This window comes from Hyalella azteca, unplaced genomic scaffold (assembly GCF_000764305.2).
Source record: "Hyalella azteca isolate HAZT.00-mixed unplaced genomic scaffold, Hazt_2.0.2 contig5386, whole genome shotgun sequence".
In the NCBI taxonomy this organism is placed as follows: Eukaryota; Metazoa; Arthropoda; class Malacostraca; order Amphipoda; family Hyalellidae; genus Hyalella; species Hyalella azteca.
In genome coordinates this window covers 198,485-270,573 of record NW_025935579.1, presented here as the reverse complement: position 1 = coordinate 270,573, position 72,089 = coordinate 198,485, and the positions used below count along the sequence as shown (strand labels likewise).

Genomic DNA, 72,089 nt, shown 5'->3' with positions numbered 1-72,089 from the left:
TTGCAGTTCAAGTTAAAAGAAGAGGCGATATCACTTATAAAAATTTTAAAGAAAAGAAGCCCAAGAACAGAGCCCTGTGCCACTGCAATCGTGATCGGTCTAATGGGTGTTTTGAACTCGTTCAATAGTTCTCTATTGGTTACATATGACTGAATTAATGAATGAAAAGGCCCCATGCATGATGCCATAACGGTAGAGTTTACTTATGAGGATTTGATGGTTTAAGTAATCGAAGGTTTTTGGCAAATCGATGAAAAGGGCAACACAGTAAGTAGTTTTTTGCATGGAATGACATAAGTAGGTCTTGGACTAGACAGAATATTGCCATAGTCGTGTTAGTGCCCTTAGGGAAACCAAATTGATCATCAGATATTAGTGAAAATTTGTCAGAGTGAAAATTTGTCTGCAGTGTTGAATTTTTTCGAAAATCTTATTAAGCAAAGGTATAGCAGATATAGGGGCGATAGTTGCACGCATTATTCGAGTTGCCGGATTTAAGAACTGGTATGACAATGGTTCAACTAATAATTTAGATCATGGAAAATCAATGAAGAAACCGAGCATTAAAAGCGAGACAAAGCGAAGCCTCAAGGTTTATTTTTTGTGACAAACTTATAAATTTCACGATTCTGCCGTTGATTAAGGGCTTACAAATAGAGAATCGTTATAATTAAGTTGAGATTGAAGATTACTCTAGTCGTCAGCAAAGCGAGTACTTGATCATTCATGCTTCAAGATCTCATTTAAAGTTGAATTCAACTTATTAATGACAACGTTGATAAAAAGAAATTTGTTGAGGCATTTGCTTTTACTGTGAGCTTCATGCTAGTAGGTCTTCGTAAGCAAGGCTGGGATTAGCTTATGTTGTCGTACTGAACCCTGGCCTTTAAAGAGCGAGGCGTCCGACGCCTCGGCCTCCAGGGAAGCACAGAGTTTTCCCGGCGCAGGAGACCGTCCGGAATAGTGAGCGTGCGTTTGACTCGTGGTTGAACCCAGACATAAGGTTGACCCATCAGAAGCCCATTTTGCGGATGTCGTTTGTTGTTCGCCCGTGACGTCACGGGCATTAAACACTCACGGAAATGTGATCAAACCCGTCAACCAATCCGTATGGGAATGAAGGGTTTGTTTACGTTTCTCGATATACGTGACGTAACAAGAAAGCTGAACTGAAAGACGGAACTTCTCGTGGGTCAACCTTATATAGTTCAACCATGCGTTTGACTCATGCGGCTGGACATGTTCTTGTGGGAGTGGCCGGATTAGAAGAATAATTGTCATTTTCATTGATTTCACGCCTAAGTTTATCCATATTTCTCGTTGCAACTTTGCCTGAAATTTCATATCATACAATTAAAAGAACATAATATAACATTTGTCTAAAATTAATTTTTTTGGTTTCGGAATCTCGGTCCCCGCATCTAAATTTTATTGAAATTTCCCGGACGAGTAATCGTTTTCAAAAACGTATGGGCAGGGTGGCCCAGTGGTTAAAGTTCAGAGTACCAAGATTGGCGCAGAGAGGCGCGGGTTCGATCCCAGCTACGTGCGCCAGTTAATGGTCAGAATCGGCAAGGAGGCCGGGCGGTCATTAATGATGTCAAGGAGGCATCATTAAAATCAAACATTACACACACGTCAGTAAAATCATAACCACTGACACCACAATAGCCCAACGCGTACTCACAAATGGTTTCTATATGTACAACACTAAAATTACACCATCACAGTGCGAACAAGAAGAATACACACACCTACTCATATGTTACAAATGTTATAAAATAGAAGACCACCCTACACATCAATGCACATCAACAACTCCCTCATGTTCCGAATGCGCCGCGAAAGACCATACATACACGCAATGTACCAACACTTTCAAGAAATGCCTCAATTACCACAATGACCATCGTACTCTAGCCGCCAACTGCCCATACCGCAAACAGAAAATACAACATAAGCAACAGAAACAAACAGAGACTATCAAACAGAAAACCAACCAAACCTATGTCGACATTGCCAAACAGGCAATACAGCAAACTAACGTACCCCAACACAGCCTGACTCTGACGGACAAGACTCAACTTAAACTGACCGCAACCATACTCGAAGCTCATATTGCCAGCCTCTCCCGCCAGGAAGGGTTCGGCAGTATACTATCCAAATCCTTGAAGACTAACTATGACAGTGACGCGACTTTTCAGGACAGGGACTCAGCCAAAATATTCAGCTTCTTTTACAACCAGCCCGAAACCCAGACTGAGGACGCCGACTTCAACCTCCAAACAGAATTTATAGACAACGACGACATGAGACGGCCTTCACTCAACCTTTCTACACAAGCAAAAGACGACAACGGGAAAAGTGACCCTCGCGGATCCACCCCTGAAATCCATAACTCATGTAGAGGACCGCGACCCTAGGAAAAGGAAAAACGCAGACGAACAAAACAAAGAATCATACATTAGTGGAGCCGGACTTAACGAACCCATCCCCATCAAACTATTTAGGAGTTCACGAGACAGAGACGAAATTCCCACGGACCCTCCTAACCTTTGATTTGCCGACGAACTAAGAAAGAAAGACTACGGACTGAAGCTCTCGGTGAAGGATGCCGACTCATCGAAAATACTTGACTACCTGAAACGGGACAGACTGCAGATACTCCAACCATTAATAAATATCATTCCTCACGACACCTTCACCAACATGGACAAGCACACAACAACAACAACCAAAAAGACGAAACACTCCACATTCAAACACCCATCACAATGACCCCCCCCTCCACCTTCTCTTAAGATAATACAACACAACGTCCGTCACTGGCACAATAACAGATTCATTCTTGCAAACATTTACAACCATATAGACCCAGACATAATACTAATAAATGATCAGTCCATTATAGACAATAACACTCCACTCAAAATATTCAATTACAACGTACATAGCTGCAACAAAGACAACACAATTCACTCCGGTGCTGCCATAGCAATAAAACGCCATATCCCTTACAAACTACACGATAACTTCCATACAGACATGCTTGCAATTACAATAGACACCCAACAAGGACCCATCACAATAGCAACCACATATATCCCACCCCGCACAGACTACATCAACTACATTGACTTTCACACACTTTTGAACAGGCCTCATCCAGTATACCTTCTAGCAGACATAAACGCAAGACACCCAACATTAGGAAACAGTTCCTCCAATCACATAGGAAGGCAACTACACTCACTAATATCCCAACGCAAATGTACCCACATAGGACCTTGCTTTCCAACCCTCATCACCCACAACAACACAACCTCACCTGACAGAGTCCTACACAACAATAAAGCATTTCACAACATACACCTACAACCCGGACCCATTACCCCGTTAGACCACATTCCCATAATAGCCACCATTTCTACAAATCCCATACAAATACCCATCCGTCCTCGTAGATCCTTCCATAGAGCATACTGGACACTATACAAACAAGCATTATCACAACACACAGTACCCACACAACCAGACCCTACACTAGAAGAAATAGACAAGCACTTATAAAACTGGACAAAACACATGCTTAACGCCACCGATATCTCAATCCCCACCATAACACATCGCATCATTCCCGGCATCAAACCCACTCACGAAACATTACTCATTCAAACACAATACCAAGCCACCCTCCAATACATTCACACACACGGCCCATAGCTAGCGCTAATCAGACAACTCATCACCCTACGACAACAATTACACACAGCAAACAGACACCCCCAAACTCAGACATGACAGGACCTCATTACCACATTAGAAAGACAAACAGATCCCAAAAAATTCTGGTCATCCCTAAAACGAATGATAGGCTCCAACACTAAACAAGCTGTCCCATACCTCAAACAAAACAACATACAACATGACACACCCGAACAAAAAGAACCCATTTTCCGCAAACACTGGCAGGATATATTCACTCAGGACGGCACGGACAATGAAGACTTTGACACAGAACACATCCACACAGTACAAGACAAACTCAGCAACAATACACCTAATTCACCCATACAATCATGGCGACCTCTCCCGACTCCACGCCGCAGACTTCCACCTATCACCATAAGAGAAGGCATCACAACCCTCCAACTCAAACACCTACCCAAAAACATGATCCAATATATACTATACATATTCAACCATGCCATTTCAGCCGGTTATTTCCCAGATTCACTAAAACACGCAATCATGATCTTCCTCCCCAAACCCAACACTTCACAACACCAAGTCCAGAATTACAGGCCCATCTCACTATTAGACATTCACGGAAAACTCTTAGACAAAATACTCAACAATAAACAATAAAAACAATTTGGCACACCGGACTCCAATACAAGATCATCCAACTCAACCTCCACCCGTCCTTCACCAAAACACTATCAGACTACCTTACAGACAGAACAGCATCCATCAGAATAGGAAATCACAAAGGTCCCCCAATACAACTTCATACAGGTGTCCCACAAGGGGCTTGTCTCTCCCCCACACTATACAGCTTCTACACCCACGACCTCCCACCACCACCCAACACAGACTACACAGCATTTGCAGATGACATAACACAAATAACGTCAGGACATTACCCACCCAACCACGCAGCAATACAAACACAACACTCCATACAACAGATCAACACCTTTGAAAACAAATGGCTCATTAGGACAAACACAAATAAATTCAAAATTATACCATCAATAGGCGAAACACTTCCGACATCTTCATAGACAACACCCAATATCCATACTCAAACAGAGGAACAGTTTTAGGCTTAGATTTAACAACACACGGCTTCAGCTCCCAAGTTGCGAAAAGAAAAGCAATGGCCCTCACCAGTCTACACAAAATACACAGATTTCATCACCTCCCACCCAACATAAAACGCACTTTATACCTTTATTTTGTAAGATCATCTCTCATCTACCCCCCGATACCTCTACACACCCAATCAAGATCAGCCATATCAAAACTGCAGACTGTACAAAACAAAGCCCTCCGATTTATCACAAACACACACTGGTCCGACTTCATATTCTCCCAAACACTACACGAACAATGCAACATTCCCACAATAAACACAGTCCTCCACCAACAAGCACGCAAAACCTGGTCCACCATCAAAACATACGATCCCCAACTCTTCAACCAACTGACATTCCCCCCACACGCCATAGCAAGGCAGCACCGGCTATTCCACAGCTCAAAAATACTCGCACTAGGTCCCCCACCTCCACCTCTCTACAAATAACTACGCAGCGGACCATGCTGCACCCGGACGAAGTTGCTCTTAATGCGGACGGGTGTAGCTGGTCCAAAACAACACAACACTAAGCACTCATGACACCATCGCACTGACGGACTGACGGTACTCACCGAGAGTGACGTACAGTAAAGACTCGACTAAAAACTCTGAATATACCAAGCAACCCTTTACCTCTATCCGAGTCTCGAGCGACTCACCTATCGCCTTCATCTCCATCATCATCAATTACCATTATCATCATCCCCCCCCATTATCATATTCATCAAGAAAAATATACCCCCCAACCACCTACAGCCAACCCAATTATGCGCAATGCGCCTTTTCGTCTCCTACTGTTTTTTCCATTTCTCCTTCTTCTTTCTGGCCACTCTGCGCCACCTCATGTTCTTTTCCACTCTTTCCTAGTGGCACCGCACACACACAATAGCAGAATTGTAGCAGTGAGTTGCGAGTTCGAGACCGCAAAATGCTGTGAATGTTCTGCGATGTTAAGAATCGGCGACAGGCCTACGGCCTAATAACGCTGAAACCGCTATTTATTTATACGTCACAAAATATTTTCTCAGATTCCTAATGTTGTTGTGTTATTTTTGCCTTTATAAATAACAAATTTTTCTGATAAAGTCATCTCTGCAAATAAATAATAGCTAAATATACTGAACTGTTTATAAATTTTACGTTTACGGGAATCCTGATGTTTTTTATAATATCTTATGATTAACTTCTTTCATGCAAATTAATAACCGCGTATTTTGTTCGCATTGCTATTGTTATATTCGTTTGAAAAAATTTGTGGGAAATTTTTTACTCCATTTTTTTCACAATAGATTTTGTTGTTATTTTAGTTTGTTTTCTTGCTGTAGTTCACATATTGTATTCAGGTGTTGTATTCGGTTCCGTAGTTTATGTAAGTAGTTTCAACTTAGATTTAAATTCATTTTCCAGCAATCATTTGAGTTAATCAGTCGATTTCTTTTAGTCATCGTACTCCTGACACCTCAAATATCAATTATTCACTTATGGACGATTTAATCATCACCTTCAGCCGGCACAGCATCAGCAGCTTATCAAGTTCTACCTTTCTTCCTAGTTGCTCTTTCGTTATCATTTATTTTTAATGCATGTGTTATTTATCCCTTAAATTTATTTGCGCTCTGCATTTAATCATTCTATGGTATTCTAGACAAATCAATGATCACTTATTAATATCTCTAGTTACAACTTACCAGTAAAGGTGGTTCTCCAGTGTTGGCCAAGAACCCGTTCCCTCAGCTGTGACCAACGTTTCCAACTGATATTTACCATTTCAGTCTAGAGCACCTTCCTTTTACTGATTTATTCTACATTTCTAATTTGCCACCTCTTCCAACAACATTAACACAAAGGTAGCATTTTTTGTTCAGTTGATAGACCTCTTTATTTTCATTTACAGTATCGGGGAATCATCCGGGACGGGCCTTTGCGAATTAATTTTCTTTTCTACCGGATCATTCATAGCCGTAATCGAGAGTTCATTCGAATCGTCCATAATTTAGCTACGCGTACACCGTATGTACTTAAAATTTTGTATGCCTGTCACATTCTGAAGTTAACAACCAGCGCCAAACACAATAAAAGCATTAAATTTTATAAAAATCTTAATCTACTTGATGTACCTTTTTTTGGTCCGATTGTGTATATGTTAGTCAATCAAAATTCCTCACAAATTCTTAACAATTTGCTTCAAGTTAAATCGAAACTCTTGCGTGCTTGATTCGGCATAATGCTTGTATCTTTGCCGTAGTGGTAATCTTCGATTCCAATTCTCTGCCGAATATTTATTATTATTCCCAGTGACTTGAAACTACATTATGTTTGCAAACGATTTTAGATTTCATTTGAATTTGAATTATTACTTGTTGATATTTAAAAATGGAGATGAATTGCCTATTATTTGGATGAATTTTTTAGTGTAATGTAAATTATTTGCAACATGCTTTTTGATTATTTTGTTATGATACATTTTTTTATTGTTTGTGAACTCAAAATTATGAATCATTCGTTTCGTCTATCAATACCATAACGTTCATAAAAATTGATCAACACAGTAAATTAAAATATGAAAGAGATAAGTTTTAGGGAATTTTTAGCGCACAACGCATGTAAACTGATTGCTAGGCACAATAGTTTTAATTATTCTATATATTCTCATAATCGTTCAAACGTAAAAAAGAACATAAAAAAAACATAAAATGTTATACTTTTCTTGAATTTTACTGTTGCTTTTCCTCATATTGAATAAATTTCTGTCAATTCTGGTTTAAAATTTGCTGGCCAATTTCGAAAAAACTTTTAAGAGAAGACTGCAAAAATCTGTTTTTAGCTAAACAATTCTGACAGACCGTACATTTTACCTACAGAGAACACAAATCGTCATTTAGCTTGGTTGGCATCAGAAGAGAAGTTCGATTTGGTTGAAAGAACTCATACAATCATTTTCAGTGTTATGTTTATATTGGGATTATGTTAACCTAATTAAAATAGCTTACTTGAAATGCATTTTCACATTTGAAGTAATTATCATGATATATCTGAAAAGAAATTTGAAATTCTTTATGCAAATGTTAACAAATTTCAATCTTTTGAAGCCAACATTCATTAATCCATGAATGAACTAATGATATTAACTAATGATACTCCCATATAACCAATAGCATCCATTGAAGTAATTTCTTCGAAAACTGCGAATAAAATTCAATAAATGAAATCATTTATCGACAAAATACATCAAACCTAATCCGCCATCGTGTTGCCGGAATGATCGAGTTCTGACTCTGCTTCTCATGATTCTTTCACATCGTTCTATTTAACCACAATAATTGGCCGCCATTTTACCCACCAACGCCCGTTATAATCTGAACCACACCTCCTGTACGTTCTGCGCGTAAAAATTCCCTAGCTCGTTTCGACATCAGCGAACTTGAAGTTCTGAGAACCTGCCGAGACTCCTAGACTTGTTTCAGATTCGCTTGCTTGACTGGAGGCGCAGGCTAAGACCGGGCATGATGGACAAAACACGTACGGACGGCAGTAGTTTTACGGCTGAATTACATTATCAAAAAACAATCTCCATCTATTTACTCGAGTGATCTTTTCTATCAATCGATTTCATGCATTTGCTCATTCATGTAACCGCTCGGTATCGATAGAATGACGTCATTCAATTATCATATTGTATAAACAAAGTGTTGGTTTATGCCAGCGAATTCCGTTACTCGTCTGGAGTCATATCGTTATCATAATTTATAGTATTATCACAGTCTGCCCAATAAAATTTGACTTTTCCTCACAGCCGTAATGTCCTTTAAATTTCTAGCGCGACCAAGCGCCATCGGCGAGGTCGCTCATTATGATGACAGGAGGAGAGGCGGGTTTCAATAATAATAATTATTAATTATTGAATAATCGTATTGAAGCAGTAGACCATCTCTAACAGGTTCGTTCGCTAGAAAAGCACCAGTTCCTCAAAGAACCTGAAAGCATCAATGAGACTGAAGCTCGCACTAGTTTTTTATAAAAAATTCTGAATTAATTAATTTCAAGGTTTATGACATCAAATGTCGACAGAAAATTGGATTCCGCACTCAAAAACTCAATATTTTGATTTGGACTAATATTTTTTTTCAATATTTTGATTTGGACTTTAGTTGTCGGAATATATTGGGTGAGGTATAATTCATATTCAGTTCATTTAGCGCTATGTAGTATCGAAAAGATGCTATGATATAGATTCAAATTTCCCCAAGATCTTTGCAGTCAAGCAGCTGTTTGTACTCGTAGCTTCGGGTGCTTAATGGTGCTGTGGAGGATTACGGTGAAGGGTACAGAGCAGGACACGGCGCAGCATACGGTAGAAGATACGGAAAATTGTGCGTAAATTCTGTTACGAAGGTTACGACCGCAATATGCGCTCCGCAGATCGTGAAGCCTTAGCAGAAGCTTCCAAGGAAATTCTTGCAAGGGCTGGTGAATTCCGAAAGGACACGATTTTATGGTGGATATGGAGGAGGACTTATTGATTTCGTGGAGAACTTAGTACTGGAATTAACCCTGTGAGAACGGCACAGCCAATTACTTTTGTTAATTTTTCAATCGTTCAAATTGTTTCAAACGATATTTCAAACGATTCGCTTCAGTAATTCTGTAAAAGTTTATGTTCATAGCATGCACAACTTTTATTTTTGCTGCTAAATAGTGTTCAGGCCGCTAAGCATCCTGCATCGTCCATATTTTACACTCACTATATTTTTTCGATGTGCATCAAATTTAGTTCTTAAGCGATGAAAAATCTCCTTATGCATTAATTCCATAATGTCTTACTGATGAATTCCTTGAACCATGGATAATAAAATACGATAAAATATGATTTTTGTGAACACAAGAAGCCTCAGCAAACTGAGCATACGTATTTTCATTGCGACTGACTTTTTCGTAAAATAACAGACTAAACAAGAGTAATAAGTATTATATTTTATGTGAGCAAAAGCATAATTTTTTATACGAAACTGAAGACAAAAAAATATGTAATGGTAAATGCAATCAACAAGTTATAGTTGCAAGTTATAATTTTATCAAACTATGATTCACTAACATAATAAATTGGCTGTCCATAAAGTACAATATTGACAACGAAAAATAAAAAAGCATGTTTCTTTATTTATTTTATGTATTTATTTATTTAAAGTATTTATTTTATGAGAGAATTTTGCTGCGAAAGATTTATCTTTTGCCTTCTTGCTGCGATCGCTGATTCTGTTCCGTCCATGAAACTCCAGTCTAAATGGAGCAGCAATTGAAATATTTTCATCCATATGGTGGTTTAGCGATAATATTTGTTTGTCGATGCACAGGTTTTTTGGCTTGACAGTCTCAAGGTTTGTTGGGTACCTATAAGACGGAGCGACTGACGTAGATTTATTCGATACAGAATGGGTGGCAATAGCATTCTGTGTCTAGTCAAGGGTCTCACTATCTAGTGGTCACGTGCAGAATTGATATGTCAAACATTTTTCGGAATAAAAGCGCATTACATAAACACTTAATAATTAAAAGGAATTACTGTAACCCTGTGAGTATGAAGATCTTGTTATTTAAGTGGGGGCACATAAAGTGAAACTGAGATGAAGAAAACTGAATTAATGTAAGCGCATGATCTATAAAGAATTTCATTCTACAGGCCGGTCAAACCAGCTTTGCTCTGGATTAATTCTCTTTGAGACTTGAAAATTATATCGCTGTAGGGACTGCGTAATAATTGTGCAATTGCACAAGAATCTCTGACGTCTTTCTGTAGGTTTTAATGCAAAAATGTTTCCTAATTTGTCTGTGATCATTTTTTTCATTTGGAATTGGATTAATTGGAACTCTAATTATTCACCGATATTTGCCAGTTGTAAAAATAGATTTAACTGATATATATTGTGAGAATAAATAGGATAAACAATGCCTGCCTCATACGTATGTTGATATATGGAAATTAAATATTTGGTTTGTATTATATGTTGCTTGTAACTGCCGGAATTGTTAAGTTCACAATATAATTACAATTCATTAATCATGAATAGTTACGAAGAATTTGGGTCGCCCCTTTGGCGAATCATTTTTTTTTCAAATTTCCATTTTGCAACATATGAAACGTTTTTACCTTCTCATGTGTATAAACACATATGGCTGCACTCTTGCAATTTAAGATACAGTTGAATTTTTTAAATTTTCTGTTGATCTGTCTGCTGCAACTAACTCCCCTGACGCGTAGGCTAAAATTAATGAGCGTTGATTAAGGTTTTATCTATTCACGTATATTCTTAACTCACTATGTTGACAAACGTTCAGTATAATTATCTTCACCACTACGACCATTTACACATGAATTTAAGTTATCGAATATTGTTCACTCATGGCATTAAGGGACAGCATACGCTAGAGGTTTCATTTTCTGCAACCCGTACAGCTCAAAGAAAACTTTTTCTGTATGAGTAACTCTTTTAGTAAGTGTAGTTGAAAGTAGTCCATAGTAAGTAGTCTTTTAGTGAGCCCTTTTTTTGTAGTGATCATCCATTTATGTTCACACAGCGATTATGAAAAATGCATTATTGTTTGAAAACTGAAATTAAGAAATGTTTACGGCTATTACTAATAGTAGTAGCTATTACTAATGCTTACTAATTTTAGTTTTGTAATTTCCTGAGTATATATTAATTTAATTTACGAATCTTGGGTTCACAATTTCTTCTTCGCAATATATTATCACTCGTTACTGAAAACAGGAATATTTCGAATCAATAATTAGTTACAAAAGCTGAAATGAATGAATCATTTCTCTTTAATGAAGAATTTACTAACCCCATTAAAAAATTAATGTTCCTTTAGTGATCACAGTTCAGAAAAATTACATATTGGTTGTAATTTGACCATTTGCTATTATTTAGATACATTCGAAAATTGATTATAGTGCTATTCCGTTTGTATATTGGATTAATCGGGCACTGGACGCAGCTTCTGATCACGTGAGAATTTCTTCTTTGGACTGAATTCGAATGAAGCTATTGATGGATTATTGAAGGTCAAAATGTAATGCTCAACTGATAGTATTTTATGTGTCTTCGTTCAGAGGTTAAGGTCGAAAATAATGACACTGTGGACGCTTGAACGTATGTTCGAAAAATTTCTTGCGTTATTTGTGTTATTAATAAATGGTCTATTTTGTGCCCAGACTTAATTTATCTCGCAGATACTGTTTCCAATTGCTTGTTATTGATAATAAATTATACGAACAAATTTAAATATAGTTCATCTGCAAAATCTATAGTTCTTTGGATCTTCGAAGACATATATTTGGCCTCGCATAAATGCGATATTATTACTAATGACAATTCATTCAAGATATGGGCTAAAAAGCTTTCCGTTGATATACAATTATATTGTGTTCGGATGACTACCTGGCTTCTCAGGACATCCAATCCCACTGCCCGATAATTCTTGTCAACTGGGTCGCCAGTGACCCAGCCTTGGAACACTCGTATGGCCTATGTTGCCGCTTACAAAGTCTGACTTTTTTAGCTTTATTGGGAATATATTATCTCAGCAAACGCATGTTGATGAACTTCAAGCTATATTCCTCGATATCACGGTATATTGCCTTGATTCCAGAGTATATTGCTTTGATGTGATGCATCGAATGGCGATTGTGGTTTATAATAGATAATATATTCTGTACACAATTCGATTTGTGGCCGACATGTGAAATAGAATTACATATTCGAGATAATTGTGCAAAAAATATGAAAAAGAAATTCGCCTCCTTTAGTGTAAATGATATCAAATGAATTGTATACGATATCAGTTATTAACTGGAGCTCAATAGTTTTGCCTATGTGCAATTTTCTCTGAAATTGTTAGATGTAATCTTAAGTGTGTCAGTTCAGGAATTGATCGATCGGTGTTTCTTCAAAGATGGAAGAGATCATGCAAGGAAGGCAAAAATTTCAAGATCTATGAATTAAATTGATCATTCTATGAATAAACCTCATTTTATATTATCATATCCTTGCTCATATGATAATTTTATACATTTTCGTCCACGTGCATGACTGTGCAGAAAATAATCGGAACATGAACAATCATCCCAGAAAATTTCTCCTTTTTTAGGGTGTGAACACTTCTGCTCTCACCAGCATCGCGGCGAAGGATACTTTTGCGGAAGTACCGAAAAAAGGCTTTAAAAAACAATAGGAAGTACGACAAGTGAACTTGTAGAGATCCAAGCGCATCGTATTTAAGGAAGAGGTCATCCACTTAGGCATCAGTTGAGCTTCGTTATCTGAACACAGCAGCCATGAGAATTCTGGTCAGTTGCGTTAAATTTGCATTTTGAATTTTAACTGAACTAAGCAATTCACTAAAGCTATTTTAAATGTATAAAATTAAAATTTTTTTCATGGTTAGCTTAGTAAAGTGATGTATTCTGAGCACAAACAGTATACAAAATTTTTAGTTGAATTCAATCAGATGAGATCCAAGCAAGTTCCATATTTTTGGAAATTGTTGGCAAATTCTAATGTAATTAATATCACACGAGAGCACACGCAATTTTAATAAGGTCAATAAAACAGCTAATTCAATCATGTAATAAAAGTTAGGTCACGCTTCGTAACTTTTTGAAACGTCACCTGAGTGCCAACTTCAATTGATTCAACAGTGAAACAAAATCTAATTTTCTAATTTAATAAATCCTTTCTTGTATTTGCTAGTCAGAAATATACTGTTTTTGTTACAACACATGAACACTCGTCCTGAATGTACACAGATAAAACACTTTGTGAGAAAAATCGTGTTAAAGAGAGTGGTTGTAACCATTAATGGGCCATCACAACCATTGTTGTAATGGCCACATGTTTGACGCAAAAAATTCGGCTCTCTATAGTGCGTCAAATTAGTGTTACCGACAGGCAGTTATGTACGAATAGCGTTGACGGTGGTTAATGTATCAGTACATTAAAGGTTAAAAAGATATATTTGCATGTCATGAATTATTGTAATTAAATAGCAAAAGGGGGGGAGGGGATTCTAATTACAATCTGCCTGAAGAGCCACTAAATTTTTACGACAAGGGGGGCTAAGGCCTCTGAGATTAGTGATCATATTCAAGTTAATAATAACTGATGGTATGATTAATTATTTTATTCTATATTCAGGTTACATTATATTGAATTTATTATAATATTTATGTGAAACATATTAGAAATTGTAATAAGAAACATAAAATTATTTGGGGCTTATAAATATCTGAGGGAGGCTGAACCCGCCCTATATTAGGCCTAATAACTTCACTGCATTCTCCCAATAGCATAAGACGGAATAAGTGCATACATTAAGACACGTGCGTGGCCCCGCTGCATGGACGCTGGCAGGGTCAAACCGCTCGAGCTCTTTTTTGTCCCATTCCTAAAAAACAATGGAGTTGACCTCACTATTTTCAGAGGCGCAATTACAGTAGCCCACGCATGGGCCGTGATGGCTGAGATTGCTTCATGCAATTAGTTTGCAAAAAGGCATATTCAGATTTGTAAACGTGGATTGATCATGCGGCAAATGTTAGTGAGACATGCTGTCCAACATGGTAAAATGGTGTTTCGACCAAGCGGTGTGTTATGGTGAAACATTTTTCTAAGTGAAATGAAAGGTGAAACAAGCTGGCGGGGCATGTTTTCAATCAAGAAAATTCATTAGATACTTTAACGCAAGACATCTAATCTGGTATAGACGTCGGAAAACTCAAAAATAAATCGTGGTAAATACATGTTTTCAAGCAGTGAAATGGTTGGATTTGTGGCCAAATTTCCATAACTACTGAGGATTCGATACAGTGAACATGGGCTTTCACACGCTATTTACTGTAAATCCAGAAATGAATTTTCGAAATTTGATGAGATTCTCATAAGTGTATCAAATTCATTTTTTATTACAGTAAAATATTACGCAACTTTACAATAATTATAATCCGACGATTTTCATAATTAGTAATTTTAACCCTCAAAGTGCGGGGATTGAAAATTGGCATGAAGCTTTTATCTGAAACTTCATCAAGCCTTGCCTCACAATCGATGCCTGTATAAAAAATTATAATCCCCTGATTTTAAAATGTTTAAAATGAGTTTTCGTGGTTACAGAGCATCGTGCTGGTCGTGGCGGTGGCAGCAGCGCTGGTGGCGGCCGTGCCACAGCCGCAGTCGGAAGAAATCGCGGCGTTCAAAGTCCGCGTTCCGCGCAGCGCGGCCGCCGACGACGAGCAAACGCTTCTCGTGCGCGTCAAACGCCAGTTTGGTTTCCTTTCCGGCGGTCGAGACAGAAACAGCAGAGAAAGATACGATATTTCTACGGAAACTGTGGATAATAACCGCAACAATGACATGGCTACAGGGACCGCCGTGCTGATCAAGGCGGGCGTCATGTCCATCATCATCAAGGCCATCCTTGCAGCCGTCCTAGGCGGAGGTGCCGCTGGTACGACAACAGTTGCTCCGACGGGATAAGGATATATCCCTGCAAATATATTTACTTATAAGATCATAGTCTATTTTACTTTATCATCACAAAATAAATTTCTATTAAAGCTATACATATAGTGTCCTGTTCAATCTAGAGTTTTTTGGAAAACTTCCCGAGACAAATATTTTTATTTTACTTAATTTGAACAAAGGTCTGTTTTTAAGACTCGTTCATGCTTGTATCAATCACCGCTTCATTTATTTATTTAGTCATTTTTATACCTACTATAATATCTTATTTAATTATTTATTTCCACAATAAATGAAAAAATTTGCCTTCAACATTTATTTTCCTTATTATTATTTCGTTTCTGGAGACAACTATTCATACATCAAGGCTGGCAAAAATATGTGAAGGTAGCAAAACGCAGTCCAACATTTATTTTTCTAGAGATCATACGATAAAAATTTAGTGGCTTTTTATTTTTTGAGTTTTGCACGAAAGAAAAACTTTCATAAAAACGCAAAATCATGCGAACATCACACAGAAAAAATCATTATAATGTCCCTTCTCAAAAACTACACACTTATTCCTAACAACTGATTTGAAAACATGTGAAAAACAGTGTGAATTTTTGGCACGAAAATGTCACATTTCCATTCAATTACGATCAACTATGACCTTAAGTTACAACCGAATGCTGAATAGCAAAGGTACAAAAAACGTCGGCACAGTAAGCCGATTACTTGCAATGCAGGCAAATTCTTGAGGCGATGACACACGATTTTCTTAAAAGGTTCGTGCATGAGAAGTGGTTAGATTGCACAACAAATCATGTACCAACAGACCGATGAGGATCCTATTATATAACATGGCATTATTATGCACTCATGAACTCCAGATCAAGCTGACAAAAACTAATCAAAACGAGCCAAGTTTTAACTCCTGCAACTTTCATATTTGGCCAGTAAACTACACTAATACTAAATAATCTAAGGAAATTTTTCATTGACAAATCTGCAAAAATTAAGAGGGGTCGTTCCCTGCAACATTGAATTGAATTTAGAACTAGTTAGAATTATTTATATTTCTGCGATGATGCAGCATTGGCGTACCTAATTTAAAATATGTGCTCTTCTTAAAGTCTATGATATGAATTTATTGTCTTTAGAAAGACAAACGTTAAACTTACATGGCGCTTATCCTACAGGTCACAGAATTACGGATCAAAATGAGGCGGAAGGTCGAAGCAAGCGATTGCCGTGCGATCAGACCAACCATTTTATGATTAGTATGTAATGGCAAAGGATTAGTTCGCTGCAAATGTAGGCTGCGCAATAAGAATTGATGCGATAACCTCGAGGCACTGTGGTATTATGTAACTTGATGGCAAAATTACTTAGATTATATAATTGAATGCAAAATTCGCGAGATTTTCTATTATTCGCTCAGTTTTGAGGACCAGGGACATACGTTCGCTCTAGAACGAATTTAACGTTTGTCCTTTATGACGACACCTACAGAATGAAAAAAATTTAAACACCAACAAGATTCCTTTTTTTTTATACCCAGCTTAACGATTAAGTAGCTTCACAATCCTCGCCGAGAAATTAGTTTGCTCAACTTGAGCGAGAAATTTATCCTACCAATTATGGGCATCAAGGGCATTTTTCAACCACGTTCGTATGCCCGTGCTGGGAACGGCTGCTGTCGCCCAGTCCATTCTATTTCCTTGGTTTCTTGACCAACCTCATGAAATCGAAAGCTTCACGTTGAAGGTCGCGTTCATTTCACCGGTTGCGTGCCGCTATATAACGGCACCGCAGGTCACAGGCGCCTTCAGTTCAACCTGCTTTGTCCTCTTGCCAAGACTTCGGTGCCACCGAACGTTATCGGGTAGCGAAGATCTCATTAGAAAGGGGAAATTTGAAATAAGAGACTCAGTCATGAAGTTCCAGGTTTGTGTTTCGAGTGATTTGTAATTGTTTTTAAGTAAACAAATATCAACTGGTGGACTTCAGAATCGGAAGTAAAGTGTGAAAAATTCATCAATATGTCAATAATTTTGAATGCGTCATCTGACCTAGATTGGGATTTTAAAAATTCAATAACATAATTAGAAGCATTTTTCTTTGAAAACACAAGGAAAATTTAAATTACAATATTCTTGTAGCTCATGTAATTTTACCTCGGAAATGAATTGAGCATTTATGCGTTCTCTTCTTGAAGACATAAAAATATTATTTTCTAATAGAAGAAAATATTTGTTTGTAAGGCAGTCAGTTGCGTATAGCTCAGCAAGCTCAATATTTATTCTAATTTATATTGATTCAACGCCTAAGCTTCTATGTATTTGATGCAAAGAGTGTGCCGTCGAAATTTTTACTAAGGGAATAATTCACAAGTAAGGTGTATAAGACCACTCGCCAAGCGGCTTATTAAAGGAAAAATCCGAAACGGCATTCGCAATTATTTTCCTTTTCAGCCACTAACGAAGAATTAATTTTATTTTTATATTTTTCACAGGTTTTTTGCTTGTGCTCGGTGGCACTGGCAGCGCTGGTCGTATCCACCAGTGGAAGCCCTCATCCATCAGGATTAATGCAGAGTGCCAAAGCCATCAAAAAACTTATCCGTGGCTTGAAGAGTCCAGAATCGAGCAACAGCGGCAGCAGCAGCACCGAAAGTGTGACAAGTAGAGGCCGTAGCATCGATAGTAGCAATCCTTTGTCAGCATTTGTTGATGGAGTTCAAGCTGCGCGTCAGACATCAAGTTCTTCTTCCGATTCCAACACATCCACAACAGCGAGTGAAGACTCTAACAGCGTTAGAACTCGCCGAACTGCCGTGGATTTCGATATCGTGTCCATGATCATCCAAGTTGTCGTTCTTATGATTGAGATTCAAATCAGAATCGCGTTGAAACTTTTCGGGATTCGACTTCCGGAATCTTTGAACCTTTCCAATCTACTTCGCGAGCCACTCAGGTTACTCGAAAATTTGTCTTAGCTCTTTGTAGTTAGTTATTTACAGGTAATACTCTTTAATTAGGATTATACGAAAGAAAATATAAAGACAATGCAACTTTCTACTACAGGAAGCAATATTCAGTCAAAAATATTCCAGGTAAATGCTGATATTAGAATATTTCATGAGCCATCGCCGTATGTCCAATATACTTTATAATGGCGAGCTCGGCCATTATGTTCCTGTTTTTTGTATATGAAGTATATATGTTGTGTTTAGCAAGTTTTTGATATTATTATATAATAAATGAGAAACTCTCGAGTTTTATCTTCCCTCGAACATTCAGCATTACAGTTCAGAGGCTAGTATCCCTTTTTCTATCAACATGGTGTTATAGGCATCTTATTCATGGAACATTTATTGAAACTCTAGGCCGATAATTTGTGTTATTCGGTTATATTCATCAATGCAAAATTTCGGGACGTCGAGTATGAAAAAAAAACAGTTTTCTCAGGCTAATTCCCATCGCGATTCCATTTGGTCGCGAACACTCACTAACATCCCAAAAACTCAGCCAGCGAGAATAATTATTTTTTTTAACATGTTAATTCTTTTATATGTGCATATCAATAAACTATTTTTTTTTCTGGGGCTTGGATGCTGACCATGAAATATGGTAGGCCGAGAAATAAAAGATTACAATGTAGGATTAGGCGTTAAGATTTCAATGAAAAATTTTCACTGACATGCGGTTGATCTGAACTGGAGCTCAGATGATTCACTTGAACGCAGTGTGTTTGCACGTTCTGAATGATTATTTATTGGAACTACAACATTCCTGATTACTTAAATCCATCAAATTATAAAAAGGGATTCAATACTAACTTTGAAACACATTGTCCAAAGATCAATTCGTTACTGCGTTTGTAGTTAGCAACCAATGAATCCTCAAAATTAGATATTTTCCCCTTAATTTAAGAGACTTGAAAATATTTATAATTGATTTCGGTTGGTAATAGTTAAACACTGTTGACCCCAGGGTGATTCTAAAATTCAAGATTGTGATCCGAGTGCAAATCTCATCAGTCCACAACGGAATACTTAAAGCAGAAAATATTCTGTTTACTTATAATAGCTTCAGCGAAGATTTTTTTATAGAAGACTCGTAAATTTCTTCACTATATCTATCGAGAAATTCACACTCTCAAATTGAAGGGCCATAAATAACAGTTTCAATTACCGCGTGTTAGCCAACGCATTCAATAAAAAATTCTTCTAACGTGAATTGAAACCATTAACATACTCTGTCTCCTGCCATTTGTGAAGAGTTCAGTTAATGGTTTGTTGAAAGGCATTATTATTAATTCACCAATTCCACAACAAACCTTATTAGAGAAAAAGTAATTAAGTCATTCAGAAGTCAACATGAACTAACGATTCCCGCAAAGTTCAAAAATCTTAGGCATTTGCAGTCTGGAGTAACTTTAAAATTTTTCTTAAGTTTAAAATATAAGCAGGCATTATTTTAAAAGATTCGATTTTTTTTTCTAAATCAACGTTGCATCTTAGGAAATGAAACAGCTGCAGTGAATTAAAATTGAGTGGAAAAGGAAACATGTAACTACAGATTATTAGGCTACACATTTTCAGTAGTGTTGAAACAGTTCAAAAAACATTGAATTACTGCTGATTGAAACATAAACTGAAACTTAATTCTGCTATATCATCCGATTTAGTATGTCAACAATCATTTTAAAAGAGCTGATATACAAAAGAATATTAAGATCCGTTCAGTAATGTTAGAATCATGATCTGAGTCACACAAATAAATTTAGTTCGACAATTCAAGTTGAAAGGAATTGAGTTTTAAATCTTTCTGAAATTTCCTCCCATTTTAAAAGTAAAAATACTCTGTGCTGCAGCAGTAACGTTTCCTGAAAGTGACACAAAAATTTCAGTTGCTCTTTCCAATTTGATAAAAATAAAAAGATTGAAAAATCAATGAGCGGTAACCGTAGCCGTGCTACCTACAGTCGATCGTTAATACGCGTTAAATTGTATCGATGACTATATTGTCTGGAGTAAAACTTTATCGACAGTAAAAAAATTATTTCTATGACACAAAAATGTTTCATCAGACAAATCAAATGAGAATCAAACTTAATTCCAAAATTTGCCTGTCAAAAAAAGATATCATCATCAATTGTCAATGTAAATGTTCGATTGTCAATGTAAAAATATATTGATTTACTTACACAATAACAAGATTTTTTTTGTTGCCACGTAATCCTTATATGGCAATATTTCATCCTATTTTCCCAAGCATTATGCGGAGAAAATATTTATTTATTCCGTTGATATGAAGTAAAAAAAAGAAAGCGTTGTTATGGCATCATAGATTATAATTTCATTGCTCTTCGTTATATTTGAAAAAAGTTGCAGCATAAAAATGATTTTTTTGTTTGTTCAGTCTCATTATCGGGCAACCCAGCCTGCGCCTTGCATAAGACTCAGTGAGTATATAGCGATCATTAATTGGACGCCGTATATGTCACCACCCTCACCCACGCCTTGCATAAGACTCTGTGAGTGTAACGGTCATCAGGCACCTTATTAAACCACCTTCGTTGTTATTGGAGGAGCCTTAGTATTTCCAAGAGCTACTCTCTTCAGCAGTTTCCTTACATCCACAAATTTTGCTAATATTTACATCAAGCTTTAGTGAGAACTAAAATACGTTCATTTTCCTAGACCATGAAAAATCGGAATGGTAAGGCCTTCGGTCTCATGAATTATCTCAATACATACTGCCAGTTGAGGATGTGATAGTCAATATCACGCTGTAAGATCATTCCATATAGCTTCTCCAACATTTTTGCTTTAATAATGAGGGCCATCACATTATGCCAGTTCTCTTCCGAAAACAGCATGACTTTGAATTTCCAATAATTTTCAAGAGCCTATCACCGAAATCTCGAGTCCAATTCTAGGAAAACATGAAACGTTTGTATTGCGGGACAATCGATGCATGACAGGCAAATAATTAAATTAATTAAGCAACACTATTTATACTACATATACGCCAGTCAGAACATAGATAGTTATGCTGTTATGCAATTTGTACGCTTGATATTTGAGTTTTTGCTCACTACAGCGGCAATTAGATGAACAAAAAACTTGAGAACCGAAAGCTTGAACCTTGAAGGCTAGCCAGTTCAAGCACCAGTTTTGAGAGCAGCTATTTAACGCAACGAAACTTCATACGAGCGTTCAGTTTCATTTGGTTTTACCGCTGGATTATAGGTGCAACCGGCCCAGATTACATAAGTTCAAGTTACTCATAATAATTTGGTTGCTGAAAGAAGCGATTATAGGAAATGAGCATCAAGGTTAGTGAATCTAGTGTTTTTAATATGAGCTGACTTTTAAAATATATTATCTAGAATTTAAAATTTTTACAATGATTATATATGAATGAAATTTTTCTCACATCATGATAGTAATTTTTTGCTCTATGCTTACTTGTCATCTCCCAGAATCAATTCTCTAACATTCTTCCATACGAAAATTTTATTTGGGTTTAATTTTGTTTTCCTATATGTTTGTTTATATTATCGGCCCTATCTGGGCCGATAATTATAATTTGTGCTATTCGGTTATTCATCAATGTGAAATTTCGGGACGGCGAGTAGGGAAAAAAAAGCATGTTTCTCAATTCCCATCATTTTGAAATTAGCCTTGCTTCCTTCAAACAGACAAAACAGACGAATTCCCATCATTTGGTCGCGAATACTCAATAGCATCCCAAAAAAAAAACAGCCAGCAATTTGGGTTTCTGGAATTTTGGTTTAATTTTGTTTTCCTCTCTTTTGCGATTCATGGTATATTTTTTCATGGTAAAATTTTTTATCATAACCTCATAACCGTACATCTCACCAGAATTGAAGTCAGGCATACTATCAATTATTCAAAATTTTCGTCTTGAATTTCAGTAATCGTAGTCTATCACGGCAAATTCCAACAAATTTATATCCATTTACCTTCAACGTTAAAATGTATTAAATAGCTTAGAAGGGCTATCCGTTCATCCACAATTCCAGGATAAGTTAAATTTACACTAATTATAGACAAATGATCCGTGATGAAGCTTCAAAAGTTATGTTACATTGGAAAAAACTAATAAAATGCTCAATTTGGAATTAATTTTAATGACATGAATTGAAAACTCGTTTTTAAAATGCAAATTTTAATGTATTAACATTGACGATGGTCGCTCTAAGCTCAGTTGTCATTTACGTTAACTTGTGAATTTCTGAGCAGCAAGCCGTTATAGTTGATTTTGCTTTCCAATTGAATACGTTAAGCCGAAGTAAATAAAGACCTTAAACCTACGAATGTGATCAGTATTGATAACATTGGTAAGCATAGCTCCTGTAAGATATTACATTTGTCGCTCTGCGGCAATTGCAGTAACACCAATTGTTCAGAGAAGCAATCGTACCGCTACATTGTGGCCTGCACCTCGTATGAACGCAATAGCAGAGGACTGGAGTTTGTATTATCTGCTTTTCTTATGACACTATAACCTGATTTCTGCTCCTCTGACGACTGGAAAAAGGTTATCTGCTCCAGATAACGGAGCAATGAAGTCCAATTTTACCAATGTAATTTACATATTACCTTAAGTTCTCTTTCCCTCAGGTTATCAGCATGTTTGCCGCAGTGTTGCTGCCACTTTTATGCACGAGTAGTGCAAAGAAGGTATTCATCAACACCGGTCCGATCAAGAATGTATTCAAAACAGACGATGAGTTCCCGAGCATCAAGAATGCCTTCAACACCATCTTCACTAAGCACGGCGCCAGTCCTACTCAGAGTTCAGGATTATCGAGCAATATCAACACGCAACTGCCTGGTATCTCATCGGCGACAAATGACAGTACCCGAACCCGCAGAACTGCAATTGATATGGATATAATCGCGATGATTGTGCGAATGGTGATGCTTATCATTGAAATTCTAATAAGAATTACACTAAAATCGTTCGGGATTCGACTACCCGACGGCTTTGATCTTTCTAATGCGCTGAGACAACCGCTTCAATTTTTAGAAGGTTTGATTTAGTTGATAGCAAATTTTAAGTGTAATAAAGAGCAGCTGTTGAACTTCGTTTTTTGTTATTAAGAGTTGAATTTTATTGATATACATTAGGATAACGTAATGCATAATATTGCGTTTTATTTGTTGTGTTTCGTTGTATGAATATTTCCTACATTTTTTGTTATCCTCACGATGTTAATTTTTATTAAGTTTTAGGAATTACTATTTTCAATTTTTTTATTTAATATTAGTGTGGACATCAGTGCATCAACAAAATTACTTTAACAAGACTGATTTGAAATGTTCCGAAGTGAACTGATTTGAAATTTTCCGAAGTGAAGGCGGCATCCAAATGCTCACAAAAAAATGTCATTCCGTTTGTTCTCATTTTCTTTTGTACAAATATAATTATGTTGTGTTTTTTTTATTCAGTGTTTGTATGTTGTGTGTTTGAAGCTTTGTGTTCTGAATATTTTTTGGCCCACAATACCCATATCGCGCCAGATTGCGCGATCACTACTTGATAATTCTCAAATTTTTATTATATGTGCTTCAAATTTTCATACTTATTTGTTGAATTACGAAGCAATGCAGAACGGTGGATGAATTATAAAAAAAGTAAGCAACAAAAATAATTTTCTATTAAATTCTTATTTTGAATTTTAGGATGAAAATCAAATGATCGCTCGAAGGAAGTGGGCTTTAATACACATTACTCCAATTTCTGAATTAATTATAACAGAGAAGATTAATTATTGATAGAGGATAGAGATTCCTAAACCTCAGGGATCATCTATTCTGAACAACGCGCAGGCCAAACTGACAGTTTATTCCCCATAGAAATTTTCCTCAAAAAATCTAAAGCTTTCATAAAAACTTTATTTCATAAAATTTTGCGAATTGTTAAGATTGCTAAAAAGATGTAATGACCTGATTTGGGGGAAATGTTAATCCCGAAAAGTTTTGCGCAGTCGCCAGTTAGCTATTTATGTAACGATATTCAGGTATACATATTCAAATTTCGAACCCGCATTCTGAATTCCAATATAAAATATTGAAAATATCAATCGTTACAAGGAACACCGCCGATATTCACGATGAATTGTGACGAGGATAGATGAATTAATTTGATTGTGCTTCGTGCATAGCTAAAAAATAGAATAACGCTTCAATCCACCAACAACATAAAAAAAATTCATAAAGAAAAATGTCAAGTGAAAAAACTGAAAATTTTATGCTATGCATTATGTCTCAGAATAAAGAAGGGAAATCTCGGACAACACGAGAATCAAATTTAACGTAGGAAAAATCAACCAATCTGTTGATCGACCAATGATTTTCCAATCAACTAATTTGTCAATCAACCAAAGTCAGGACGAAGCAAGAATTCAATGAAGACTGTAGGAAAAGGTGGGATGTAATATATGTACAATCAGAAAATCGGCTATAGAAGCTAAAAGTGATTCGCTGCTTGATATTAATCTATAATCTATAATATAATTTCATTCGATGATTTGTTTATACAAATTAATCTTCAATTCCATACGTACTCAATTCTTTTCCGTGATACCGGCTGGATGAGCCCGGTCTTCTTCTTCCAGACAATAAGAAAAACTCCATGTGTGTCACAAAATAGCAGAATTCGTGTTTATTCTTTAGTTAATCATTTTCAGCACTAATATTGTTATTAGAGATCGGATGACTGTTGCAAGCGAGAAACCATAGGTGCGCCATTCTTTATTTTCTATTTATTGAGAAGAGATGAACTGGTATGTAATAATGTGCAGAATACATTATAAAGTATTAGGCGGGAAAAATAAACAGGTTGTGTTAAACGTCTAAACCCTCTATCTTTCTATGGTATTTATAGGCGCCTAAGAGATTTCCTGCCGAGTTTAGATGCCATAACAAAAAGAATAAATATATAGTTATTTAAATTATAATGGTCTAATGGAATTATATTCAAAATAATGAATTGAATGTAATATTAATGAGTTAGCAAAGCCTTCAAGCGATTTGTTGTTACCAGAAAACAATTTTTTCAGTAAGGGTAAAACGTAAATATTTGTCTCAATTTTAACTAAAGACAAATCTTGTGGAATTGAGCAGGAAGTATACAAACAGATAACAAGACAATTTGAATCTTCAATCAACATCCCAAAAACGAATCATTTAATACAGTAATGCTTCATTCATCGCAAGGAAATTATTTAATTTATGAGCGTAATTTATATTTCAGCACTCGAATATCAGCACTTTTACTGAAGACTCAGCGTGCATCTCAGAAATGTTAGCGGAGTGACTGAAAATAGCAATAAGGGAAATTTTTTTCCTAATTTAGTTTCCATCCACATTTGTGCTCCTTTTGAATTGTGGCCATTTCTTTTTCTAAAAAAATAATAAAATAAGATGTATTGCCTTGACCTTACCCAGGCGATTATAAATATACTCCGCGTATCTCTCTTGCTAGAGAGTCTCGGTCAGTTTCCGTCGAGTTAAAATGCAGCTGAGAAGAAGAGATGATGGCTGCTGGAGGATGACTTGTTCAATGGAATAATATAGTTAGGCTAGCGTACACTTCGGCGTTCAGATCTGGCCGAGTGAGTTAGTACGGGCTGCTAAGTATGGGCTGCTAAGTATGAGCTGCTAAGTATGAGCTGCTAAGTATGAGCTGCTAAGTATGGGCTGCTAAGTATGAGCTGCTAAGTATGTGCTGCTAAGTATGAGCTGCTAAGTATGCTAAGTATGGGCTGCTAAGTATGGGCTGCTAAGTATGGGCTGCTAAGTATGGGCTGCTAAATATGGGCTGCTAAGTACGGGCTGCTAAGTATGTGCTGCTAAGTATGAGCTGCTAAGTATGGGCTGCTAAGTATGGGCTGCTAAGTATGAGCTGCTAAATATGGCTGCTAAGTATGGGCTGCTTAGATACCACAGCTTAGTTCATGGGAGGATTTTAGTCTTCTGGGTTATCTATTCTCGTATGTTAAAGTAATGCCTTTGTAATCTTTTCATTGATACATTGTATATCGTCTTGACAGGGCTATCATGTATCAAGTTGATTAGTATGTGGTTGTTTTGATTATTAATTGTTAAAGGACTGTGTGTAAGTACTTCTTCATTTGAAATGCGTTATATGTTTTAACTTTGCTGGTAAATAATAATTACACTGTTGTTTTGTGGTAAATAAATTTTTTGGTAGCTTTGTATTTTCGTTGCTTTTTAATGAAGGCAATAAAAATTAAATACACAGTGAAAAAAGTATTACATCCTTGTCTGCGGTTTAAGCTTTTCATGTTATAACACTGTTTTCTTGTGAATAAATAGCAGATTAGCTCAGAATTGGGCGGGATAGATAATCCGTGCAGTTTGAGAATCATTCATTCCTAATCCCGTCACCCAGAATCCCGTCCACCGTAATACATCCACCCGTGTCGTCCACCGTAATACGTCCACCCGTGCCGTTCACCATAGAATCACGCTAATAAGTTTGAAACTAAGTGTCGTAGTTGAAGACCTTCCCAAACCCGCTCTTAATTAGCACTGAATTCCCGTTTAGCACAAGTCTCCATATATAAAGTAAACATGAAAATCTTATTATTTGAATAAAATTTGCCCTAAAAAAATAAAATTCGTACTTTAATTGTATATATAACTTTCATTTCTATCTCTCAATGTAACAGAGTTCAAACATTAAAAATAATATGTTCAGGTAATAAAATATCCCGATACGATAGGTTTCCTGACGACACATTTATACACGCAAAGTAAATATTTACTCAGTCCCGGTGCCAGGACTACAAACAGAAGCAAATACGACAAATTTTACATATGCACATAAGAAATTCATTTTCACTTCCACGACAATATACAAACTGAAAACTATTTACCTAACACCAAAGTTCACGGACCCTGGCTTTTAGCAAGTGAGCAAGCCTTGGCTTTTCATTAACTTTTTGTGGATAAAAAAATCAAATATGATTTGTATTCACGAAATTATCCCGCGCGCCCCAGCACCACAAAAAAAGAGGGCAAAATGAAAGCTGCACTGAGGGTCAACCAGTTGCGGTTGGGCGCCGCTATTTAACCTAAGATGAGGGCAAAGCCGCGCCAGTGATGTTCGAGTAGCGCTGCATTGAATAGGCAGTGCGTGTAGCATGCTACTTTGTAAGGCAGATTTGTGATCATACAAAACCAACATGAAGATTCAGGTAGGTACTTGCTGTATTTTCTTGCTAAAGGAGGTGCACAATTTGCATTACATTAAAAAAATTGTTGTTGTGTGCAAAGCGCGATGATTTAGCGTAAATTTGCATAAATTCACTAACATAAATAAATTTCCGAATATGATTTTTTAAGAATGAGAATATACTGCAGTTAATATCGAAACAAGACTTTGAGAAAAATGTTAAAACCCGTGGATATTATTGCAATGTTTAGTTAACGTAGAATGAATCAAGTTCGTCGTTGAACATGAAACATTAATATGCATGCAAACCCTACAAGATTTTCAAAGCATATGTGTACACGAGGTGCTACCCCAACAAAATTTGTGGTACCTCACGCAAATCTACAGTTATTGTCACCTTTTTAAGTGATTATTATTATTTGGAAGCATAATAGTCTGTAATAAACTTTCTTTCGAAGTTTAAATGCTCCATAGATATATATTACATCAAAATTCTATGCCAAAAGATTAATTATTTACAGTCTACTTTCATAATAAACTCTTGGTGATTTTTTCCAGGTGATTTCAACCCTCTTGATAGTGGCTCTGGCGCTAGTCACTACCAGCAGCGGCAGCCCCTCACCAGTGTTCTATGTGCTCGGAAAGGCTACACATCCATTAAAAAAACTCTCCAGAGCAATATCAGGATCAGGTGACAGTAGTAGCAGCAGTAGCACTAGCAGCAGTAGCTCTACTGGCACTGGCACTTCTGGCAGCTCTGCCAACGGCAACCCGTTGTCCGCATTCGTGGACGGAGTTCGAGCCTCCAGGAAGACGTCGGACTCCACAACATCGACTGCAGCGACGGCTTCTGATAACAATGTACGGACGAGGCGAACTGCAATTGATTTCAATTTGTTGTCTATGATCGCGAGGCTGATAGTCCTTATCATTCAGATCGAAGTCAGAATTTTCCTAAAAATTTTCAACATCAGGTTGCCTGACTTCGGAAATGATATTACAGGATTCTTAAGTGAGCCACTACGGTTACTGCAAACCTTAACCTGATGTGGATAAAAGGTTAGCAATTATTTATTGCTAACCTTTTATTATCACACCGCTTTTTGACGATTCCCAAGTTCGTGTAAAAGACATTGCTTTGCGTCTGCGATATTTTAGTATTTTTTTAGACGTCCTTTAATGGCGGGTACTTCATGCTTTGTTTTATTTTATTATGATAAGCAGGAGAAGATATCCTTTTCACGACCTCAGTTTTTGGTTTTTTACAATTGAATACTACAACCAGCAAAAAAACAGTCACCATTATTTATTAATTTGCACAAATGTATTAAATAAAGCCCTGTGTGAGTTAGCGCAATTGACTTCCGTCTATGAAATATATTATTGTTCAGAAAATATTAACATTCTTGCACCAAGGCGTAAAATTCGATGTTTATTATCGTAATTTATGCGGTAATTTTTTCAGTTCACCTCTTAGGTTTTTGTTGCTTAATAGAAAGAGTGAGAAACCTATAATATAAATTGCGAAAATTTTAGTACTACATACGGCGCTCCTAAAGAAATTGTAACCAACACGAATATTTTTCTTGCAAGCCTTGTCAGGAATCCATTCATTTTCCTTGGTATTTATCGCGCCGCATTTGCTGGTAGAATGTACAAGCTAGTGATTTGAAGGATCATTTTTCTAGAGTTTCCCAGAGGAGTGCATACTTGCTCCTCAGTCCAGTGGCGGCGTGGGAATGATTTCCTTAGCTTTCCCATCGGTAAATAATCGATGACGTGACAGCACATAAGCAGTGAAGACATGTTTGCCATAACGTATATTAAATGTAAAACAGTAAACACTGTTGTATTAATTTCTAAACCATTAAACCTATCTCTATAAATACCACATACGGATATCAAATTATCAAATTATGTAATTTTTTCCCGCTCTGCAATGTGAACCAGAATCACAAAAATATTACATATAGAACCTTGCACGCCTCATTTGGTGGTTTCAGCCACCCAATCCTGATCCTGGGTCAACAATTCTCAATACCCTTGCATCTGACAGCAGTAACCTTTATAGCCAGGTAGGTCTACCACACCCATGCGCCTTTGAAGCTGCACCACGTGCGACTCCAATATTTGGCCTCTAATAAAAATTCACAGTAACCTAGTGCGCGAAAGAGACCTGCCAACATTATAAATTCAGGACAATAATTATGGCCTGTGAATAAGACTCCACTTCTCATCAATTAAAGTCCAGGATAACACCAGTAAGAACCCAAGTCCAAGTACCGATAATGTCACCCGGAATGCATAGTAAAGTAATTTTGAACGTATGCGTTCAGAAGCAGTCAAGGTCTGCCGTTGTGTAAGGGTTGGACGCTGTGTTGCGTCACATAAATGCGAGCCGAGCGGCTCTGGGTCAGGCGTTGATTGCAGCCTGCACATATCAACGGACGTCGAGTCAAGTCATGGATCCTTTTATGTAACGACCTCACCCAAGCCATGACTGGCAATAAAAAGGCAACCGCAACCAGTAAATACACTATTAAGCCAGTGACAGCGTGTACATTTTACAGGAGTACTACAACTTTGTTTATGGAAGTGTGGCGTGTTATGAAATCGATGATCCCAAATGCAGTTGTTGTTTTTTCCGAGAGCAGCCCGCTGATTTTATCCCCAGTAAGGTAAAAATTGCATGCTCATGGATACGGAGCTCAGAGATTGTGAAATAGCATAAATGAAATAACGTTCTGGGATCTATAGAGAAATAAATCAAACGTTAAAAAACTTTTACTCGACCATCGTTCGCTATGCATTTTGCAATATTTAGTCGCTTCGATTTAACAGCGGTGTCAGCGTTGCAGATTAGGCCATTTAGCCTGTCGCCTTTTTCTGAACATCGCACAATTTTCACAGCTTGTTGCAAGTCTCGAACACGCAATTCATTTCTTCAGTATCCACTGTGATTTACCGCCAGCGGCAACCTTGGCGATTTCTACCAGATCTTTCACTACTGGCTGCTGGTATCGAACACACAACTCACAGCTAAAGTTTTGGTGCCCTGTACTTTAAACACTCGGGCACCCGGTCCTGTAAAATAAAAGCAACCTGTCGCATAAAGAGTTCGATCCCAGGGCCTCTTGCATCACGAGCAAGCTTGCAATGTCTACGCCTAAGTAAGTCTTGAATTGGCCTAGTATTGAATTAATCGAACTCCATTCTTGTGGCTTAACTACACGTGGTTGATTTTTTTAAAGGCTAAATTTGCCGTTTGAAATACTATATTCATTTACGAATCAAATTTGTAAAATTTCTTTGAGGCGGCTTTGATATGTGGAAATTTGCTGCATAAAATAAAATTGGAGCGCCCAACTGCTCGATCATGCATTATCGCTAATGAATTGATAAGACGCCAGCTGGTGACCTCATAGGAGAGACCAGCAAGCGAGGGATGTGCAAACTTGGTATCGGTAAACATCCCGTGAAGCTCCTGCTCCAACCTCGCCAGGATCCACGCCAATTTTCACCTTCAGAGCTTAAGAAGACGCTTCTTTGGTTCAATTAGCACGCATGTTTTTCCCTACCTTAAACATAAATTTCAAATAACGATTAAGGACACGGGATAATATTGGAACAAAAATTTATTCATGCCAAAAACGCCCATTTGATCTTTCTAGAAAAGTAGATGCTCATGAAACCAGAACGAATCAATATCAATGAGGAGTGCCCAGCTGAGCACCACAAATTAAGCGCTATAGGACCAGCCTAGCGCAGTCCACACTAGCCTCATTATGTAATGGCTACATTCAGCCTCAGAATCAAGGAGCTCCAACCATGCCTCTTCACTGTAAACCACCGATTACGTAATTCACTGGCTTACTTCATAACTTCACAGAATATAGTCTCATATAGCCCTACCTCCACACTTAACTCCGACTCTCCACCTTCTTGCAGCAAACGACAGGCCTTTCACAAGTCCTCACGCGCACCGTCTCTCCACCAACCCGCTGCCATTGAGGTTTGGTTTTGTTTAGGAGTTGAGACAGTATGGAGGTTTGTACATACGGAATTATATATGTTCAAAGATGAAGTACAAGTTTAAGCAGGGCTGTTGATTGATGGCTACTATGTATTGTACTGCAAAACTTCATATGGCTGCAATGCCCTCTAGCTAGCTTACCTCGAAAAGGAATACGAAGCCAACTGCGCAGTAGGGCAAAGCTCGCTTCCGCCCTTCGGCACGCACCCTGAGACTACAAATGATTACGCGGGCCATTTAATTTTATTATCTTTAAATGGTTCTTATAGATTATAAAACAATTGAGGAATCTAATGAAAATTGCGATGTAGAGTGGCTGTATCTGGAAATGCAGGTTTATTTCGATCTTGGGTATGATTGATTGATTTTTTAATTTGTCCGACATTCTTGATTTTCGCCATTAATTAACAAAGCAGCATGAATCATATATCATGGCTGGCTCGACTTATCAGTAATGTCAATTAACTTGTACTATTCGTCACACAACGGTATACAATTTTTACAAATTAATTTATAAATCCTGTGGTGTAACCATAATCATTTTTCGTGAAACTGTGGTGCCAAGGAATTAAAGAAAGAGGGTTGCTAAAGGGGTTTGAGATTGGATTTAGAAGTTACAAACGGCAGTCCCTCTTCTAATTAATCGGTGTGAATGTGTATTATATGGTTTGAAGTAAAGAATATGATGATTCACTATGTTTATTGATGATTGAAGAATGATGGCGCCGACCAACACCTGGCGATAGTTGGTCGTTAGAATACAGACATGACATAAGCAATGGAGTAACAACAATATCAAAAAAATATTGGGAATACAGATGGTAATTCAGTTATCATGTTGTCAATATTAAATCGCAAATATCCAAATTTAATTCTAAAGGTTATTTGGCAGCTTACTCCTGGTAGTTGGTCACAGCAAGATAAGGACAATAAAAAATTTAAGCTAAAGCATTACTGGCTACTGTTGCCCGCTGGCGCACTCTAGGAAGAATTCAAAATTATTGAATGACCCTATTAGAACGTTAAATTAATCTTGCCGTTGATTGAGTATTTATTTTTCAGAAAATTAGACGAATATTGTTCATGTTTGAAAATTGATATTTTTGATTTACTATTTTGCAATTAAATAATAGCGAACATTGAAGTAAATAGTTGACTTTTAGCTAACACGGTTACATGAAGCAACAAAAATTGTGTTTAACGAGCTTGGGGATTTGATAAAAATAATCACGACATTCAAAAGAAATGAAAGTTCGAGTTATAAATTCGAATCACTACCGAATAAGCGATTTCGGATGTCCCTACATTTTTTTTTAATTCCGCAGGTGTCGTTCACCGTTTGGAGCGTTCGGCATATTCCAAGTAAGTATGTGCCAAAGTGAGATCGCTGATACATCACAAACAAGGTCAACGAACATGTTAATAATATTATAGCGCAACTCTGCCAGCGCGGAGGAGAAAATTTTTCGCTCTCGTTAACCTTTCAAAAGTAGGCGGCAGCAGAAGTACGATTCCTACGTAAGGATGTCAACTTCTTTTGCCGGAAAGGAATTGGTATCATTAAATTTAGAGTCTTCGTGGCATAAATATTATTACGATTATTATTTCTTATCGTTTCATTTACTGATAAACTATAACTTAAAAGTTGTTGACCCGTGGGTTAGAGACACTAGGAAACGGTAAATAGCAAGATAAAATGATGCACAGAGTGGTACAGCATTTTTTGCTATTGCGCGCTTCACTAACCGCGGCTTCACTTCATCGCGGGTTTTGAAGAAATATAAAGGAGAAAAATCATTCTCGGATCTTCACTGGTGTGCGGGTTTCTGAGGGAGTCGATCGGTAGATTAAAACCGCCCATGGAACTCTACCCGCAGTAGAAGTTCGGGAAGGATTTGTAAAACTTAAAATGATGAAAATTTACTAATAATGAAACAATTTCAAGATCCTTCACGCTCACAGTGAACAATTTATAGCAATTAATTCGTGAGATCAGTAGTGTAACAATCACACACACTATTTTAAACCTGTGCTTTATATCTCCCTACTTTTTTACATGATAGTTTCATGCTTGAAATATTTCAATGTCTGAATTAGGATATAGAATTCCAGTCACTTCACCTATCACGGCCGAGGAATGGAACGTAACACCTACGATAGAGGAGGGATTACTGTACTTTGATCAGTTAGCGTATAGTAGTACCCAGGACGGCGGAAAAGCATAACACTGTTTTTTTTTTCAAAAAAACTTATCGCTCACAATTAAGATTGAATACGATGTAGCAAGGCAATAATGATCAATGATTCAATTTCTCATCGTCATGATACTTATATAATATATTTTTGGATTTTCTTACAGAAGCGTTCACCTCTAAACCTTACGCATAGAATTTAATACAAAAGCCATACAACGAAACATCCCATTAAATTTTATAGAATACAGAGCTTTATATTCATAAGGTAATGTTCTCAGGACATGTTTGAAAATTTTCTTCGCGCTTATAAAAAGCAGGCATCGGCCAGAGTTGGAATAATGCGAGATGTGAATGAGGGCCAAGGTGACGTGGTCGTACAGCAAGAGGAAGCAGCAAAAACTGGACCGCGTTTTTCAACCACTCTTCTCAAGTGTAGCGGGCGCTTGGGGAATGAAACGAAGTTCAGTTCTTGCCGCCTATTGCTGATTTTCTGTGCACAGATTTTTTTTATCGCTAAGGAATAAAGATTTATGCAAGTCATCGCAAGAAAAAACGTTTAAAAGCTTTTTATCGATACCTAGAGAAATTGGCCACGAATTACCAAGAGGTCACAAAAAGAAAAACAGTGAATGATATATCAATACACGTGCTGAATATTCAGTGGGTAAAGAATATATTCACACCAAGCATCGGGCGCCTGCCGGATCAAGGTTATGTGAGACTTTCACTCTGAAACAAGGCAGTTTTTTGGTAAAAAAAATACTCAAAATCCGTATGTGGCGGTGATGGTAATATTTTTTGAGTCTTCAGAGCTCTGTGTTCTAATGAATTAGTTTTTTTTTCGTACCATGTGACCCAGTAACTCAAATAAATAATTTTAAAATGATAATTTTCGCGTGAAAGTATGATGGCAGAAGCTTTTATTATTACAACACTTCTCTTTAACTTCACTTCTTGTCTGTTTGTCTGTCTGTCTGTCTGCTACAAATCTTGTAATCAAAATTTAATACACTTCTACTTATCCTATCGGTCTGAAATTTTGCACACTTCTTTAAAGTTGGAGACAATGCATGTATCAAATGTCAAAATAAAAGATTTTTAAAATTTAAATTTTTTTTCAATATTAAAAAAATTGAAAAAATAATTTTGTCAGCTACAAATCTTATAACTGATATTTGACACACTTTTACCTGTCTAATTGATCTGAAATTTTGCACACTTGTGTGAAGTCAGAGGCAACGCATGAATCAATTAACAGAATAAATAATTTTGAAAAAAAATGTATATATTAAAAAATTTATATAGGTATATTAAAAAATTGAAAAATAATTTTTTTTATTTCCGAAAATTAGATGAGAAATTCATTGTACATCTGTAAGATTGGAGATACTGGATTCTTTGGAAGTGTTGTCTTTAAAAAGTAATTTTTAAACGTATATTATTTTTATATGATGGATAACTTTCCACATTAGAAACATTGCGGCTTCAACTGGACAAAATGAATCTTAATTAACTTTATGCAACGCTTGTATTTAACGTTTGTTTGTTCAAATTAAGTATTTGAACTGCAATTAACATATTATTTTTGTTAATCTTTGCAAGTGTGGATGTGTTCTGTTATGAGTTTACGCAATAATTTTTGGAAACATTGCGTAATAAATTTGACGTTTCAAAAAGCGAGAAAAAATGACCGATAGATTTCTATGAAGATTATATTAATTCAAGCTTCCATTTATAGAATATAAAACTATAAAATTTTCTTAGCACTGAAATAAATGATCAATTTTCAATAAGAATCAGAATTATTTATAGTTTCGTAAATTAATAAACTTGCGTAAATTATATATCTATGTAAACATAAGAGTGAGAAAAATTTTAAAGCAATTTCTTGTAAACTTATATTTAAAACTTTGCGTTTTAGAATACGTTCATCCCAAACCCCGTAAAAGGAGTAATGCAGGTGAATCTTACTAAAATAAAGGCTCGTGTCACACATTTCAACACACATTTTACACAGTTCATGTAGCCCATACTTGATAATCGTTCAAATTATTCAACTATTCTTCGTACTTTAACTAAATCTATACCTACTAATTTGAAGTTTAAATACGATTTTTGATCCAATCCTCAGCTATGTTTTCTAATGCCTTCTTATAACCCAAAGTGAACAAATTTTCAGTTGCAGGTAATATCCCGACCCTATAAGTATCGTGGGTACTCGCTCAGCCTCTATGTATTCAGTATTACCAGCACAATACATTCAAACACACTAACGTTGACTAATCTAGATTGACGATTTGGTTCGTTCCACGTTTGAAGTGAAATACTGTCCATTTCATTTTACAATCAAATATTAAGTTAGGTAATTTCTTTACGAATGTACGAAGGTAGAATTCGTTGAGTAAACATTATACAATTTATTGGCTCATTTCTGCAAGGGAGCTTTTCCAAACATTACATTTATTCAGGCTGAAATTTTACTGTTAATCAATAAATTGCTCTAAAATTGTCCTCAATGAATTGAAAATCAATGCGTGACAAAAATCAGTGTACATGCTGAAAACTATAAAATATAAATTAAATAAATGAAATATTTATCTCTAAAGAGACTAGCCCGAATGTAAAGCGAAGTGCAATGCATGATCTACCCGGCCTTAGTTCACAATCCAAGATTCAACACGAACATTCATGAAGTATATATATATTAAACTAATCATGACTATGCAGGCATTCCATCAGCCAATTTTCAATGAATAATAAAATTACTTGCAACTCCGCTAACGACCTCCAGACATAGGTTTGAATTAGGACTCTTAGGTCATCGTTCACGTAAATTCTTCTCGTTCTACCACTGTTAACTCTTCCATCACGCACGCAAAAAAAATCTTTCGAAAATTTTCATACAATTTCGTTTTTTAACTGAAAATTTTTTCTACGAGTTCGATACAGCCGTAAAAATCATTGCATTATACACTCATTTATGATTCTTTATAAATGAAAAGTGAAAGTTTCTGATAAATTAATGAATGTAGCAAATGTCATATGGTACAGTTTGTATGAATTATTACCACTATTTTTACCACGCATCTCTTCAATTAAGGGGAGCGTCTACCCTAAATTTGGAAATTTTCACTTTTTCGGTTTTTATACTCATTTTAAAGCTGACATTCTGCCCTATCCAACGGTATCACTGCCATCTCTGTACGTTGATTTATGATTTCACAACATTTCATGAAAGGGGGGCGGGTGGGGGAGTTCTTCAAGTAATTAGATAGGAACTAATTAGCTGCTGAGCTCTTTAAATATAGTGTCTACTTGAGTTGTGCTGCAGTTACGTGTTTAGTCTCATCTTAAAGCTGACATTCTGGCATATCCAACGGTACCATTACCATGTCTGTACGTTGATTTATACGTTCGCGACACTTCATGTAAGGAGGGGGGAGTTCTTTCAGTAATTACATAGGAGCTAATTCGCTGCCCAGCACTACATATACAGTGTTTCTATGAGGTCTGACTCAGTGCGGAGTGCGCCTCCGGGCGTTGTACGGAGAGATGTGCATGTAGTCGCTCCCATCATCCTTGAGTGGAATCAAGCTCCAAAAACGTTTAGTTTGGTATCTATGCTACATTGAGCGCATATTGTGGTGCGCGCGGGACTTTGTCGCGCTCTCCTCAACATTTACACTTATTGTCACGGAAAACCTATCTCCTCCTAGAGTTTTGGAGCTACATCAATGAGACATACACCGTTCGATGGGCAACAAAATTATCTACAATTGAACACGTGCGTTTTTCTAATTTCGCTGTAGCTTGGATTTTATTTTGCAAAAAGGAGGGGGGGGGGTGGCGGGGGGAAATCACGAAATTTTCGAAAAATTTACAAAAAAATGCTCCCACACATACAAAAATGGGAATTCAAAAAACCGCCGTGTTCAGTTTTAGATATGGTCTTCACGCATCGAATGATATGTGTCTCGATGTTCTAGCTTGAAAATCCTAGGAGGAGATAGATTTCTACGGTACCCCCCTTTTGACCGTTTTCTAAGATTTTCACGTTTTCTTTCATTTTTTTCGAAAAATGTACATGAACAAAAAAGTCTTACATTTCTGTTTTACATATGTGTACCAAGTTTCAGAGTGATCCGTCTGTGAATAGCCGAGATAAATTTTACCCTAGACGCTCCCCCTAACTTCACTTCTTGTCTGTCTGCTACAAAGCTTTTAATCGATATTTAATTAACACACTTCTACCTGTCCAGTGAATCTGAAATTTCGCACATTGGCGTAAAGTGAGAGATATTGAATGAATCATTTGACAGAATAAATAATTTTAAAAATTAATGTCATTTAATAAAAAAAAATTTTACCTATATAAAACTGAAAGAAGAGATTCATTGTACATGTGTAACATCGGAGACATCGGCCCCTTTAGAAGTGTGGTCTTTGAAAAACACTTTTTAAAAGCATATTATTATTTAGGATATCTATAATGCCATTGAAATGCAGCCTGGTTGTACTTGGAGAGATCAAAATGCATTTAGCCCTTTGGCTATCAGCTGGTTCCTGTTTTGATGCTCCTTGTTTGTCAACCGTGTAGACCGAAACGCAAAAACCCGTTTTTTTTGTTCCTAAGGTGAATTATGGCTGAATCGGAGAATTTAGAAATTCAATCGAAACAAGATCCAAGAACAACACAACTTCCTCATAAGTATAATGATTATGATATAGATCCAAGACAAGACATTTTATGGAAAGGTATGTCTCGACGTCACGTTTCTTAGACTTAGCCACTTAGGCTAGTATGAATAATGAATGTATGATCACCATGATGCATTGTACGATACGGTGGAGTCACTTGAATTTTGTGGTTAGAAAAATTCCTTCAAATTAGCTAGGTATTCTCAAAATCGTACTGTGTGTACTGTGTACTGTCTATTGCCTGTGTAGTGTGTAACTGTACCACCACACGGCACCACAGTAAGCCACACTCGGCACTCGCCAACCACACCAGTCTAATCACACTCAGAAGTCAGAAAGTTCAAAATCATGAATATGTATAATTTATAGACTTGTGCTTTACTGCTTTTTAGGGAATCTTTTTGTACAAAATGAGCTTCCTCAAAGGCTCAAACCTAGTCTGGAAAAGTCCTATTTTTGTCTGAAATATCACGGCTATAATATCATATAATTTCAGTAGGTATGAAATCTCGCGGCTTGAATGTCATAAATTTTTGTTTGATTAAAAAATCGCGGTTTGCACTTCGCAAACATGTCATTTCATAAAATTTTTAAATGGAATCACGGCTGGCAAATCCATAAAACCACGGCTCGAAAAATTCAGTCGCGGCTCGCCAAGTAGATATATCCCATACTAGCCTCAAACTAATGGACCTTGCAGGACATAGTGTAGAAATAATTTGCTCTCCAAGTCAGGATATATAGTGCATAAGCGCAGCCGCGGAGGCTTTGCAGGTAAAATTGCAGCTGTCTTTGTAGAGCCACAAATTCTTGTAGTTTCAAGCCATGTCAGTGTCCATGAGTTAATTTTTTTGAGCCATGAGGCGATGATGAGGGTACATGATCCTTGACCCAGGACTCCATGAGTCATTTTATGGGTTGTTGAAAGCCATTATTGAGCTGCTAAATTGTTTGTATAACTATAACTGGCTAACCCTGAATTCATTTGATTTGAAAAGCTATACTGGCCGCCATGCACGATGCACCTGTATTAGGCCAAATTCTCATTTTCCCTGGATGTAGAAAATTAGGATTTAGGAACATTTTTGTTAACTTGAGTAAAATTTCAGAATTGGATAACATTTTTTCATGTTTTTATTAAAAAAAAACTTGATTATATTTATAATGCATACTTTCAAGTTTCAAGATCAGTAGATCACAACTACAATTACTACATGATAATCAACAAGATATTTTAGATGCAATCATTGTAAATAATATTTTGGCCAAAGATTGGCCTATTGGGTAAAATGCGCCCATGAATTGAATAAAAACCCTTGTGAATGTAGCCAATTTGACCCTCTCTTCTATCTTTCTTCAGTAAAGAATTATGAAAACAGCCCATTTTTATCCATGATTATTAAAATCACTAGTGAAATCATAATTTTCAACCAGGATTTTAGGAAAATTCTGCCTGATATTCCAAATTGGGGTAGCATTAGCAAGGTAAATATATTCCAAGTCTAGTTGTGATTTAGAAACAGTTTTCATGACTGTCAAATGAAAAGTCACGAGGTAAAATCCTGTGAGTAGATAAAGTAGATATTTTTAAAGTAGGTAGATATTTTTCAATTAGTTTTCATCTTGCACTAAGCAATCTAATTATTATCAAAGTATTTTAATCTAAAGTGACTAGCTTATGAATCCAGAATTAGTACAATATTTCCATTCATAAAATTTTGTCTAATCATAGACTTTCATGGCATTAATGTATTAGAAAGTTTATTTTACAGGAGAAAAATATATATAGAACCATTAGTGAAAGAAGAATAATAATGTGAGTATAGTAGAAGGCACAATGTACATTTTTGAACAATCTATAATCAAATCAATGTTGATGCCAAAAATAGGTACCCAGTACCTATGTATTTTGTACCTGCTTCCTTAGGTACAATAGGTAGGTTGGTTATTGTTGGTAGGGTACAATAGGTTGAAAATTTATTTTTCTATATTCTAGTTGATCTCATGATAGTCTATTTTCAAAAAAGTTATTGACACAGTTTTTTTTACAGATCCTAAATTGTGGAGATGCAGGATTTGCAAACATTGGTTGTCTTCTAAAGAGAGCCTACGGCGTCACATACTGACCCAGCACATAAAACAAGCAGTACACCAATGTGAGCTGTGTTACAAGACTTTCATCCTCTCAACGTAAGAAGGGGTTGTCACTATATCATTCAGACAGGCCATATAGGTATACCTATATGTACCTACGTATGTTACCTACCATACACCAATATGAACTGTGTTGTAAAACTTATATACATCCTTTTATCATAAGTAGTTGATGAATAATTTAGACAGGCCATACACCAATGTAAGCTGTGTCACAAGACTTTCATCCTGTCAATGTAAGAAGTTGTCAATTTATGATTTAGTGTTTGATGATTAGTGATGATTTTACACCAATGTGACCTGTGTTGCAAGACTTATATCCTATCAATGTAAGAAGTTGTCAATTGATTATTTGGGCTGGTGGTGCATCTACCTATGTCACTTGTGCATCTGTGTTACACGATTTCAACCCTCTCAATTAAAAATGTTGATTTTATCATGATGACGTGAAATATTTTAGAGGAAGAACTTTTTGTTTAATGCTTCGATTTTATGTAACATCTTTTCCCAACAAAACTGTGTGTTTCCATGTGGAATTATTACTACCTACTCTATAGTAGTTAATGCATCTATAGTTGCCATTCAAATGGATTTTCAGGAACTCTTTATTTCTTAGATTGAGAATGTGAGAAATAGATTGCATGACTTGAAATTTTCTCAGTAAGTAAACTTCCTCAGGTTTTTACTATTCATAAAAATACATTTTAATTAATTTTCATAGCTTTCACAATCTTGGCACTCACAATGCATTGCTGAATGTCAAATTAGTCATTTATTGATGGCTTTCAATTTAGTTCATCAACTTGTTGACTTATTAGAAGTAAGATCAGCTCACTCCTTCATATTTAAGATGAAAATACCGTATTATGCTGCAGTTGTAAATCTAAAAATATTAACAAGAATTCTTATCGGAAATGTTTAGATTTTAACAAAATCATCTAAACCTCTCTGGCATTAGTTTTGTTACCATTTAGTAATGTGAGATTGATTAAATTTCTCGTTGTTACATAAATACAGATTGATTTTGAAGAATAAATGCATAAAGCTTTATTTACCTCCAGAAACATATTCTTATTCTTCTGATGATCTCTGTCTGTTTGGAATACCTATGTTTCATTTTCAAAACCAACAAAAAAGAAAGTACCTACGGTACATTCATAGTTTACTTGAAACATTAAAATGTTTCTAATTCAACATGCCATTTGACAACAGACAATTATTGGAGCACATGAAGGAGCACCACAAGGCCAGGAGTGATGCGTGTGAACAGCTGTGTTTATGTGGCCGGCTGTTCAGTAAACGCAACAGCCTTCTTAGCCACATCCGCCGCTTCCACCATGCAGCTCCTACCGTCCGCCCAACCTGCAGCATTTGCCATAAAGTTTTCAATGGTTTGTTCTCTTAATTATCGTGGTTACCTTGCTTAGTTTTCTTGCCGGAAATCAATAACAATATCCTGTGGTCTTCATATAAATTTTAAGTAGGTACCACGAAACCCTACGTTTTTAATTATACAAGTTGCTGATTTTTCAAATCACGTATCTAATTATTTTTGAATTTGTGAATTTTTAGTGTCTTGTTTGAAGTAATCAATGCTCCAATCAAATCAATATTTATTATTCAGTGAGTCTGAGTGATTAACTGAATTAGGGCGGAAGAAAATATACATTGGTTTCTGTCTACTGTATTCCCCCTGTATTTGTGTAGATATATCGTGTTTGTGAATCACATTTATGTTTGTATCGTGTCTGTGAATAAAAAAACTGCTGCATGCATCACCAGAAATAGGATTTATTTTTTTTTATGAATGTGATTGCATTTTATCCATGAATGAACACATTTATGTATGAATATGATTGCTTTTTATTCGTGAATGCGATCGTTTTTTTCATGGTTATGATAGAAATAGAAATTATTATAATACTAGTAGTAGTTCGTCAGATTGTGAACATACTTTGTTCATGATTATGAACACACATTGTTCGCGCACAGACTCGGCTACTAAGCGTGTTCACGAAGCTCGCGTGCATGGTGAGAAGGTTGTGCGCTGCGAACACCCAGGCTGCGGTAAAATGTTCTCCACTCAGGGGCTCAAAAACGCTCACCTCAGGTATAATTATACTAAAGTGATACCAGCAGGTATAATTTTGAACTTTTTTGTTCGAGTATCTAATTACAAACAGCAACATTACAAAGAATTGTAATGCTGGCAATGTTCTTTTTACTGCACGGTTTGCCAAATATTTCTCCAGATTCATTCCACATATACCTACTGAATTCACGAATCCCATGATTTTGCATAAGAACTTAATTTTAAGTTTAAATCCCGAGAGCTGTCTCGCCATCGCAGGAATTAAAATATTTCAGTTCATGTAAGCAAGATTAATGCAATAATCCTGTAAATCTTATTACCTGCATTATAAGATATCTTAGACTGTAACTAGTTTTAAGATTATAACTTAATTTTCAAGTTAATTTTGTGTAAACCTGCTTAGACGTCAATAAAAAGAGTAATAAAAAATTACTCATTACTGAAACTTCGCAGTCAAGTCTATGAAATGAGGGGAGCAAAATCAATTCTTAACATACGTATGATTCAAAGTTTACTGTATACTTCAAAATATATTTTGATAGGTTGGAAGTTTTGTATATATTGTGTTGTATTTTGATAAGTTAAGCCATCGGTTGCCCGCAGGTATCACGAGAACCGCGAATTCGAGTGCAGCGTCTGCAACAAGACTTTCAGCACGTCTTCATACCGCGACAAGCACGAACTTCTCCATCAAGGTGAATATTTTTCGAATATGTTTGTCATTTATTTAACTCAGAAACGAGCATGTTTCTGCTCTGCGCTGAAATAAATGAGTCTTGGATACCGGGCAAATTATGTGCACCAGAAAGGGTGTTAAAGAGGCACCTGTTGGCGAGTGTACGGGCACATCAAACCATCATGCATAACTGCCTTCAAAACAAACCAACTCATGTTAACTGCACGCTGTAGCGTTGCGTGACAGAACATGAATATTCATTAATAGAGCTGAATTCGCACAAATTGACTCGAATGGTTCGTTTCATTTATTTTTTTGCTGTTTACTTTATCGTAGAAGCTAAAAAAACTGACATCACAGGGATACAAATTCATGTATTGTCATATTTATGCCTAAACGCGCGATCGTTGAAAGCGGTTATATTTCAATATTTTTACTGGCAATTATTTCAGCTATTTAACTATTGTTGGTCAATAGCGTTGTATTTCATTCGTGCAAGTCAGCCGCATTTACATTGTTATAAGTAAAAAATATATTTTTTTCACTTCCATTGCTGCGAAAATAATGACGGTCTTATGTGTGCAGGAATACGACAGTACGCGTGTGACGACTGTGGTCGGGAGTTCATCACAGCTTCACAACTGAACAAACACCGCAAGCGGGAACATCTTCACGGCCCTTGAAGTTCTTCATGCTATTGACAGTTTATAGATTCTTCAGTTTAACTGATACTAGGAATAGTCACGATACCTTAATTTATTACAGTTTTACAGACAATCTTGTCTCGTTGAATTTACTGTTCTTCATTAGTTACTTAGTGCTCAATATAAACGATGTCGGAAATTTTACTTCAATTCTTTATAGCTCATTATAATGCTACGAACTTCATTTGCACGAATGTGGTCAACATTTGATCATTAATGTATTGCTGTTTTTTTTTTAATTTTACCTCGACAAAATCACAAAATTTCTACGTTAATGATATTTAAATGCTTAAGATGAGTGTTGTTGACTTAGCTGGTACTTTATTGTGATCTAGATGATCTTCTGGTTTAGTCAGGCCTGGATCTTTGTGATACTTCGAATTCGTTAAAAAAGTATTTTTTTTGTAATAATATTTTGTATCAACCAAATCCTTTTTCCATTCTTCAATATGCAATACGGAATACAATGGCCCGTTGTGTTTCAATCACGATGCAATTAAACTAAAAACTTACATTAGCAGGTAAAATTGATGTTTATCTGCAAGATCACATATTACGTTATAAATACTACCCTTGTTTAACACTAGATATTGGAGAGATATTATAGATATTTCTGTTATATCCTAGTTATGTGGTGCCTAATGACAACAATGGCAAAATTCCTAATGCAGCTGAAAACCTGGGGCGCATTCCACAATATAGTCATTAAAAATTATGATATCTTTGTGATGGGACATGCACCTTGTTCGCCTCCACGCTTACATATAGACTTGTATTAGGAGAGTCATTCATTTTACAACTCTTCTCTTTAACTTCACTTCTTGTTGTTTGTTTGTCTGTCTGTTTTGTTTGTTTATCTGTTTTGTTTGTTTTTCTGTCTGTTTGGGTTGTTTGTTTGTTTGTCTGTCTGTTTTGTTTTGATCTTATAATCGATAGATATTTAACACACTTTTACCAGTCCAATCGATTTGAAATTTTGCACACTTGCGTAAAGTCGGAGACAATGCGCGAATAAAGTGACAGAATAAATAATTTTGAAAATGTAAAATTTGTATGTATTGAGAAAAAGTTGAAATTAATTTTTTCAATATTCAACAATAAAATTAAAAATTCATTGTACATGTGTAACATTGGAGACACTGGATTCTTTAGAAGTGTTGTCTTAAAGAAGTAATTTTTAAACGCATATTAATTATACATCATACCGTTGACATTTTTGTACTTGCATCTATGTTGGTGATGTTCCAATTTGATGATTCTGAGAACTGATTTTAGGTTTCTTTCGTTTTGCAGATTCTTTATTAATATTATTCATTTAATAACTAAATTTTCGTTGAACAAAATCTATACCTCATCTAAGGTTCAAATAAGTTCAATCCATACATCAGCTAAGGTTCACAGACGATGAAAGATCATTTTACTTAAAATTCTTCAGCTGCCTTATAAAAAAACGAATCAATTACCGCTGCTTAGCGGAATGAAGCTTAGAAGCGGAATGATCATAAATATTGAGCGGAAAATTTTGTTGAAATTCGTGTCAAATTTTCTCGAAGGTAAGTCGAATAACTGCGAGAAGGTGAATTTAGATGAAACGAAGCGTGTTGACTGTTGACTCGGGTGACGTAGTGATACTAGTTCAGTGTTATTTACGAACATTTATTAATATTGCATGAAGACTTAAGGAATTCATAAGGAACGAGATTTGAGTTCCTTATGAAATTAGTGAAGCTATAGTATAATACATTATAATTTTATGTAGTGAGGCAAGCCATCATTATACACTGACTCTTTAAGTGAGAAAACGGTGATACAAAAGACACAATATGAAATTACTGTGAAACATTTTGCAAAACGATAATGAATACAGTTTTTTTGCATTACCGTACTAATAGTGTGGTTCAGATTATAAAGTACATTTTGATAATGAAAATTTGTAAGTTAATGTTATCTGTACAGCCGCTACTTAAAAATGTTTATTAAATAATTATTCTTAGCTAGTAAGCTTCTTTGCTGTCCTCATCTCTTCCTCATGTTAAATTTGAGAAAAAAATTCTTTTAAATATTGTCCAAACTATTAATGTCAAAAAGGAATTGTTTCTGTTCATTGCAAAATCTGAATTCGTCTGCATCGCGATGATGCATCGCCATTCCTTCACTTCACTTCCTCTCTGATGGCAGAGGACGTCATCACTGGCTGGTAAAATTCGGTCTATCAACCTAACCAAAATCTGAAAAATAACCTAATTTCCGAAAAAATCTCAATTATGTTTCTATTATTTGTAAATGTAATGGGAAATTAAATATACAAATTAATAGATATTTACGCTTGTGCAGTTGCACTTAAGGAAGTGAGTGGGACTTTGTGAAAATAACAAGCCACTTTTTGCCCTGAATCTGTTATTCTGACACAGTTTGGCCCTATGAAATAGCGTAGCCGCTGCCTGTGGGTAGGAAAGTATATCACTATTTCAATAATATAACCCATTGATATTAATCGGTGTGATGTGATGAGCTTTTCATAACCTAAAAGCTTCATTAACTTCAATTTTCACTGGAAAACTGGAAGCGTTTACATGACGAGATGGCACTTCAAGCTGCGGCGTGCTGGAGGCCTGTGTGAGATCAACGGTCTGTGCAACAGATGATGACATTCCAATTAAAAGTACTGAGTTAAGTCATGAACAACTGTTTATTCAAGTCATGCAGCGTACGCATGACCGGCATGCCAGTGTCGTCTGAGCGATGGTCGTTGACGGCAAGAGTTTTCACAAGTTTTGGCTCCGGTAGAAACTCTCACTTGAAGGTTTTCAAACTAAATCTAAATAATTCTGCAATGCGTATTTTGGAGACTAAAAAAATAACAGAACTCATACTCTTCTTGACATTTCATAACTTCTAGCGACTGTACGCAGGGCAGTGGTTTGAAAAAAGTAAGCGCCTCGCCCAGTTAACTAGTTTTTTTCGTGTCCGTTCTCGACTTCTGTTTAAAAAAAAAAATTGGTTAATGTTTATCTTGCTCTGTTCCTTGTTGTTTGCAATTCGGTCAGACCTCTCAATTGAAAAAAATTGTCACGAACAAATTAACATAACATAGCGATGTCGGCGCTGAAGAGTAGGCCTGATGTGGCCTGTCGCCGATTCTTGTACTCTTCATGACTTGTTCATAGGAGCTCTAAAAACAGGTCCTTTGACCGGATCTTTTCAAAACTGACGATAGTTTGAAATAGCTACTAGACGTCCACCGGGTTCGATATGGTGCTAGTATAGTACTATTAGTACATGTTCGATATCGACAGATAGTATACTTATCAGTATACTACGATTTGATCCATATAAATAGTCATAACTGAAATAATCGAAATGACGTAATATTTTCAATGATTTGGTTTGTGCCTGGTAATAAAACATTTCTGTGGCCTTCAGCCAAAGGCCGTGCTAAATTCAGCGGCAAAAAGCAATGTCCGAAGTCCACGACCTTCCCGTGGCGCTCAACGACCGGGGTTCGTATTTGTGGCACTCAAACTCGGTTTCAACATCGAATCTCGGGTTTGTATTTGCCTAAATATGAACTATTCTAATTATTCAGACGTCTCAGTCGCCGATGGAGATCACCCTCTTATTTTTTATTTGCTTTTGAAAATTTCTAAACGAAGTTATGACCCAGTTTCCATTGCAGCGCTCGACCTCGCTGATGTGCGACTGAAACGCTTAAACTGAGGAAACTTTCCAGGGTTGCTGAATTCCAAGGATGATCTGAAGTTGCTTCGTGAAAATGAATGCCTTGCTTGAGAAGATTAAATTAATACCAATTTGAGGACTATTCGAATATTCTATGGCTAATATTCAGACTTCTATCTTCTTAATATTATTTCATACGCTCTAAAAATTACGCTGATAAGAAAAATTTCAGGGAAATTTTGAAAAGTTCGAAGTTTAATAGCTTGAGACATACGAATAAAAATTGTCACCTCTACTAAGTAAAAACCTAGTAAATTCATGGATAATAAATGAATTTTTTTCAAATTTAAAAAATGCCAAGTTTCCACTGTAGCGCGCAGACCGCCGACAGCGGGCAAGGTTCCACTCGACTAATGGGATATTGTGCGAGTTCTATTAAACGTTCCTGTTTGGCGTATTAATATCAAGACTTCAAAAGACTCCCATCAAACATTTTCCGACGCAGGGTCGGGGATTTTCAGTCCAAAGAAATTCTAGCCAGAGAAATGGAGGGGATATTAAAAAGTCAGTCACTGTGTTTGTTCAGTAGAAGGGGCAAGAAAAATCTTAATTGTAAGGCTACGTCGTCACTGCGGACGCAATCAGCGTCGGTTCCTGATAGGCAATTTCCAGGCACATTTTTTTACTGGAATCCCGATTGGATATACTAACCGCCAGTGTCCTGGATTTTATCAGTAGTTCCTTCTAGAATAAAGTCGAATGGCTGGTCGCTATATATTGCGCTAAAAGTTGTCGGTTTCGTGATAACGAGACCTGATCTACTCATATTTGCATCATGGTTATAATTAATCAAAATTTATTCAGATTAATCCGAAATTCATTCATTCTTCGCATTACATAGAAACGACATTTCGGAGTAACATGAATTCGCTTTAATTATAATGCAGTGTACTGAAATGGCATCTATCACTCAACCGAGTCCCTTTTCACTCAATCTAGGTTTATTTGAATCTTTAAATTAGTCTGTTTGATGCATGCAACGCAATTAACGCCATCATTCCGAACACAAACATTTCTTTGCCGTCTCATCATAGGATCGACGAACGAACCTGTCGTCATGGTGACGGGCTATTTACAAACTGCCTCTGACCAGACCTGCTTGAAAAGTTCGTTGAGCTTAGCAAGGAATTTGCCTCTTCATTACTTTAAGAGATTTGACGGTCAGTTGCAGAATTGGTTCAGCGTTTGAGTTTCGACTTTTAAAGTCGGGCTTCTACGTGCTTATGGAGTAAAGTTCGGTCACAGACGCGCCTTTGAAGTTGACTGAATTGCGAAATGGAAGTGGATTTTGTATCTTTACTGAAGTATGGAGTTGACTGTAGTAAAGATTTCTAACCACGACATCAGCGTTAATTACAACTGCACGGGTAAACTGAGCAGATGATCAGAAGCTGAATCCTTACGCGTGTTAATACTTTTCAGACTGATTTTAGTCATGAAAATAAAAAAATTGGGAGTTTTGACATCATTCAGCAGTCGCACTATTTTTTGTAAGAAAACTGAATATTTTCAGTCAAATAGAGTGATGAAACTCAAAATTTTGGATAGCGGCATTTTTAAAAATCATGTGTTTACAAGTACGTCATTATAGTTCACATTGCAGCAGCGTTTTGAATCTTGAGTGATTCATTTTTTACGAGGGACTTTTAGAACGCTAGTTTTAACAAAGAAATGCGTCTGGAAAATAAAAGCGGATAGATAATCGAACTAATAAAATTCAAACTATTCATACTCAGGACGAGTTCGTGTTTAGAGAAGAAGCAAAAGCCGACATACGACTGCGGAAGAGCGTGAGATTTACCTTAGACAGCAGCAACAACAAACATACGATGGGGATATGGCGTGAAAATTTTCTTGGAAAGCAGCAACACAAACATACAGTGGTAAAAAAAACTTAGGATTTATATTAGAAAGCAGCAACAACAAACATACGGTGGTGAAAAACTTAGGATTTAGCTGAGAAAGCAGCAACAACAAACATACGGTGGGGTGAAAACGTGGGATTTATCTGAGAAAGCAGCAACAACAAACATACGGTGGTGAAACACTTAGGATTTAGCTGAGAAAGCAGCAACAACAAACATACGGTGGGGCAAAAGCGTGGGATTTATCCCAGAATGTAACTCCTCATCCCGGAGAAGCGGCGCAAAGTGCCATCGTATATCATTGCTGAGGCTCCCCACTCGGGCGTTTGTATCTGCGGTCATCATTTTTCCTGTATAATGCAATCTTTAACTGCCTCAGCAAGATTTATGACTGAGCTTGTGCAAGGCGCTGCCTCTGCCATACTTCCTCCTCTCTGTAGGATTTCTTCACCTTTTACGCTCGCGAAGCCGCCAGCTTTGAAAACTCTTCAATGCCAATGTTGGTTTCGAACAATGCGACATTCATGCATAAACTTTTTCTTTGGATGGATGCATCAGTCGCCAACTCCGAGATTAATAGTTGGAGTTGAAACCCTCTGAGGACGATAGGATGTCAGGCAATTCCAGAACTGTTGAACAGTCGAAGCTTCTTGCATTCTGAAGGGCAAAGCTGGATGCCTTAGAGTACCATCGTTAAATTTCTAGAGGATATACTTTCTTCGAAGTGTAAAGCGAAAAGTATCGGTTGTATTACTGTTTTTCGACATTATTATATTGAATAAAAGTATAAATTATTATTATGTATAAATATTCTTATTGACCAGAACAGCAATTCTGGAAAACAACTAACACATTCTGCTAGTCTTATTACCACTTAAAACTTTTCTATCTAGGATTATGCCTATGTGATTACATATGATATTAATACTTTTGTTATGGAGACGAATTGTTCAAAATGAGTTAACAAAGGCGGAAATTTCTAGCTGCTTATAAAACTCCGTCTAACGACAAAATTTCTTTTAAATTATTTCCATATTTACCGAAGAAACGTTGACTTAGAGCAGATCGACTCTTATAATTCGACGTGAACCAACAGAAAAGAAGACGAGGATTGAAGTAAACTATAGCATTTTTCGTAATGCAAAATACGGCATAAATACAATTTAACATTTATCCGTTCCTGACATGTGGAGAAAAGCCTGCGCCCCGACGTGTTCGAGGGCTTTCCTTTGATGCGACAGTCTCGAGACGGATCATCATCTGAATATAGAAGGCCTAAGGACGCAACCTGATATTCCTGCAGATAAAACAACGCATATCCAACCTAAAGATTCTGCCATACTCAGCACGCCTTCTCGAAGTCTTCAATGCTCGTATATATTTCATCAATATGCAACAATACTACGGGATCATTTATATAATAATTTGCTACAAAACCATGCAAAAAAGGAGAACAAATGATGGTCTCATAAATGGAAAATTTACAAAAAGTACTCGAAAACATACACGGTGATATGCGAAATGTACTAACGAACGATCCCTTCCAGCTATACGTCAGCTTAGCAAATTATTATTACAATGACGATCTCTAGATCACGAAACTCGTGAACGAGTAGAAACAATCGACACTGCGTTCCCTGCAAAACTCCAGGTGATCTCGAAACTATCTTTTGGAAGTACTGAAGCAGCTCTCGGCAACTTCAATGGCCACACTTGACATGCATGCCAATGTTATGGGCGAGACCGAGTGTATATAACGCCAACGATGGTAACACGTAACGGCCTGCGACGGTCAAAGAAACGTCCAGGCTTACACAGAAGCTACAAGAAAATGCGGTCTAGATACTTTTACTGAAGGAATATTGAACTTTATTGACTCGGAGCGTGCTAAATTTCTGCTGTTATGAGTTCAGACGTCCATGCTTACACAACGTCAATGATGGACTCAGCTTAGATACTCTTACAAACGGAATTTTGAACTTTATTGATCGAAGCCACTGTGAGCAACTATAGATGAGAGTTTTACTTCTACGCACAAGCCATGAAAGACTCGAGCTTATAGACTAAATTACTTTAAACATCTACGATTGAGGGTTTTTAGACCTTTATATCGATGCACAAGCTATTAAAGACAAATGTTTAGATACTCTTACAAACTGAATATTGATTTTCATTGTACTTGGAGGACTGCATATGTTTATTTTTACTGGTAGTTAGGTGTATTTTTATGCTAAAGCTTTTTATAAAGTGGTCTCCATAAATTGAAGATGCAGGAAGGTATTGGTTTAGTGGAATTCTGGTAAATAAAAAAATATGAAAAAATGTTTACAAACATTCTGCAGGTAAGATAGATCACACTCGTATCAGTTGAATTGTTATAGTTTATCAGTAATCAAAATTTAGGTGTCCTTCGAACGACATGCTGAAAATTTGAGAACCTCTACATGCATTAGATAACATTTGCGAACAGCATCATTTCAATGCAGCGCGTATAATATTCGATCACTGGGCAAAGCATGCTCATCACAAGTTGGATTTGAGCAACGTTTTAGTGAAGAATTTTCAATACATAGCGGTGCTATGTAATAAATAGTGGTAGTGCCTAGCTTGTAACTCATTTTTAATTTCATGCCATTCATTTCATGCCATTCAAATATATGAGTTTCATTCTTCGTCAATATCTGCTGTTAAGGGAGAAAACTCGTTCAAAAAATCTCTTCACAACTTTTCCACGCGACGATACATCATTATACTAATCCTCGGATAGAGAACTTTATTAATAAGTTCTTATTTAGGCAGAAGTTTGCAGACATAATCCTGGAACGACTTCATTTCCTTGGCGGAAGAGCAAGAGTGGCTGCCAAGTTAGTCAAGAGAGCCAAGTTCGGTCTAAACGAGTCCGCCCTCCAGTAGCCTGCCACCAACAGCAGGCGCGGACTTAACGCGCCTCTGTGCGGCACAAAAATTCTGATCTCATATATGCAAGGAAAATTCCATAACAGTTTTACATCATAAAAAGAATTAAAATATGTTACAAAAATGCGGAGCTGCGGGTATTTCATAACGAATCAATTTCGTAAATATCTCTATATTTTACTCGTCAATATTTTATCAACCAAATACCGATAAACGCATGTTTAGTATAAACAGTTAAAAGAATGATTGCTTTGTCTTTACTTTGGTTGGCTGATGTTTCTGATATAAATGGGAGAAGGCAGTGATCTAACAAAAAGTTTATATGGAACTTTTTAGACTAATTAGATGCCATGTTAAAATCTCTAATTCAAATTTTAGATACTAGCCTTCAAATGGCCTTCATTCAAAATTTTTCCAATTCTTATGTTTTGGATTTCACTCAGGCTAGCCTAGAGCTTAGGCTTTACATTAACTGAAGTGCTGATTCCATCATCTTCGAATTTATTCCTCGTTATTCATAGACGAAACCCTCCATCTATTTGTATCACATGCTTCCCTCGTGAATATATCTACCTCTATTGCTTTGAATTACAATAATACATCTTGTCTACTTCCATGCATCTGTGGCTGTGGGCTGCAAGCCGCGTGGTCATGATTCATGTGTCGGTGACAGCGATCGCTGAGAAGGTGTCAAGTTGCACCTAAAGAGCTGCAGTTCTTCGTCTCTGAAGCAAGACTTGTGTCGCCAGGTCACCAAACATGGCGAGTGTCTGACGCTCCCTTGATTTGTGGTCGAGTCTCATCTAAATATGCAAGACGCAGCGCCACCAGCACCCGCTGCAGACATTCCAATGGACTAACTGAGCAGTAAAGTTGTGGAGAATTTTAGTTCTTAGCACTTTTATACACTTTCACGTAACACTTCTATATGTTTCTAAATTTCATATTCCGTATTCTAACAATTCATATAATAATACAATACTACAATTGCTGAAGTTTATTGGTCATTTATGTCAAATACTTATATAGCTTTTTATATTTGCCTTGTATGCTGCTAAATTCATTCCATTGATGAAGAATGCGATTTAACTTTTTTGCCTATTTATCAATGCAATTCTACGAGTTTTTGTTTTTATTTGTCGTGGAAAGGAGGAGTGAATGTATATTTTTATGATCGTGATTTTTAATCTCTTCCCTAACTTTGTTTGATAATATTTTCTGTGCAATGTGAAGAATAAAGTTGAAAAAAGCTTATAATTCGTTGGTTGGTGCGGAAATGGAGTTATGATGCTTTTCTATCAATTGATGCCTAAACACTTCTGAGCACCGAATGTATTAAACTATTCAAATGAAAATTAGCCAACTGTGGAGCATAACTAATATTAAGGAACAGGTTGATTGAAAAAATTTATCTGTTCATTCTGCTGACAATGATATATATAAAATAATCATGATGAGATACTTAAATACTGGCTCTAAAATCCGTAGATTTCTACAAAAATCATCCGTACTAGGTTCACCCGTACCAGGTTTTGAATTTTTGTAAATTTGTTTGTAATTCATAGTTGATAATTAAAAAATTAATGACCCTTCTGCCGATATTTTTTAACTGATGACACTGTTTAAACTATTGCAGTACTTGCTTTTCATTTTAGTGTTTGACTGGACGGAGACAGCTTTCACGTTCGTAATCGAAAATCATGAATAGAAATAAAACAATACAATTTGGCATGGCCAATAGGTACTCAATCAAGGATAAAATATAAAATTATTATTTTCATTATTATGTTCTATTTAGTTCTCATATATATATTAACAATCTATTGTTTTGCATAATTTATACGCAACAAAATGTATCATAGATCTTCGAATAAAAGTAACTCGCTTTCTAATCAATTCAAAACTTGGGCCGTTAAATCAATGCACCCTTTTCTGCCAGCAGTTTAGTCCCGATGAACTCTCGAGTCATTCTCATTTGCGAAAAAATTCTTAATGTGACAAAAAACCAAGACCGACATTTCAAATTTTCGTCGAAGGCTTCAAAAAGCAAGAGGATTGAAGGCCTCTCTGGTTTTTTCGAAAGACTGCCGTCCAGATATCGACGCTTCGAACCAAGCCAGCGTTCATTTGCAGTTCGGCATTCCAGAGAAAATTCAAGGAGACTTTTTATGAGGACATTTTCGATTTTCTAGCGCTTTACGGCGATAGAGTTCGACAATTTTGTCTTTACCCTCGCTGAACTTTGTTCATTGAAGTTCAATAGTGCCGTTCATTTGCATCAGCTGTTCAACTTTCATGGACGCTTCGAATAAATTAACCATTGAGCTTTCGTCGTTCAAACACGGCATCCATAAAATCGTTATGGGATGATTATATTAGAGTATTTCTAGATGAAGCACGAGCCTCTTTATTTCAATCGAAACTTCTCTTTCTTAAACCGCATTTAAAGAACTACAAAAAAACTGTTTTGAAATATTAATTTTTTTTAAATAAAATTCATAAAAATTTGAACCAGCATTTTTTGTCGAACAACAACTACTAGCTGGAAGGAATATTGTCAAAAAGGAATATTGGAGATGGCTCTCGACGAATTTCCTCTTTTAGTCCGAAGTTAAGTTTCTTCAATTCCTCTAAATAAAAGTTTTCATTTTCCAAATTACATTATCCCCAAAGAATTTTCCTTCGGCGTAATAACACTCAATTTTATAGTGTAAAATTTTCGCAACGTTTATGGTGACATTCAATGTAACTTCTATTTGCACATTTATAGACTCACAATAATAATGAAATGTTTTCTTCGTTTTAACTTGATGCTGGCTTTCTTCAAGTAATATTTCAATGAGAGCTTTCAAGCACGAATAATAAAGTGGACGACAAGAAGTCTGCTGAACAGGTGCAAGACAACCAAATTGACCACGTCCATTGCCTCCGTGATGACACGGACGGAATGAACGATAAGAAGTCTGTTAAGGAGGTGCAAGACAACCAAATTGACCACGTCCATTTCCTCGTAGTGACACGGATGGAATGAACGACAAGAAGTCTGTTAAGTAGGTGCAAGACAACTAATTTGACCACGTCAATTTATTCTAAAAATTATTTGATTTTAGCCAATTTAATTTATTTTAAAAATCATTTAAAATTACTTATTTTTATCATGTTTAAATTCCTTTTGTATGTACATCTCCGTCATTGCCAAAAATTGGTTAAAATCATGTTCATGAGGAGTGCAAGATGGTTCAGTTAGGATTTTTTTAGCCAATAATCAATCATGCTTGTCGATGCTTGCTGGTGCATGCTGACACACGATCATGTTCCTCCTTTTCCTCAAGTCACATTTAGCTAAGCTCCTCATCGATCTCTATTGACAACGCCAAAAACTTGAAGCGTCCCGAGAAAGAATCTGTTGTTTCTCCCAAGCGTGGACGCGAAGGACACTCATAAGTTGTTCATAGGTTTTCTGTCTACGACGTCGCTTCGAGGACTTCGATTCGGACGATCTTCAAATAATAACAGGAGAGAAGTCACTCCTGGACTGCGACGTGTATTCTCCGTGACGCCGAATTCCAAAGTTGCAGTAGCCGTAAAATTGTAAAGAGCGACTCGGGATTTTATGACACTTGGGGAAAGTCGGGGAAAGTCGTGCATTGTAGCGCACGGTACTTCATCGAGTGTCATGGAATATTGCTGGACGCAGCACGATGAACGAGTTTCAGGAAAAAGAAGAAAATTAGCATATCTTACTCGCTTCTTGCCTATGTATAGTTATTTTCATGAAAGCTAATACGCAGCGACTACCTGTCTTGAAATAGACTATTTTTTATGAAACGAATAATAATGTTTTTAACGTGCCGATGTTAATTACTTAACTGCTTTTCCTTAGATCTAAACAAAAAATTTTGCTGACAATATCCTTTGACTTCGTCAATAGAATGATTTGATTACATTTTTTAATTTAAGAGAAATAAAGTGTCACTGATGACCGAACCTCTCATTGCTCCACAGTAATTAACATGCAAATGGAGCCAGCGATCGACTGCTGTTGGGATTGGCGACCAAAAATTCTTGACTGGAATAGTTTATTTCACCCAAGAGACGTAGCCATCAATTGGTCGCGACCAATTGCCATCCAATATTCATGTAAAGATCCGTATTATTGCGCACTAGTCGATAGATATATTCAACTTCGCTTGTATGCTTTAGCATTTGATTTTAGTTCAATATATCATATATAAAGAATGACAATATATCTACTTATAGGAGCTGTTCATGCTTAGCCAATCATCACAATACCGTCAATACGTACTTGAATCAAGTCTGCTTGAACAGGAAAACTACAAGCAGTAAAGTCAAGAGCATTGAACTGGTAAGAAATATTTCATTTCTTCTGATATAGGCAATGGGGAGGGCGGTGTTATTTCTTGGTCTTCAGTGTAACTCCGTATCACGCTTCTGTTGGTATAACTCTGTTGATTTTTCCGAAACAGATTTTCCAGGTAATGCTCAGAAATTTTGGAATCTTTTCATACTATTTTGCCTTGAAATAATTAGTTGGTGTTTCATATAAATTTGATGCAAAGTTCAGAGCAATAATTTTACGTAACTGACCCGGAAAATGAATTATATGAATTATATTACCTCATGAAACGTCAGTAAAAACTTTCCTCTTGCGAAACTGAGGTAAGATTTTATTTAGGTTATCTGAATATTAATTTACATCAACTATGTATCACGCTTATGCACATGAATAGTAGCCTGCTAACAGCGCTGCACTCCATCAGTAAAAGCATTCCACGCTTTCCTTGTACTAAATATGCAAGAAAGCATTGCTAGGCCGCGCCGCTAATACAGTGTTGCATCTGCGACACGACAAAACTTCTTAAGAAGAGCGATTTTTCCTCCTCAAACTAGAAACATTTTAAGAGATGTCGGAAGTGGAAGTTCGGCGATTTATTTCTAGAAAATACGCAGTCCGAAGATTGCAAAGCACGGTTCATGTAAAGAAACTCGTTATTAAATCATAAGACCAGTATATTGTAAAAATTCCTTTAAAATTTTTTCAAATTTTGCGCAGTGAATGCGATCGATTTGTTTGACTTAGATGCACTCATTTATGCCTAAGCATCGTTAAGCTGATTTCAGTTTTGGTAGGATTATGGTTGACTGTCGATTTTCGACTGTAAAGCGACGACGATTACGCAATGTGATGATAACTTTAGCTAGACTTTTAACTTTTGAATGAAAATTTTTGTAAATGTTGGGCAATACAAGTTTTTTGTAAATATTTGCTCGAATGACAAGTAAATTTCATGGTGAATAGTTTGATTGATTTTTGATTTCAAAAGAAAAATATAGAATATTTCTCAGGTTTGCATCAAGTTAACAGTGATTGTTTATTTGATATTATAATTGAATGTAAATCAAATATCGTTAGTCATACTCAATTAGAGGACAGCCTTGACAAAAAAGATAGTGAAAAATTCTTAATTAAGCACTTTACATGATAGGAAAATGCCGCATAGTTGGCATACTATGTAGAGCGGTTTGAAGCATTGTGAGTTTCTATATTTATTATACTTTAGTAGTCTTTAAAAAAAGAAAAAAGTCTTTTCGAATTGTTGCACAGATTCAACGGTGCATCGTCGGTAATATTTCAGGGTGATTAAGTTGTTTGATCAGAACAATTATAAGAGTGCAGTCAGTCGATTTTGCTGGCACTCAGCATGTATGTCAAATCGATTCAAACACCGACAGAATATTCGTTCTTCTATATTTAAATTAGGCACAAAAATCAACGAAGTCTTTTCCTAAGAGTTTACTGAGAAGCGCTCTACGGCAACGTAGTCTGGTAATCCAAAAAATTGGTTTCTCAAGAGACTCTCTAAACGTACTCAGAAAATTCCCCTCAAAAATCTTTCCGAATATCCTCTTAACGACTGACCTTTTCAACTCCGAAAGATCTGATATTAATAAGGAGTAGAGAACAATGACCGAAGAACTTTGCAAATTAGTGAAGGCAAAATTCTGCCAACTGCCGGACGAAAGAAACTGAACGCTAAGACTTGGTTCGGTCACAAAGTTTCAATGAGATTTTTATTTTTTCGGTTTCCTGTACATGTGAAGTTGCCCCTAGGGCAGTGAGACTGAAATCTTCAGGTGGTGGAAATTGGGGCACTCAAGCGGAAAAAATGTCAATATTTTAATTCTCAATTCAAATGAAGAATGAGCCGTGCCTTGAGTGGAGAAGTTTAGATGAAAGTCCTCGGAGGAACTCAAATTTCTATTTTTTCTCTCGCTAGAATTCTCATTCACTGCCAATATTCTGAGCAGATCTGAGCCGAGTCAATAAGAATTCTCTGATGATTTTGGTCTTCAACTGCTGCGATCGACTACATAATTTTTGTGAATACAGTATAATGTCTACAGAAGAGTATTTTTTTATTTGCCAGCGCAGTCAACATAATCCTAATTTTTTACTATATCAGAGAAAATTGAATTATATTTAATTACATTCATACATTATTAATCATTCATATATTATATTATGAATTCAATGAATTCAGAAAAAATCCATATATTCTCGATCCTCTATGGAAAATTATACAACACCGGACCAGTTATTCCTTGCAGTGTTTTTATTTTAATTCTGGTACTTGCTTAAGGGTTAATAGTAGATATTCTTATTATATATTTAAGACCAATGAAATTAAGTACGTTTGTTTGTTTCCTTCGTATTGTACGGTAACGCCTGCTCCGAAAATCGACCCAGTGTGACTTTTTTCAGTGGTCGCCGCCGCTGGAGCCTAACTTTCTGGTCCATTGCTGAATCGTCAATACGATTGGTGTTTAAAGAAGTGCAGCTTCAGCAAAAGCTGATTTAAGACATTTTCCGTGAATGGATTCCGTTGAATTCGTCCAAGTTTGCCCAGAGTTTGGTTGTTTGGACAGACTTACGGCCGGGGATCGTTGTTCAGGCGCTTCAATCGAGGGAACCTGGGTATTCAGTCTTGCAGCGATCGTGATGTAGCGTGCCCCGATGTTATCACTTATCGCTATTCATAGTATCATATTATAACCTAGGTATTAATGACGCTACGATACTATTACCTATATATTCAAAGTGCCATGGCATTATTACGTTATAGGTATTCATGTCACGATATTTTTACCTATAAGGTATTCATGGTGCCAGGGTATTATGAACTAAGAATTTGTAATGATGTCTGGGGCTCATTTATGATTCAACCATACTTTGCCAATATGTAGAACAATCCTAGTAAACGTATCGACTAGAAATTCTAAACGTAACATTACAAATTGGAAAGGAGAGGAAGTCCTTTCGGCCTTATAAGACAAATAAATAGCTCGTATAAATAAACATCGAAATGATAAGAAAAGAAGATTATAGTATTACAATAACCCATATAAACACTTATTACAAGACACTAAACAATGCTGCAATCGTACCTGAGAATAGCGCAGCCTATAATCACTCAGTCAGCCTCGCAAGGACATCTGACTGGCTTTGCCCAATGACAAGCGCTATTCCTCGCAGTAGTGCAGATAACAATCTAACAGCATTCATGACGCTATGTAAATATTACATAGGTATTCATTGAAACAGGGCATTGGTACGTGGTTGGGCATTTATTGAGCATCGGCCTTATTATCTAGCTATTAATACATAGGACTAACTCATTCTAAACACATATTTCATCATTTTTTCCAGCACTTAAATATTTTCGGCTAAGGAGCTGCCTTTGCCTGAAAGCAAAGTTTTTTTGATTAATAATGTAGTTATTTATGAATTTTCCGTAAAATGTTTAAACGAATCATGTATGGAAAGTATTCACGCACACTTGGTGGTGTAGTGCAGATATTTCCAATGTAGGATAAAGAATATTCATTCCATCTTCCACGTTATATATACGATTTTAGATAGCCACGACTTGTATTTATTTAATGGAATTGCTTAGCGTTACAAAGCTGGAATTAAATCCTGCCCAGTCGCTGAGTTGAATAGAAGTGTAATTTTCCACGGGCTGACCATATTTCTACTTCTACATTGTTTCCTTTGGAGCGTCGTTCAGGTTAAGATCAGATTAGCAAGTTTACGGCTGCAGTCGAATGGAAATTCGAAAAAAACGTCGACCGAAACAAGTTTACTGATATTCCAATGCAAACTTAATGGATTCATGTGGACCAGGGTAGAAGTGTAACTAAAATATTAGATGAAAATTTTCAAAAAGTTTATTATTGTTTCGACGTTGGAATTCACTATAAATTCGCCGTAAATTTTGTATGAACGAATTATCTCATTTTCTTAAAAAATCTCAAATAATCAAACTCTTACTGATTTTTGTGATACAATAATTTCTATGCTTTTTCTGCTCCATTTTCTGAGACTTCAATAGTGAATAAATGTTTGCAAAAAGAACTTCAATTAAATATTCTTTAGTTGTTTTCGTATCTTATGTTCAAGAACTATTTTTTAGCTAAATTAGCAGTACAAACGTTAAATGACCATTTAAAAAACCTGTTTTCTCGTTACTGTTACCACGGGAGAGACATGGAGCGCAGCTGGCTCTAGCAACCAGCAATTGTTGCAAAGAAAATTCAAGAAGGAACTTCAAAGCTCAAGGCCAGTTGCACATGAGCGATATAATACGAGGCTGGCCTAGAGTAAACAATTGTGAGACGCAGCATTAATTAGCGTAACTCGAAGTTCAATGGAACGCATATCGAATAAACCGAATAAACAGCATTGAGACGTTGCAGTAATTAATAAATTATTATTACTCGAAATTCAATGGAAAGCATTACAAATAAATCGAATAAATAGCATTGTGACGCAGCCTTACTTATTATTATTCGAGGTTCAATGGAACTTATGAAAAATATATCGAATAAATAGCATTGAGCCGTAGCATTACTTGTTATTTGCTCGAAAATCAGTATAACACTTGTTAAATGCATCGACTGAACGGAACTAACATTCAGTATTCACAATTACTGGTGCTTCGAGTTCAATAGTAATATCATGATCAATGTATAAATTCAGAACTCGTGAAGATTCATCATAAAATTTAATCGTCAATTGAAGAAAATTATAATATTAGCACCAATTAAATTCAGTGCGCGTATAGAATTAGTTATTCTATTTTTCTTGGTTATTTCGTCTGAAGAATATGATTTAACACGAGGCAGATATCGACTTAATCACTCAGCGCAGGTTTTCAGGTGTGATACCAGTTAACGAGGCGCGTAAAGAACGCGTGCAATACCCTGCTTCTGTCCCAGCCTGGGCTGCCTAATGACCGACCCATCGCTAGTAGCGGTTCATATTAGCAAACTTGAAGACTTTATGGCTGCCGTGGTCGAAAATTAACTCTCGGGGGTAATTTTTAATGGTAATCGTGATGTCCATTAAGAAGGGAATTGCTTTCATTAGAGCCGATAGCCTCATCGCACGAGACCTAGTGCAGCGGCCAATGAACTTGTGGAATCGTTGCTTCCCTTAATCAATCAATTTAGAAATTGTTGAGCTTCCAAAACTTGCAAAAATTCATTTATTCTTTTTAAGCGCGATAATAATTGGTATACGGCTATGTCCATAAATTGGGATAACTGAATAAAACTGATGATATGGAACAATGTTTAATCTACATACTCGGTTTTATTTATTTATATGCTTAATGTGCTAAGGCAATGTTCAAGTTCGATCAACATATGACGTTTCAATAAAGTTAATTTTATTTAGTTCAATTATTGTCGTGCATGAAGTTGTTAGAGAAACGCAAAAAAGTAAGACCAAAAGAACGCATAAAATTGCCGTAAGAGAAATAGAACATAGCTTAAGTAATAATTCTTATATAATTGTTAAAAAATATATCCTTGCGATAATTTCACCAAATCATCTGAAAATTACGGAGATAAAATGATTTATAATAGAATAGGTGAATTATTTTCAAATCATTTACAGATGTTTTGACGGTTACTAGAATAAGTACGATCTGACGTGAAAAACAATGAACGAATAGTTTAAAGTTTGCTAGTAAACAACCTGGAGATTAGTATAATAGGTGGCGTATATTCACTTGCCTATATATTATTCACATGCTTGGTGACTAGTTAACAAGCGTAAATACTCTTTTATACTCACTCGTGATTATGATTAATAAGCTTGTTAACCAACGTTGTTTCAAGGAAATAAACTCGTGATAACGTCATTCCAACATCATTTGTCTGAAAGGTATATGGCTCATCAACAGAATTGTATCCTATCATTTGATGAATCCAGGTGCAGTAAATGATCTGTTGTTCACTTAAGCCTTGAAACTTCAATAAAACCTCTTCAACCTTCTGCCGCCTGACATGAGTAACCCTAGCAATATTGTCACAAGCCTACTTCCCAAAAAAGATACGTTCTAGTGAGCGCAAAATGACATGCATTGATGGTTGCCGCCACGTACGACAGCGTTAAAATGTTCTCTGCTGCGTACAAACGTCCTCAGCTAGGTTGCTAAATACATATATATGGCGGTATAAAGGGTTAAGTTACTTGTCAACTTACAATTATGAGGATGTACGTGCATTAAATATTCATTTGAAGACTTGGGGAAAACTTCGAATCATTTCTTCATACTCGCATTCATGGTACGACTGGAATTTCTGATAAAGTTTATATGGCTGGCTAATTGGGGACGACATGTTAAGAAATTGTGCAGTGCGTAACTGGTCACCTGGGAATTCGGAATTAGATCTCATATATTATTTCTTTCATCTATTACATACTGTACATAATCAATCTAAAATGGAAAGCTATATGAGAAAATCTAAAAATTGAAAAGACTTTCTCATGGGGGTATTGCCGGTCACCCTAAAGATTGGTTAACAAAGTTGAGGGTAATAATGCCCAGAAGTCGGATGTTGGTTTGATGACTGAAAATAGCATTTGTTAAGTATATAAGTCGATCGAATGAGATATTTATTTCGTCTGAAGAAGTTTTAAATTGATAGATAATACACATGCCATATCAAAAATATCACAATTATAAGTATATATTATCAACAAGCGTCTTTAATTTGAGCAAATAATAAAAAAGATTTCAATTACATAAGAAACAGTGCTATGTAATTCAACATTATTCAGATAACATAACTGTCCACTTACATGTTATAACGAGCCCTGCTGAAGATAGCGGTTTACGAGGCAGAGAGAAACTGGGACGCATATGGTAAAGATATGCAATTCCATTGCAAGGAATTTTCAGTTACATATATTGGCACCCTGTACAATTTCTCTCCATTATAGTCACTCGTAAGAGATATAAAATTAACAGTTCATTGTGGCAAAGGTAAAATATTTTCATTAAAAGCATATAATATATATACGTAATGCAAATGTTGTCCAAAAGTTAGCGTTAATTGTAGGATTTGTTGGAAAAGTTCCATACATAGTTTATCTAGTGATCAAAAATGATCACTCGTTACCAAATGGACTACGCAGATAAATTAAATTGAGTATAAAAGTCCACGGACTTTGTTTGATGTTCAACGCACTCTTTTTTTTCATTGGGTCAATTGCTCGCCGCTTAGAAATTCACATTGAAGTTTGTAAACGAATGCGAATTGAAAATTAGGTTTACGGTTTCACTAATTTTTCTGTTAAGTAAACATGTGAAAACCCCAGTTTTAGGTGAGTACCAGGGAGTTGAAAGACAGTAGTTTTCAACGTTTGTCGAGTCTACCATTAGAAGGTTTTTGAATTGAGAGGAGAGCTGGGAACTGAGCAAATACAATAAATAATATTAGAAGTTCATCTTCACTGTTAATTTCTATGTCATTTAAAAAAATTCCGTGCAAATTCAATGGTAGGCGTATTGGTTTATACATGTTACTGAAGATAGAAAGCGTGGAAATACTGTACACTATAATAAGTGTGATTATATGCTGACAGACGCTATTTCTGAAGTCTGTTTTAGAATGACGTTGAAATCTTATAATTTCTTTCTTAACTTGCTGATTGTGCGTAATGAATGATCAATTGCCGATAAAATTAAAGACCAAAAAAACTTAAAGAACAATGTGAAAATATATTCGTTTTACTCATCGCAATAGTTTCTTTCGATGAATAGTTTACTTTTAATAATCAAACTATTAAACCGCTAGAGGCCTTGCTTTTAGTCCTGAGCTAAAGTAAAAGCTTTATTAATTTACTTATTTTACTTCATTTCATTCAATAATAAAGTTATTGTGAAATAAATTTGTTATTCAAATTTTCATGACAAAAAATTTAAAAACTTGTTGCAGTTGATAAGAAGGTCTATAAAATATATATCCGCTTCTGCTATTATTGCATAAATTGTCGATATCTTATTTACGAATAATCAGAAATGAAAAGTTACTTCTGGACCTCATAGTTGTCGCAATTACCATCGAGCTCCAAAGCCATCGGAATGATTAAGAGTCTTTAGTTAAAGCAATTAAAATGATTAATAATGCAAAGTTTGAGCGCGTTCAGATAGCTATTTTATCGACATCGAACTTATTTTAGCGCTGATAGCAGCAATGTTTCCTCCCAATCTCAATGTTATTCTCGCTAGAATTTGACGTTGTATTTGACCATTATATGTAGAAGCATTGGTTATGTTATGGAAGTCTGATACGTCCAATTTGAATTTAATGTTTAAACTGCGATATTCAGAATAATTAAATATTTTTGCAAATCAACATTGATATTGAATAAAAATATGAAGCAATTCGAAAAAAACTGAGAAATTTCCAGCCAATACAAATGTTCCTGTGGGAAGCAACTCGATACAAAGTGGGGCAATAAGGTGAACGATAACTTACCTATTTATAAATGATTAAACGACATCCTTATTTCTCTGCAGTAAATTCAGAGATATACGATGATCTATGTTTAAAATATCGCTTACTAATTCGTAACGATCTCTGCAATCACTTGCGCAGTTAGTTTACTCGCAATAAATATCGAGTTCTGTTCTAATTGGTAAACAAAAGATCAAGAGATCCAATCAACCCTAACGGGAGTATCCATTTTGATTTAAATTGCTTCACCATTAAATCAGCCATTAAATTGAGCAAATGGCAACTACCAGCATTGCAGCGCAAGGATTGTTTACTGACGACATCCAATAATGTGCTCTATTGCTTCGATTATATCGTGTTGCAGCCGAAAACAGTTAAGAATATATGTACTTAAATGCTTTTATAATTATTTATTTTAACTTTTTTAGTCGAATGCTTAGTGTTGACCGTGAGAAGAATTAATTGTATTTAAAGCTAGAGCACAGCCTACTCAAATTTCCGCTATTTTTACAGGAAAAATTGGTATTTTTAATGAACGGCCTAAGCTGCCAAAACTTACTGACTTATTCAGGTTAGTATGTAGTGAACAAGCATTGATTTTCAAAGCCACGTACATTGATCAAGTAAAATCACTTCAATTGTATCTTCGATATAAATACTTCAAAGCTTCCCCTTGAAAACGAAAACACGTAAGCAATAATTACACTTGTGGGAATTAGAGTAAAACATTTACATAAATTAATATCACTTATATTAAGCTCTCGCTTCCAAGGGTATTCAATCTCAATTCCAAAAAGGCAGCTCATGTGTGAACATACGAGTATAGTTACACTCGAGTCAGCGCTCAAGCGCTTCGAACGATCTCTTTTAATTTTAGCTTGAATAATTTCCATTAAGAAAATTGATTTCGAGGTTATTCATCAGATTCTGTTCGACTTAATTTCAATCTCAAATCTTTCGTAGAATATATTTTTTGTCCACAATAAAGTCTCTAGATGTCTCATTGAACTTTGAGAGCTGTTTTCTAACGACTACAAGCATATTATATGGTAACGGCTTTAAATTAAAATAATGTATATTTCCGTAATTCAAGATTGATGCCGGTGAAATGCACTAAACGTTACATATTTCCTTTAATTGAAACATCTGTGTCCTGATCGCATCTGAATTTTCAATAATTTGTCGACTACTAAAGATAAGACTTTACCAGTAAATTGTACTTTTGCAACTAGAAATTGACTGCATATCCCTGAATTACCACTAAGGAACTCTGATATCAATGCTGCCGCGATCACCTAAGCTTGTTTCACTACCTGCATCAATGCTCAGGTACACCCTCATGTCGAAATCGTTACGGACCAATGTACAGACGACAGTGGATTGCGAGACCAGCATCGGTGCGAGGCAGAACACAGCATTAGACAGCACGTCAATGCCATGATTAACTCGGTGTTCCGTGTTAACACAGATGCTGTAGGCACCCGCGTGAAACTAATCGAGGTGGTTATCTATAGCATAGAAGCCTATGCCGGCCTCCCGTTAATTGGAGGCGGCATGTGATCAAGCAATTGCTAAACGCTGAATACTCCTCGGCTATATCAGCTCGAATATTCACTGGCAATTTGTTGCATGTAATATAAATAGCGAATTACATGATTCACTGTATTAGAATTAAATTTAGGGGAATAGATTGAATTATTTCATATCAGTAAATAATCCCTGTTTTACTCGAATTGATAATTTTTCTTGCTAGAGAACCTCTTTGTCGAATCTTCTCCGATATCATCATAAATATATATTTCTAATTTAAGTAATGCTATTTAAAGTAATTTTAAATTGAACGCAAATAGATCTCAGATTTTTTCTAGATACATTGACAAGTTTAATTAATAAACATAATAAACAATAAATAATAAACATAATAAAATTATGTTCTCTGTCCAAACTTTAAAAATTTATTGAATATTTAATCCAAAATTAGTTTTTGATACCCCAATATTGAGCGAATGAAAATATAAATTCGTATGCCTATTTGCACCCGATGCAATCGGTATAACTGTAGATACGCGCTCATTTAGCAAATTGCAGTCCAATAAGTATCACCGTAAGATGACTTTTGACATTGATTGTTACGTGGTCGAAATATAGATATTTTCAGTTTTAAACGTATAGAATTTATCATTTAGCTCTCATCATAATATTTCTTTGCCTTTACAGTTAATTATTGAAGAGATACCAACCAATATGCCACGGTTGTTAATTTTTTCATAAAATGATTTTCATTTACATTGCATTATTATTTTCTAATTATCTTATAAAAATTACTTGATTCTAAGAAAATAAATATGATATTTTCTTTATTCCTATAATGCCACCCCATTCTGACGTTCGTTCTACTTTTTAATACTATTTCGATTTAGGCTTGCGCATCAACATCATTTCATAAAACTGTTGGTTACATTTTTCATATATCCCTCAGTTTTCAAAATAAATTTTAATTTGATTAAAAATTATTTCATATTGATCAAAGAGATTTAGCATGAAAACGTCATCCATCTCTATTTCGTAAAAATTGAACAGCAACGCCAATGAAAAAATTCAATTTGGGCTGCGCTTGTTTGATATTTTTTCACAAAATCTTCGTTTAATCGCAGTCTCTGACTTTGTAGTTCGATTCGCAGAGCTCCATTTTTGTCCTTAGTGCAATTTTTAGGGTTTCAGTTTCCGTTCAATTTCTGCTACTAAATTATTTACACTGTACGCTCATGCAATTGCCTCCAGCAAAATCATTTTTATGGCATCGCTTTCCTTGCTTCTTTCCGGAGAAGTGACATTTTTTTAGCTACGAGACTGACAGATTGCAACTTTACTTGAGTCACAACGAAGTACAAAATTCGAAAGAACGTGCATTAAGTAAATTCCAAAAAATATAGAACTACTCGGAAGTCGATATTTCAAACCTTAAACCGAAATACATTTCCTATGAACTTTCTTCATTATTGGAGAGCGTTTGGAATTGAACAATACTTTCTGACCGAAATAATCTTTCTATGTTGGTCTGAAGCAACTAAAATTGATGTCTTTCCCTAGATCGTCTACAAATTTCTTATAAGAATTGGTTTTGAATCAATTTACAGTTTTTTTCCCAAAGGTACATACATTATCATTTGCGCTTAATATTCTATATGTTATTGTTATTTATATGGTAAATGGCAGTTCACTGGGAAATATTTACAGTTAAAAAATCTTTTAAGTAAGTACGTAGTTAGGATACAAGTGTGTGAAATCGATATAATAAGGAGCAAACACCAAAACATTTGAGATATTTCACAACTTTATGTCGTGTTCGAGCTAAAATTTCTCCAAGTTTTGTTCACAGTCCGCGCGAAATAATATGATTCTGTTTGCCGGCAAGACGGACAAATTTTATCACCTCTCACGGCAAAAAGTTCACCAACAAAATCTAAACAAGGAGCGGAAAATTTGTCCAGAAGCTCGGAGCCGCGGTCGCGAGCTGCTCTTCGAAGGCTCGTCACGTCCGCCACTTCTGACTGAGGGTGAAAAACGCCGTAAAGTCTCTGGCTAAGATCAAGTAAGTTTTAACGCACTACACTATCCTCTATCCTATACTTTTGCTTAATTGAACTAAGTGGCATCTGGGCCGAATTATCCGCCGACCCTTGCGGTCTAAAATGAAAGAATCCCAAGCAATTTTTACCATTGAAAAAGATAAGAATCTGTGTAATACTCCAGTGATTGTACATGATGCTAGATGGTTGGGTCTCATAAAGAGTATTTGTAAAAAATATTGAGGCGAGAAAATCATAACTCGCTGGGATCCTCAAGATAATGTGATCGCCAAAGGAAAAACGAGAATGCAGTTATTGACATAGTGAATAAAATATCAAAGCAAACGTACGTAACATTTATACCATTCCTCGAAGCAATCTTATGCAAAATTAAAAATATGCGAAATGATATTTTCTTTACGGTCATACTTTCCATTGCAGCAGCCAGCGCTGCTCACAGCACAAGCCAACGCTCAATGCAAGTCCTCGATGCAGCTGCGGCTGCGGTAGCAATACAACAGGTCAAGTACAACCAGAAACACAAGAAAAATACAGTAACTGAAACTGAAGAAGACATACGTCCTCCGCACCTGAAACACTTTGCCATAGCATCACTGTACGCAGCATCATGCCTGAGCTGCCATAATACAGTGTATAAACTAGCTGAACCAGTACACTGCAGCAATGAAACAAACATCGTGGCTTGTACCCTGTCATAGCTCGGATGTACTGTACACGTGTCGTCGCTTTACTGCCGTTTGATGGCCCACGACACCTGCCGTGGACATGTTGCCAGCCTCTTCCTGTCTCGAGTTCTCGAACAAACCGGGACGATGTCTCCCGAGGTCCATCCTTGGTCCCTGATGGCCCTAATTAGCGCTGTTATATCCCTCACTAGACCCTCTTCAACCTCGTGTCTTGAAATTCATTGTAACTGCGCTGTGCCATTTCCGATTGGTATTGCAGGACAAATGGGAGACAGGTTCGTGAAGCTGAAACGCTATGAAAGGAAAATTAAGCAGACATTTCTTTCGTCTATCGTGATGTCTGATTAAATTATACTAACATGAATTATACTAACATTATACTAAATAACAAGAAGCATTAAATCCTATATGTTTGGCTCGATAGTCGGTTTGTGAGGATGCTAGCTATCACAATTCGCGGACTAAGCGTAACTGCTCGAAGTGTAGTAGATTTACTTGGGATTTCTCTTGCTCTGAGCTCGGTGCTTGACGTACACAGATCACAGTTCACATAATCCAACGAATTTATTATTTCGAAATTCTCAGAGAATTATTATTATTTATATTATTCTCCAAAATTAAAAACAATTCTGTTGTATCCTATTGCATTATAAATAAGAAACAAACTTAAAAAACTTGTACACATCACCAAATGCAAACAAATTTCAAAATTCCTCTTTGAAGATTCAACACTAAAAGTCAAGATCACCCGCGAACAAAGCCCCAAATTAAATCCCAGACCTTAAGTGCATTATTTCTAGGGAGTTTTGTATAAATTTCGTGACTCAGAGGAGCTAAAAGATTTTTTAATCTCGCGAAAGACGTCGAGTCTTATTGTGATCTGTAAACGGGCTTTGTGAGGTCTGCGATGAAACAGACAAAGACTTTGCTAAGTTTCCCCTGACCAAATGTGTTGCCTTTTCACGTCAAGCTGAAATATTTCTAAAAATGTTCCATGGACGACGAAATCCATTTTCGAAGTGGTTGAGAAATGAAATGCTGTGGCTAAATTTTGTACACAGATTTTTAGCTCATGATTTTCTGAGTCAGAATACTGTGTACTCCTGGACATTTTCCTGCTAAATTTGTTTTGGAAGTTAAAAAACGAGCTCCAATCTTTTAGTCACAACTGCTAATACATTTCAATATTATTTTGATGATCTGAGAAAATTCATCTATAGTTGTGATTGCTATTTCATTTTAAGAATTATCATATTATGTCTATACCACGGTTATTCTAATAACGTATTTCTACATGAAACGAGAAAATGTGGCGCTTTTTTCATTCGAACATCATTTCGTGGCTTACATCATATATGTAGAATCTAATAGAATGAATAGAAGTGTCGGCACTGAAGAATACGCCCCCATGGTATATATGTATGACAGATCACAGATATTTCAGATTATGAGAATGAAGTTACATTCAAGAGTAAGTATTTGGAAGACGACGTTATTCTGATTATTTTTCATGGAGTGCTTTGCGAATATCATTCGCCGACAAATGCATCGAATTACTCTTCAGGCGTAGATTTTGCAGAGTATTTACAGTATGTGCAAAATTTCAGGCTTCGATAGCTGTTTGCTCTAAGCTCTGAGTATATATAAAAAGTAACTGAACAACTCGAATGACATTGTACTCGATTACTTTATGTTTGAAAGCTTGTTTTTTAATAATAAGAAGTAATAACGTCCTTATTGAATTAAAATATATATTGTATTGAAAATTTTCGATTAGACAGTTCAAAGTTCAGAAGCACAATTTCCACGGAAAATTAAAATTAAAAAAACGCATCCGCTTATTATTTTATTATTTAGCCTTACAATTCAGTTTTCCCCCAAAAGGTTGCTTTCAAAATTGTAATCAAAGCAATGAGCGTGTCAGGGGCATTGATGCAGTTAATTGAGAAATGAATCTTTTCACGAGCTGCAGCATAAACATAAGAGCTCAGTTCCCCCTGGGACTTGGGCAGCTGATCTCATTCTTTCTAATCTCTCCTTTATGGGATTCCCAATGAACATAAATCTGGTCACAGAATCAAACTGTTCTCTATAGCACGAGAAACGCCAGCGAATAAGTTATTTAGCTCTTTTACGGCGTCAAACTACAATCGCAGTCCCATGAAATTGATCGACCCAAAAATAATAGCCTTAAAATTCTGAACGGAGAAAAGGCTTCAACGGAATTGACAGAAAAAGCGCACTAAAATCTTGTGCTTACGAGGCCATTGAAGAACAGAACATGCAAGGTTCTTGAAATCGAATGA

The 72,089-nt window shown here is 36.1% G+C and overlaps 5 protein-coding genes across 5 annotated transcripts; all 5 read left to right on the top strand.

Annotated features, from left to right (window-relative positions):
• Nucleotides 1-13,151: 13,151 nt before the first annotated feature.
• On the top strand, nt 13,152-15,653 carry LOC108668895. Its single transcript, XM_018156152.2, has 2 exons — nt 13,152-13,208; nt 15,031-15,653. Exons 1-2 carry the CDS (start codon nt 13,197-13,199, stop codon nt 15,391-15,393), a joined length of 375 nt encoding a protein of 124 aa, XP_018011641.1. The 5' UTR covers nt 13,152-13,196; the 3' UTR covers nt 15,394-15,653.
• Nucleotides 15,654-17,196: 1,543 nt separating this feature from the next.
• Nucleotides 17,197-18,634, top strand: LOC108668896. Its single transcript, XM_018156153.2, has 2 exons — nt 17,197-17,307; nt 17,876-18,634. Exons 1-2 carry the CDS (start codon nt 17,296-17,298, stop codon nt 18,356-18,358), a joined length of 495 nt encoding a protein of 164 aa, XP_018011642.1. The 5' UTR covers nt 17,197-17,295; the 3' UTR covers nt 18,359-18,634.
• A 2,967-nt stretch (nt 18,635-21,601) lies between these two features.
• On the top strand, nt 21,602-24,576 carry LOC108668922. Its single transcript, XM_018156182.2, has 2 exons — nt 21,602-21,705; nt 23,018-24,576. Exons 1-2 carry the CDS (start codon nt 21,694-21,696, stop codon nt 23,438-23,440), a joined length of 435 nt encoding a protein of 144 aa, XP_018011671.1. The 5' UTR covers nt 21,602-21,693; the 3' UTR covers nt 23,441-24,576.
• Nucleotides 24,577-27,536: 2,960 nt separating this feature from the next.
• LOC108668998 (cell wall integrity and stress response component 1-like) lies at nt 27,537-29,444 on the top strand. Its single transcript, XM_018156284.2, has 2 exons — nt 27,537-27,624; nt 28,161-29,444. The coding sequence occupies exons 1-2, from the start codon at nt 27,613-27,615 to the stop codon at nt 28,647-28,649; spliced, it is 501 nt and encodes a 166-aa protein (XP_018011773.1). The 5' UTR covers nt 27,537-27,612; the 3' UTR covers nt 28,650-29,444.
• An 8,928-nt stretch (nt 29,445-38,372) lies between these two features.
• On the top strand, nt 38,373-44,398 carry LOC108668997 (zinc finger protein 479). Its single transcript, XM_018156282.2, has 6 exons — nt 38,373-38,585; nt 40,580-40,718; nt 41,895-42,073; nt 42,675-42,792; nt 43,378-43,469; nt 44,036-44,398. Exons 1-6 carry the CDS (start codon nt 38,471-38,473, stop codon nt 44,131-44,133), a joined length of 741 nt encoding a protein of 246 aa, XP_018011771.1. The 5' UTR covers nt 38,373-38,470; the 3' UTR covers nt 44,134-44,398.
• The last annotated feature ends 27,691 nt before the right edge of the window (nt 44,399-72,089 follow it).

Bases quoted from the DNA above. Each gene is read 5' to 3' on its own strand.
- LOC108668997 (XM_018156282.2), top strand. From the start codon at position 38,471: ATGGCTGAATCGGAGAATTTAGAAATTCAATCGAAACAAGATCCAAGA. The intron at 40,719-41,894 runs GTAAGAAGGGGT...ATTTGACAACAG, and splicing joins AAGACTTTCATCCTCTCAAC to ACAATTATTGGAGCACATGA. The intron at 42,074-42,674 runs GTTTGTTCTCTT...GTTCGCGCACAG, and splicing joins TTGCCATAAAGTTTTCAATG to ACTCGGCTACTAAGCGTGTT.